Source organism: Mytilus trossulus, chromosome 2, assembly GCF_036588685.1.
Source record: "Mytilus trossulus isolate FHL-02 chromosome 2, PNRI_Mtr1.1.1.hap1, whole genome shotgun sequence".
Taxonomy (NCBI): domain Eukaryota; kingdom Metazoa; phylum Mollusca; class Bivalvia; order Mytilida; family Mytilidae; genus Mytilus; species Mytilus trossulus.
This window is the reverse complement of record NC_086374.1, coordinates 93,086,421-93,158,509: the sequence shown is the minus strand read 5'-3', so window position 1 is coordinate 93,158,509 and position 72,089 is coordinate 93,086,421. Positions and strand designations below refer to the sequence as shown.

Below are 72,089 nucleotides of genomic sequence, written 5' to 3'. Positions count from 1 at the left end.
CATATTTGCTGTGTCCGTGTGACTTTACATCCTGTAAATGATATTTCTAAAGAACTAAAGACTATAATATTTTCATACTTTGAACGACACAATTATTTCATGTCTCTACCTGTGTGACGTGTACATTCTGACGTCAAACCCAAGATTCTATGTTAGAGTCAAATTTGGTCTAGCAATTTGGTCCCAATTTGGTCCCAGTACTTAAAGACTTTCAGTCGTTTATTATGTGGATTTACCATACATAGATAAAACTCAAAATAAGAAAGCGATAGGCGAGGTTGTTACTTCATTCAAGCGAGAGGTTTGACTAGCTATAAAACCAGGTTCATTCCACCATTTTCTACACAAGAAAATGCCTGTACCAAGTCAGAAATATAACAGTTGTTATTCACTCGTTTGGTGTGTTTGAGCTATTGATTGTGCCATTTGATTTGGGACTTTCCGTTATTCATGTTCATTGTAGTTCAGTATTTTGGTGATTTTATCTATATATAGCTTGTGCATAAATCACTGTATATGCATAACATGATATGTGATATATACTTTGGTTAAAAATGACCAAAAAGCATTTACCAATATTTAAAAAAAGTAGAGCTCAAGACTGTGCTAAATTGTGTATGACCTAAGACTGACTAGATTTATGAATTTTGAAATAAGACTGCATATTGTAGATTCATATAGAGATGAACCACAAAAAGTTATGACGTATCAAATTAATTATCACCACGAGTTTGTTCTTTCACAAATACCTAATGATTCCTAGGTGTTATTGATTTCAGACCCAACTCTGTAGCCAAAAATCCTGATTTTCCCCCATCGTTTTAACCGTTTGACTTTAACTGTTACATTTTGCAAACTATTATCATAATAGCTATGCTGTCTTGGTGGATATTTTACAAACAACAACTGAAACATTCACCCTTATTATATATTTACTTTTTTTTTTTTATAAGTTTTCTTTTATTAGAACAAACTTCATTTTTATTGGTATAACTATTGATTTTGTCATCAGTAAATTAAAAGCTAACTAAATATTATAAGTATGTAATATACATATATACATATACATATTCATTGATCTACAATCTGTCGATACCTGTAATTCGGCATTCCACAAGGTCATATTTTTCTCTGGCTGTTTATGACGTCTTTACACTAAATACATTGCATGTTGGATCTGTACGGATTGATAGTTTAGTCTTAGATGCATGAATTTTTTATTAGTTGTTAGTGCATGGCTTTGAACTAGATGTCAGATGACTGTGAGTATTTTCAGATCTGTTCATTGTGTCTTTTTGTGTCGGGATGCTCATTGTTGAAGGCCGTACGGTGTATTATTTTGGTCCTTTGTGGATAGTTGTCTCGTTGGCAATCATACCACATCTTCTTTTTTATATTCATCCTTTAAAAAAGATAAAAGGTTGATGACAATTACCTTCCGTTCAAATTGCTCTAACAAGTTATGTTACCTAGAAATTTTCATGAAAAATTTATTGCAAATGTTCATTGATAGTTATAATCTGGAACTTCGATTCAATGGCTTATGTATACATGGCTACATTAATAAAATGTTGTAAGCAAACACAATTAGTTCCATTTTTCCCATTAGTTTTCAGAAGTTAATCAGATTGTGTAGGTCACATAGGAAATTTTATTGATATATTCCGTGTTCTAATTAATTTTATGTAAAGGTCAAAGATGAGGTATACTGGAATCAATATTTAAACATATTACCAACCTAGCAACTTTTTTTGTGCTGAAGTAATCACAACATTGCAATTATTAATGAAGAAAATTAAATTTCATGCACAGTATAAAATATCAAAACAACACATTAGATAATTATATCCGTCTAATGGATCTACCTTCATCAGGAAAGTTCAAAGACGAATATTTGAAAGCCAATTATGTATAAGAACCAAACAATTTGAAGAGCTATATGACGTAAAATACCGAAACTTCATCCAAGGCAATCTAAGGACAACTTTGCCTGATGGTTTTCTTTATACTTTCAAAATGTATAAACGGACAATTTTAGAAGCATTTGTTATAATTCATGTCAATACATTAGTACTGACTTGGAATTGATGATACCCTCGGGTAAATGGTATAGGGGCAATGAATAATAGATGCGCGGTTTTCATCAATGAGACAGGAACCACGTGACATACATAACCAAAAGACATCATGACGTCTATATACGATATTAAGCATCAGGGGTCTATGTAATATGCCAACTTTGATTGACCGAATTCTACGAATTAATGGAGAAAAAGGAGAGAAAGTCACAAAGGGGAAATAGATAAACTAGCAGTTAAAAACAACAAGAACAACGCCAATATCAACGGGAAATGTAATTAACGCGTTAGTCAAAACAACTTACAAATTACAAAGAATGGGTAAGATAAAACTCGCTTCAAACTTGAATGAACTCAGGTGCGTAAGCATAGTGCCATTTATTGATAAGAGTAGTTCATGACAAGCGTAATATGGCCATCTGTTGTCAATATCGAGGAATGTGAGCGAAGTTCTATGCATGACATGTGAAACGTGGTCCTGGCAACTGTAAAACATATTGCCATTTGAAATTTTGGATAAGTTTGTAAGTAGTTACCCTATATAAAGCAGATTGCAATAGGAATTTTAAGCTCTAGATTATATGCGATCATGCTGCAAAGTTTATTGGTTATGGGACGTTTACAATGATACAATTTAAATTACCTCTCCTGTCGAAAACCTGCTCGAATTAATATATTTCTAGATTTTAGCCTCTGATTCAAGTTCATTGTAATGGATTGTTTGTTTTAGTTGTTCACTTTGTGCAATTTACTGTTTTAAAACGTTGAATTCTTCGAATCATTAGAATGTTTCTGAGAAATAAATTGCATCAGTTTTATTTGTGTCAACTTTCGGTGTTTTGGATTTTAATGCTCTTTATCTTGATTCCGTCCTTTGACTGTATTAATTTAAGTTTCACTTATAAGTCTAATGAAGTCCAAACACTTGAATCAATACGAAAGAAAAATCAGTCCGGGTTCTTTACTTAGTGTTGAGGTCATATTAAATCTTTCTCTTCGCAGCACTTTACTGATTCCGTCAACAAATACGCCAATTCAAAAATGATATAAAAATGCTGGCCTTTGAATTATTTGGTTCTGATGTGTAACCAAATACACGACGAACATTCTCAACAACAACACGCTGTCAGATGTATTGATGATATTCCGTCTCTTAACAACCCTAATTTCAGTGAGTACTCATATATCTCATTTATCCCAATGAGCTCCAGATTGAGGATACTAAGTAAAAGATCTGCGTTATATATTGGTCTACAGTTAAAGATTGGCTTCAAAGATATTGTGATGATTCCTTCTACATTTAAAGATGGGCTTCAAAAATATTAAGATGATTCTTTCTACAGTTAAAGATGGGCTTCAAAAATATTGTGATGATTCCTTCTACAGTTAAAGATGGGCTTCAAAAATATTGAGATGATTCTTTCTACAGTTAAAGATGGGCTTCAAAAATATTGTGATAATTTTTTTTTACAGTTAAAAAGGGGCTTCAAAAATATTGTGACGATTCTTTCTACAGTTAAAGATGAGCTTAAAAAAAATTATGATGATTTTTTTCTACAGTTAAAGATTGGCTTAAAAAATATTGTGATGATTTTTTCTACAGTTAAAGATGGGCTTCAAAAATATTGTGACGATTTTTTCTACAGTTAAAGATGGGCTTCAAAAATATTGTGATGATTCTTTCCACAGTTTAAGATGGGCTTCAAAAATATTGTGTAGATTCTTTCTACAGTTAAGAACTTCAAAAATATTGTGATGATTCTTTCTACAGTTAAAGATGGGCTTCAAAAATATTGTGATACTTCTTTCAACAGTTACAGAAGGGCTTCAAAAATATTGTGATGAGAATTATTCTACCAGTGGTGTTAACCAGATGTTGATTCTCAAAAATTCGAAAGATTGACTGCTTAATCTTCGATCATAATCTTTGCAATTTTGCAACAACATAAAGACTTTTGATTTTTCTACGCTTTATACTACTATTCCCCATGCTCAGTTAAAAGATCGTCTTCACCGTCTCATTAAACAGAGCTTTCTCTATAAAAAGGAGAATCTTAGATACAAATGTCTTGTTTTGGGTTTCAATTATTCATATTTTGTGATGAATCACACTGAATCTAACAGAAAATATACTGAAGATGATATTATCAAGATACTGGACTTTTTGATCGACAATGTATTTATTGAGTTTGGAGGATTAATTTTTTTAACAGACAGTCGGTATTCAAACGGGTAGTAACTGTTCACCCCTACTGGCCGACTTGTTTTTGTACTCGTATAAAGCAGAATTTATTCAAAACCTTCTAAAAGACAAAAAGAAAAAGCACCTTGCGAAATTCTTTAATTTTACTTTCCGATATATTGATGATGTTCTATCATTGAATCATCCATATTTCAGCCAATACTTACATCTCATATATCCCAGTGAACTTGAAATTAAGGATACTAATGATACTAGAAGGACTGCTTCATACCTTGATCTTTTCTCAATATTGACGCATATGGACGACTTCACACGAAAATCTATGATAAACGGGACGATTTCAACTTCCAAATTATCAATTTCCCATTTCTCAGCAGTAACATACCCTCTGCCCCTTCGTATGGTGTTTACATATCTCAATTGACTTTACGGACACCATAACGAATTGGTTCATCCGTACGATGTATCTTACTAAAACTAACCAAACTAGCTAAGGACATTTTTACCAACTATCAGATTGTGGTTTGTCTTTACATCGCCTTATCTTTTAATTACCAACCGTGACTTGTTCCCGATTGTGACTGTTTTGCTGAGTGTGAATTCGCATTGCTATGAGACGTGTTACGGTACTTGTCTATCCCGAATTCATGTATTTAGTTTTGATGTTATATTTGTAATTCTCATCGGATTTTGTCAAATGTCTCGACGTCTTTCAGGTTATATTAATCTGTTATGTTAAAGAAAATTAATTACCGCCATCATTTATTAGATTTAATTTGGTTCAACATAATTTGTACGATGTATTACTGTTGCAGTTTGATTTTTATTAACCGGACATAGAATATAGATAATTGTCTAATTGCTACCTCAGTATTGCAATTTTCATTGTTAATAAATGTAATGTCAGTTTTTAGTACAAATATAATATGCTAATTCTATCCTATTTTTGGCAGATAGTTTTATTCATTCAAATGTGACGTCATTTTTCATTTTTTGTATGTTGTGTTACGAATTCTAATGTGACGTAATTTTTTTACCTTTTTTACAATTTCAAATGTGACGTCACTTTGCGTTGAGGCCTTGACTAATTCGGGTGTGTCTATTTTTTGGGTTGGATTGTGTTTGATTTTTTCGGGTTATGTTATGCATCAGGTTGTTTTCTGTAATTAGTTAATACTTCAGATTTATCTTTTATATCTTTTAAATAGTCATTTTATAAAATTAACTGTTTGCAAAAGTATAAATTATTCTAAATAATAGGTATGTTGTGGTACCTAACAGAAAACTCTTTTGAACTTTTGGTCCTCGATGCTGTTCAACTTGGTACTTGTTTTAGCTTTCAAACTTTTCTATCTAGGCGTCATTAGTAAATAGTTATCTAAGGTACCAGAATCATAATTTAGTACGTCAGACGCGCGTTTCGTCTACATAAGACTCACCAGTGACGCTCAAATCAAAATATTTATAAAGCCAAACAAGTACAAAGTTGGAAAGCATTGAGGATCCAAAATTCCGAAAAAGTTGTGTCAAAACGGCTAAGGTAATCTATACCTGGGATAAGAAAATCCTTAGTTTTCTAAAATTCAAAGTTTTGTAAACAGGAAATTTATAAATATGACCACATTATTGATATTCATGTCAACACAGGAGTGTTGACTACTGGACTGGTGATACCCTCGGGGACAAAACGTCCACCAGCAGTGGCATCGACCCAGTGGTGTAAATAGTTATCAAAGGTTCCAGGATTATGATTTAGTACGCCAGACGCGCGTTTCGTCTACATAAGACTCATCAGTGACGTTCAAATCAAAATATTTATAAAGCCAAACAAGTACAAAGTTGAAGAGCATTGAGGATCCAAAATACCAAAGAAGTTGTGCCAAATACGGCTAAGGTAATTTATACCTGGGATAAGAAAATCCTTAGTTTTTTCGAAAATTGAAAGTTTTGTAAACAGGAAATTTATGAAAATGACCACATTATTGATATTCATGTCAACACAGAAGTGTTGACTACTGGGCTGGTGAGTAAGTCTTGTGTGGACAAAACGCACTTCTGGTGTATTAAATTTTAAACCTGGTGCCTTTTGTTAGCTATTATTCGTGTGTTTCTTTGTCAATTGTGTTTTCCTATTTATTATTTATGTGTATTGTAGTCCTGTAATGTTGTGTTGTCATTTAAATGATACTTTAACATGGCCATAAAAGAGGGAGGTTTGACATGCCACAAAACCAGATTCAACCCACTATTTTTGTCTTAAAAAATATCCTGTACCAAGTCAGGAATATGGTCATTGTTATATTATAGCTCGTTTCTGTGTGTATTACATTTTAATGTTGTGTTTCTTTAATGTTGTTTGTTTCCTCTTATATTTGAGTGTGAATTCACATTGTTATAAGACGTGTCACGGTACTTTTCTATCCCAAATTCATGTATTTAGATTTGATGTTATATTTGTTATTCTCATCGGATTTTGTCTTATGCTTAGTTCGTTTCTGTGTGTGTTACATTTTAATGTTGTGTCGTCATTCTCTTATATTTAATGCGTTTCCCTCGGTTTTGGTTTGTGACCCGGATTTGTGTGTTGTTTTTTTTTTTTTTTTATCGATTTATGAGTTTTGAACATCGGTATACAACTGTTGCCTTTGTCTATATCTCGATATTGACACGGATGGATGACTTCATATATGAATACGTGATGATTTCAAATTTCCAATTGTTAACTTCTCATTTCTTAGCAATTGTATATATTCCTTTGTAGTGTGTTTACATATTATTTGATATATTATTCTCGTGCATTCAAAGGATTGCACGAAGAGATGTTTGCTCTAATACAAACACATCTCCAACAGAGTGAAAAGGAAAATCACTGAATTGATTTTTAGATACAACATTTTATGGCTGCTTCGTAAGTTACCTGGTTGAATCCTGATTCCGAAAGTGGCATTACGTGTAAACTCGCATTGCAAGTACGCTTATCATGTCGAAGCATCCGGTCTCGCACTCTTTAAAGTCCTCTCAATTGTCTTTGTTTTTGTTGCCTTGATTTGTCTCCTTTTAGTCTATTGCGAAGTTCGATTATCGATTAACTAATGTAGCCTTAATTTGTGTCTAATAAAGTATTTAAATTAAAGTGATCCAAATTCAATATTCTATAACTCTTCAACTAGCAGTTAATTCAAAATCAGTTTTTAAAGGCTAATAGGATTTCTAAAGATCATTTAATATAACTGTAAATGACAGTAAATAAGAAAACCTCAATTTTAAAAAACAAATACGCTTTCCAATTTTTTAGAACATTTTTACATCATCATAGTATCCTTTTTAATCTCAGATTTTACATATGTTACTCTGATTATTTATACACAGTTGCTTCTGTATTCTTACAGGTGTGTAACACCACTAAGTTGGGCCTAGCCAGAACGCATATATACCAGAAAGTAGTATATATTCAACACAAAATAGTTCCTACGCATGAGTGTAACTTTCAAAATATGTAGAATATTTAGGCATTTTTGGTATTAAATGAAAGCAGAATGACTGGTGATCTTTTTAAAAGACCTTTTGACTTATAATTTGAATTTTTCTTAAAATTGCATCAAATTTTAAAAAGAGGTTACATTTTGCCTGTTTGTCAGATCTGAAGTACCTGTTTTGATACATCCAAAATTCCGGGAACTAGTTCTTTCTTACATTGTATATGCTATTAAAGGTACGTTGGTCGTTCAGTACAAGACACCATTTAATGTTGCCTTGACATGACATGATTGTCACTTTTTAACATAGAAAGCAATGGGGTCATGCATTGGAGGTGAACTTCCTACTATCTTACAGGTTACTTTATATGTTCGTATGAAATTTTATTTAACTTTTCTTTTTAATGCATTATGTAACAGTCATTCATAATCAAGTTCAAAACCTCTTGTGACAACAAAATGAAAGACAAATATGCTGATGCCGTGCATAACAGAGAATAGCAAATATGCTGATGCCGTGCATAATAGAGAAAAAACATTTTGTAATGAAATAGAATTTACAAGTTAATTAATGAGTTCCTTTAATATTCTCCTTTGTATTTATGGGTGTGTTATAACAGTGGAAAGATTCATTATAAATAAGTTGATTAGTTGTCTCTAAATATATCTGGCATTTCTGACAAAAAATCTGCACGAAATACATTTAGTTCCTTACTGATGTTTCCTTATATCGATACATTTTCATTTAGAATCTGAAACTTTCAAAACATTTACATGCATGTACATATCATCTACCGCATCTTTAACGTTAACTTTTTGTATCTTAATTTTATTTTTTGCACTTTGAGTTTAACTTAAATTTATAATATGACCTATTAGAACTGACACATTTTGAAACATATAAAACGATTGATACAGTTTGCACATCTTTAAATATCGACAATGCAATATTCCTGAGGATCTCCTTTTAAAAACGTGCCAAAAAAGGTCAAAACATAGAGTTCTGTAGTTTTGTTGAACAAATCATAATATATTGTGTCATTTGTCTCAAATTGATCGAATGGTATGACAACTTATTTCTTAAACAGAATTGGGCCGGGTCATATGCATTACAAAAGCTGCAAAGCTAAAGACTGTGCGACATATATATGTACATGGAAGCAAAGAAAAACATTCACAGATAGCTAAAATTTGATCAACAAAAACCTCACAACAATAACCAGCGTGGACTACACTTGAGTTTTATAAAGATGTAATGGTGCATTACGCTAAATCGTAGAATATGTATAAATGGATTTTTTGTTTATATCCTTATACTAGGTCTTTATGGATGAATATGTGTCTGATTGGCAATGATACCACTCTAAATAAAAAAATGTCAAAATCAAAATATCTCGTTATTATAATAATTGGTATACGCTCTCACGCCTTAATACATTTACAAATAGTGTAAATTGTCGCAAAAAAATATATATTTTACCGATCTTATTTCGCATGAACAACAAATAAGATATATATTTTTCGACAAAATGACTACTTTTGCTTCATTGGGACTCCAATCATTTTAACATTTTATGAAAATACACAGAAAATGGCAGTTGTCGAGCATTGTATATCAGCTATCCATTATAAGGATGTCCACGAGAACAAACGTACACTAATAATGACACCAACTGCTTATGTAAAAACAAAAGATCTCCAAAGATACCAGGAAAATTACCTCAGTTAGCTGTTTTAGTTCTTATGATGAGACTCCTTATTTGCGTTTTGAATCTTCAAAACCGGAAGGCCTACTTTATAACGCATGTCAAGAGGTTTCAAAACGAAAATTTAAAAAATCTGTGATTTAATACAGTATGTGACTTGTGCCGGTGTTTAGAATATAGTATCAACCTGTAAACATGAAAATTACACCGTTTATATTAGGTTATATTTAAAAGGTTATTTGATTAAAAATATTGTGCTTTCTTCAAGCGTCATTTCGGCACTTTTGTAAACAAATATTTTCTGTCTTGTGTACATGTGATACCTATTTCCGTGTAAACACGTTTAACTTTTATTCGAAAATCAACCATAAGCTTTGCGCGTGACCAACGTTTTAACCTAAAGTGCATTTGTAGATCATGATTTGAAAAAGTGAAAAATGTGCATGTTTTATTTAGGAAGCTTATTTTTTAGTGGTTGATTGTTATCTGCAATATTTGCTTTACGTACATTAATTTTTAGTGCAAAACTAACGATAACATGATGTTTTTTACTCTTTTGAACTGTTTCAATTTTCTGCATGCCGGGGTCTTTTTATAGCATACTAAACACTTGCTCGTTGTTAAAGGCTGTATGACATATATGTCTTTTCATTTTTGTGTTGCGGTCTCTATGTTATAGAAACCATACCACATCTTCTTATTTTCATACTAGACAGAGATAGTAAAACCGTAAAATCTTATAATTGCCTGATGAAGTTTCAACTATAGGTAAAATACAATTACATTGTTTATGAAATTTAGAAAAAAAAAGTGTACCAATAATGGCATACTGATTTTCAATCATTACCTACTTAACGGATCGGATGAAAACATTAAGAAAGTTCCATGAGGCTGAAATCACAGTCGACTATCCTTGTTTTCTTGAGCTATACCACCAAAGGGACATGTATAAACCATTAAAATTATAAACGTCTTTGCTGTAAGCATGTCGTTATCTTGTAATTTTTCAAATTCGCTAATTAAGTTACTGAAGTTCCAATCTCATCTTACGAAAAAATATAAAAGTATGAAGAGAAAACGAAAATTCCTAATTCTGCGTTAATACCCTTAATTATATTACGTAATGCATCACAACAGCATATTCAAAACATATTTTTGAAATAATATACTTTTTGTAGAATATTCCCTCGTAGTTGTTTGGTTAATAAAACCCCAGTAAGTTTTCTTACTAACATTAAACATTCATGATTGTTTGTCATTATTCCGCTATAAAAGTGTCTTATGTGTGTTAGATGTCTTTTACAATAATCTATTGAATCCAGTGATTTTACTTATCAAACGCATTTTTTTCTGAAGCACACACTTAGGTTACACAAGCATCAAAGATGTACTTACCAGGTGAAATTGGAAAAAATAAATATTGATACTATTAGTCAGAAAGGCATTAATTTAAGAACAATATTAGCTAACACATATATGTTATGACGCTCCTTTTGGAGATATTTTTTTAAGATTTTGGGAAACGGCTGGTCAAATTGTACTTTTATGTTTACTATTTTACCTTATATATTATAAATAAAGGCAACAGTAGTATACCGCTGTTCAAAACTCGTAAATCTATTGATCAAAAACAAAACCGGGGTAACAAACTAAAACTGAGGGAAACACATTAAATATAAGTGGAGAACAACGACAGAACATTAAAATGTAACACACACAGAAACGGACTCAGCATTAGACAAAATCCGACGAGAATAACAAACATAACATCAAAACCAAATACATGAATTTGGGATAGAAAGTACCAACCATAGTATTATTTGTATACACCATATTAAAAAAGCTTGTTTTGTAATATTATCAAAAACTAGATAGAAAAAAGTTTGGAGGGGGATTTCTGTCTCAAAACTCATTTGTCTACCAAAATATGCATAATTATGAATAATTAGATATAGATATAACCTCACTACATATGTGTTTTTTTTAATATTTACATACTATCATATAGTAATTGATCTCTGGGTATACCATGGACATACCTACTGATTGCCACTCGTAAATTTCCTTTTTAAAGTGCAGTCTTCACAAATCATTAGAATGACAATGGTAAACCGATCTGTGTCATTGGTATATAATGTTGTGTACAAGTATTCATTTTGTACAAATTTTAATGTGTACAAAAAAAAATGTTATAAGTTGTATTTTGACTTTGTACAAATTGTAATTTGTATTTTGACTTTGTTCAAATTGTAATTTGTACAAAAAGTGCCTGTACACATTATTATTTGTACAAAATAAGGCTTAATTTCACTCATAACTTGTACAATATTACACATAGAATAAGTTTCAAATACAATGATTCAAAACAATTCTTATTATCAATATGAAACACTGATAACTCTATTTACAATAATATATTATTTGTTGGAGCAGGTGAGCGAACCATGACACCTCGAATTACACGATACATTCTGATTTCTGCATTTTTAATTCTTATTGTTATAACAACCTTTTCATTTGAAAGAGAGATAACCCTATCCTTTTTGAAAAAAAATTCACATGAAACTGCAATTCAGAAATTTGAAACTCTGGGTTTAATAGCTTCCATGTGAGCTGCATTCCTTTATCAAGAAAACCATGGTAGTAAATACAACTGGTGGAATATCATTTCAATTAGGAGATATATACACTGTATGCAGGCGCTGCTGGAATGGTACTACATAGAAATGTGAAGTTCACAATTGTGAAGCTGAAATCATCTCGTTTGTCGTTAAGTTTTGTTTTCAATCAACCCTCATTGTCAATTTATAGATGTAAGTCAAAATATGAGGTAGATTTAACTGTATCTGTTGTATCCTTTATCTCTAGTTTGATTGGGTTCAACATAGTTACCAAATTTAGAATTATTTAGTGAGATAACATCATCTATATAGGGGAAAGTAAAGTTAAAGGATATAACTAACGCCTTATTTTTCATCTTAAGAAATTCCTGTATGAAGTCAGCCTCAAAATAATTGAGAAACAAGTCGGCAAGAAGAGAGGCATACTTGGTTCCCATTGGAATGCTGACAGTTTGTTAAAATCACGTCCTCCAAACGTATCAAATATGTTGTCAATCAAGACATTGTAACCTTAAGGCACAACACATTTAACTAATTGAGCAGTCCAAACTACGTTCATGATCAGATCACTCATTTACATATTCTTATATACTTTCTAGTAGTTGTGTTGTAAATGTATGTTGGATAGGAACCAATCACTGATTACGAGAAATGCAAAAAAATACACAGTCAAAGTTTACTGTAGTTTTCAAAAGGATGAACGGATGATGAAGCTGACCAGAGGTAAATCAGAAGACAGGTAATTAATTATAATATAAATATAATATGATATGATTATTTTTAATCTTAACGTCGGATTAGGTAAAATAAGGTACTTACAATGGAATCATTGATTTATGGGTGAAAAATAGTGACTTGTGGTTGTTTTGATAAATGATGAACTTTGTTCTTGTAAAACCTGTATTTTAGCATCGTATGGTAATGAAATATTTAAAAGTCAATTCAGTCTATGATTGAAATTGGTCATCAACCTTTCTTTTTTTCGGTGACTGTTTTTTTTTCAATTGTTGTCACCCATGATGTCAATTGTGTTAAGAACCTATAATTAGTATAAAGAACTTTAAAAGCTTAAATGTTTATCAAATTAAAAATATATATATAAAAACTAACACGGAAGAAAAATAAATATCGTTCAGTCTACTTCTATTAAAATTTTCTAAATTTGTGTCACCCATGCCGACAGTAAATCGAGCAAAGTTCAAAGAAATATTATACGCAAAACACATTTTTAGTAATTATGCGTTTAAAATAGCATTATCCTGTTTAATCCATGTAAAGACACAGACAGAAGAAAACCGAATGGTTTTCAATCAAAGTATACTTTGTTTATTGAGTTATTTCGATCACCTGAGAGAATATTAGATTGATTATAGCTACTAATCTCCAGTTTATTATGTTATGTGGAGGTTAAGGTTTCTGAAGATTCTGATTGGCTAGAAACAAATATCATGCTGATATCTATAGAAGTATATACTATTTTAATTACCAATTGTCACATAGGGTTTTCCGAAACAACTGACAGTTGATCGTTACATTGTTATACACATAATAGCAAAGTTTCATATTGAACCGAGTTTTCTTGGACATCATCTTACAATGAGGGTAAGTCTTTATTTAGATCAATTAAAATATTAGTATATTTGAGATTTAACTATAAATTGCCTAGCACTGTAATTTTATCACATTATTTAGAATGTTTATATTAAACTATTTGCAATGCAATAAAAAGTAAATGCAATATATCGCAAAACAAGCTATCTCCTGTGACTAAGCGTGCATCTATAAATCCGGGTGAAATCGGACTTAGAAAAGAAACTTTTGCAGCTCATTTTACATGTTGAACATGCATGAGCCTTGGACAGAAGAATTCAAATTTTGGTTAAAGGTCAACATTACTTATAATATTGGTGGTTAAAGTTTGCAATGTCCATTGGCCAATATTACATGATAAAAAGGACGAAGCTGTGTCTAAATTATATATGCACATTGAAATATATGCAATTATCTATAGCCTAACATTTTTCCCATCCACAGAAGAACAGAATAAACTATCATTCAAAATAAACTAAATTGTCGTTACCATCAATGGTTTCACTACCATTTAGTAGATACACCCAAGCTAGTGGAAGTCCTTGAAATGTTTCACCAGCACATTAGCCAGTACTCAAAAGCTGGCATAAAACAATACGTAAATTGATTCATTGACATTTTTTGTTATACAATTTTGGATATCATGGTATATTCACGAATGCGTCTCCCGAAAGATAACTCTGATTATTTTCCCAAATTCTTATTTTTTAGTCCTTTGTGGTTTTATCAGCTTTTGAAAGTTTGCATTACATTTTGTATTTCAATATTCTGTCCTCAAGTATCACTAAAAGTACATAAATTATCAAAATGTGTAAATTATGCAGTAAAAGAGGGACGAAATATACCTGAGGGACAGCCAAACTCATAAATCGAAAATAAACTGACAACACCATGGATAAATATGAAAAAGACAAACAGACGAACAATAGTACACATGACACAACATAGAAAACTAAAGAATAAACAACACGAACCCCACCAAAAACTAGTGGTGATCTCAGGTGCTCCGGAAGGGTGAGCAGATCCTGCTCCACATGCGGCACCCGTCGTGTTGCTTATGTGATAACAGATCCGGAAAATAGTCTAACACGGTAGATAACATTCATGAAAGGGAAGGGGATTCTAGTTACGACGTAAGGAACATATCAAATATCATTTGTGGAACGGTTATTCCATAACGGTCAACCAACTCGTGATGGCGTCCGTAAAGTTTACGAAGTGATTATTTCAGCTTTACCATTTGGAACTCTTTGTTTAATAACTTCCTTGTGAGCAGCAGTGTATATTATGGAGTAACATTGGTAACAGTTTATATTGAGTACAGACGAATCTCGCATCTTCTAACTTTGAAGATTGATTTAGTGCCTTTTTATTGAATGTTTGCCGTCACATTATATGCATCATGCACTTATCATGTTATGCATATGATCCTACATTGATACATGTATGGGGTGTTTTGCAGCACTGTCTTACGTTTTGTCATTTTTGTTTATTATGGGAAAACATTTTATGCAATAATGGGTAGATACCAAACATAATAGGACAGACGCTGTTATTATTGTTTTTCAGCTTAAGTTTGTAGTTTATGTTAACACGTACCTACGGCGGAAAGGTTCAAGCGTTTAATATTATTTTATAACTTTTGTCAGATGTTTTTTTCCTTTCATTACGATGTGCAGTGTCCATTTAAAACAGGAAAACCAATGTTTCTAATCTTTATAAAAATGAGAATCTAGAAACACTTATTAACCAAATCAACAAACGACATATATGTGCTGTAACTGTATTCATATCCTTTGTTCCTGGATAAATGTTGTATCATAAACTAGAGTAAAAGTTTCCAGCAATGGTGAAATTGTGTTTTTGACAATAAAAATGCTCGCAAAACATTTTGTCTGATGATTAATAAATCATCTAAATTTAATAATCAAATTCTCACTACATTAGATTTTTTTCCAAAAAAAAAACACCAAAAGAAGATAACAAATGATTCAAGCTTTGAGAAAATTTGATTGTTTTTATTCTATGTGTTTAAGTCATTGAAAACTCATCTTTTAGTATAAAACAAACTGACAAAGCCTAGGCAAATAACCAAAGGCGACGAAAAAAAACAAGGTCAGCAAAACTTTCCATAAAAAAGTCTTCAAAATCAACAACTAAATAACTTTGTTTTTACATTTATGTCAAATTAACTATGCTATGTCGAAGCAATTTTCAATCTCATCTTTAAGGTGTTATAAGATATGATAATGTTTAAATAAATGTCTTATTTATTCATGAAAAAGGAAAGCCAAAGATACAAAATGACCATTCATACCCATTAGTAAAAACAATTGACAATGCAGTGACAAAAAATCTACCGTGCGAAAACCTTAAAAAAAACCTAGAAATAATGATATACAAAATATCAAATTGAAAACCAAAGACTTGCTTATCTTAAATATAATAATACTTTTTCTTCTTGGTGTTTTATCATTGTAATTTTATCATGACTGAATGTATTACCAATAAGAGCAATTCAAATGTATAACTAAAAGAGGCAGAATTTATAAGTATTTAATAAACAATCATAAGTAAATACAAACGATGATATCATTGCAAAAACACAATAGAAAAAAGGAAAAGACAAGCAAAAGTCAACAGGAACATCACCAAAAATCAGGAGTGATATTGGGTACTCTGAAAGATCCTTGTTTACATGTGGCACCAATCGTTTTACTCATTGCAAGTACACATTCAGGGAAAAGTCCAATTCAATGATGTAACGAATGTAAAAAAGACAACATATGAACGATTCGAGCATGTCCCAAAACGTTATGGACGCCATTTCGAGTTTGTTGACCATTTTGAAATGTCTGTGTCACAGATGACGAAGGATATATCACAATTGTTGTAACTGCATCCCGTCGTCTTTCCTTGAATGTGACTTATCACCAGGTGTGTATTTACATACGTCACATGACGGTTGTCACATGTGTAGCAGGATCTGCTTACCGGTCTGGAGCACATGAGGTCATCCTTTGCAGTTGTTCGTATTGCCTTGTCTAAATTTTCTATGTTGTGTTTTGAATACTTTTGTTTCAATGGTGTTGTCGTCAGTTTATTTTGGTAGTAAAAGTTTGAATATCCCTTTGGTATCGTTTGTCTATCTTTTTAATTTGATTGTTTGTATTATACGGAAAATAAATGTTTAGGTAAGGACAGTTTAACACACATATTGGAAAGATCAGATTTGATTTGTAGACTTAAACATCTTACGGAAGGCGATAAATAATTGTAGTCCAAAATAAGTTATTAATCAAATTAGCTGACTGCTTATACTACGGCTAATCCCATATATCTTAATTTGTAGGGTGTTTCACGGATGTTCGTTTCAAATGATCTTTTTTTCTAACGACATGGACAGAATATCTAGTCGCGGAATAGACTTGTAACATGTTTTATCTACCTTGGTAATTGATTATACGAGACATTTGTTCAATTTGCATAGTGTATTATTAGAGATTTAGTAAATTAGTTTGGTCAACAGGGTGAAAGAGCTCTGTAATGAGATTGAAATGGTATCGAGTTGAACATTTAATGTTTTAAAATTAGGACTATTTATTACATGCTATCAGTTTGATAAGAGCATGGATATAGTACCATTCAGAAGACATATGAGTATTGAAGGTCTTACAAAGCAGGTTATTTTCAAACTGTTGTGGTATTATATGCTTTTATGATGATTTAACATATAATTTTTATAAAATTTATATTAAATAAGCGATAATAAGTAAAATCCTATAATATAACAAAAAGAAAAAAAGATTTTAAAAACAATCAATCTATTAGATTAGAGCATGTTAATGGTAAAAACGACAGACAACAGAAGGCCACCAATATATCTTAAACACAGCGAAAATCCACCATCCAGAGTGCCAGAAGAGGGCATTAAAGAATGTATAATAGTCATTGAAACTAAACAATCATGTGACCATTTTTAAAAAAAATCCAAATACTATTGCTAATTTGAAGAGGCGCTGTAACGTGAGCAACTGTGTTTGCGCGATATTTAACGTTAACTTTGACAAGTAAAAAACTATATCAACAGACACTACAAAAACAGACCCGACATCACTACCAAATTCGTTAAACAATACTGACATAAAAGACTTAATATAATCTTATTTTGGTGATTGTACTTTATGAAGAGTTAAAAAAATCCGTTCAAACATGTATGCAAAGGTTATAAAGGTCATAGCTTGACTTTCATGAATGTGACCTACCGAATTAGACTATTTACCGGATATTTTATCACATAAGCAACACGACGGTGCCACATGTGGAGCAGGATCTGCTTACCCTCGGGAGCACATGAGAACACCCTTAGTTTTTGTTGGGGTTTGTGTTGTTTATTTTTAGTTTTATATGTTGTGTCATGTGTACTATTGTTTGTCTGTTTGTCTTTTTCATTTTTAGCCATGGCGTTGTCAGTTATATTTTCGATTTTTGAGTTTGACTGTCCCTCTGGTATCTTTCGTTCCTCTTTTAAAACTGTGTTGATTCCCTAACCACATCGACAATCCTTATCTCCTGATAAAGGTCAGATAAATTGTGATCTGTTAAGTATTTTATGTGCCAACTTTGAATGTGAACTCTTGTGTTAGTAGGTGATGTTTTTATTCTCAAAGTGTACTCCTGTGTTAGTAGGTGACATATATCATAAACACTCGACACTTAACCTTTAATATATAATTATTAAACACTAAAAGTCATAATCAAAGACTATTGGAAAAATATTACATCAAAAAGCTCATTAAATTTTACTAAAACTGTAAGATTCTAATTTTCTTTGAGATTTTGTGTTCTAAATGAATGAACACAACATCAAATTAGTTTTTAATCAGCTTGAATCAATCTCTAAAAAGGATAGTGTCCCAAAGGTTTTATACAAAAATATGTTCTCAATTGATTCTTCTATAGCGACGCTCTATAATCAAAATTAATTCTATGTTATGGAAATTTATGTTTACCTTGATTTATAATAAATCTTAAATAAAATCGATATGAAGACAGAGACGCCAAAAGATATTGGTCAATAGTCGACTTTAGAATGTATTGTCTTTCATTTTTGCTAATATGTTTGGTCTATATGGATTTGGTGCTTCTTTGCTACATATTTTTATGTTTATGTTAGTGATTAAGATTATAACACAATGTTGACTGCTATATTTTTGACATCGTTACCTAGTATGTTTTTTTGTTCACGCATCGTTGTCAAGATAATTGAATTAGAAGCGACTGCCATACAAGTGAGAAGTTTAGCTAACTATAAAATCTCGTTCAATCCACCTTTTCTACATTAGAAAATACCTGTACCAAGTCAGGAATATGGAAGTTGTTATCCATTCGTTTTATGTGTTTAAGCTTCTGATTTTACCATTTGATATTATATGTATCATCAAGCGGATACTATCGAAATCATAGATAACCTTAGGTGTATATGGAAAAACCTTTCAGAGTTTTGGATTATCAGTATTTATCAAGTTGGTACTTTAATTTGCTTTTTGATAGTTTAATTGGAGCGTTTTTCCGAGTCCTTTGAATCTGTCTTTTCGCGTATATTAACAGAATTAGGCATGGTACCTAATATGAGTTTTTAAAGATATAACAATATTTGCCAATACTTATGCAACAACGCTAAAGTGTGTTGGTGTATACTGTTCAGGATTTCAATGTATAACATATATAATGCATAGAAATATTTAACACGGAAAATAAAAGAAAGTTAAATAAATTACCAAGAAGAATATAGTGATAAAATTAGCTTAAAGTAAAGACGAAAGAAATTCAAATACTTCAATGACCTGTAATTGCTCTTATCTTTTTCATTTTTTTTTTATAGAACTTTTAAGTTTTCTAATTAACACTTATTTTATATCTTCTTATTTTCTTAGTATGACTTTTAAAAAAGTCTTGTCTATTCGTTTTTCTTTCCTTTCTTTATTTATCATTCATGTTTGGAGGGGTAACTTTGGTGCAATGATTTTTTTTGTATTTCTCTTTAAAAACTCGTATTTTAATCAAACTTTTAGATTGATAACATATGTCAAATTCTTATTAAACATGCATCGTTTATCATTTCATGCATGCATTTAAAATTTGTCAGTTATTACAATTACCGCTTAAGTCATTTTTAATTACCTTATAAATTCATAAATGGACGTTCAGAAATTAAGGCTGTCAAATAGCAAGGAAACCTTATATAAGGGACTGTCAAAAATAATTGACAACATTAAATAACAGAGATCAAATTGCCTAAAATAACCGAAAGCTTCTACGTTTCCGGAAAAAGAATAATCAGATTAAGTGGAAATGGTTCCGTGCAGCCATAATTGGTTCTAAGACAGCTCCCAGATCATGTGACTGTCTAATTTGTCTTATGTTGTGTTTGAAGACATTAATGTAATGTTCAGATTTGTTACTCAATCTTCGGTTTAATAATATTTCATATGTCTTCTCCATGTTCGCTCAAATTGACATAAAATCCATAGTGTTGAGTTATTTTCCGGATTAATGTAAGAATCTGTGGAAGAAGGTAAGTCCCTTGAGACTTGTTGGTAAAGTGTTTTTATTTAGTCTTGAAATTGTTTATCGACATTGTAACTAAAATTTACACATAGTTCAAATGTTTGATTGGTGTGTTTTGAGGAGAGATTTATATAAGACAAATCAACTTCCTAGTCAAACAATATTGATAACGTAAAGTTATGGCAGGCTTTGGGATTTCCTGGGGGAAATTTTAACAGTGGCGGATCCAGAAAAAAATTTGGGGGTGGTCCCAAATGAATATTGAATGGTATGAAAAAGGTTAAAAAATATCTTCGACGTTATGGAAGATCATGAATTTGGACAACACCATGCGATGCACATATTCCTAGGTAAAGGAATTCAAAGACATGTAAAACTGATTTTTATTTAAGACTCTATACAATATCTTGCAATCTAAAATTGCACAACATACAACTGTCATCTGAATAAGGCAAGCTGTAAGAAAGGTTTAGCTTAAATGTTCCGAATCGGTAAAAATAGTTTTACGTAAAATTGTTCAAATTTACTAATTTAACAAACTTAAGAGTCGTTTATCAGGTCATTCAACATCATGCTTCGCGGGGTTTCCTTGCAAAGTTATCTATAATTTGTTTTATGTTTAGTTCCAAACTGTAGTGCACATGCATCAACGCAAGTCCGTTTAAACGCGATTGTCCCATAGTTGTTCTCAGGTAGGGTTTTAGAAGTGATAACTCACTGTTGGATCACTCACATCATCTCGTCACCCGGGCCCATGGTAGCTATGATTTTTAAGATAACAGAAATAATTGGAAAGTCGGTTTTGCAATATTCTTTCAGAGCACCGGCTACAGTTTCTGGTTTTGAAAGCATTGGCTCGCAAGTCTTTTGCCACAAACGCAGTTCGGAAGGCATTGTAGATGGACTCGGCAAATCAGTATGGTAAAAGTCTACAAAATGTTTAATTTCATCAAATGTTGCGCTTTGTACAAATGCCGCTACCAACTTCAGTGCTTGAATTGCTGTTGATGTTGGGGGGAAAGGGGGGAGGGGCTCAAAGAGATAGATAAACAAATTTAAATTAATTCATTCATAATGATTGTTTTTTTTCAAAATGTACATAAATGAAATTTAAATCCGAGACTCCGTTAGTTGGAGAATCATGCAATTATATATGGAAAGTTCACTTAAAAATACAAAAATAATTTGTATATACCTTTCAAAATAAGAAGTCAACCTCTTCATATTGACGAGCTGTTTTGACAATTTAATTACATGTATACAGGTGAAACGCATTGATCCGTATTCTATCATTGTGACACCTCAAGGTATCCAGGTAATCCATAACCAATTAGTGCGATGAAAGGATTAATCTTAAGTGTTAATTTGTTAATTGGCTAGGTATTGAAAAAATAGACACTTAAAAAAAAATTGAGGTTCGTCATGGGGGTGGTCCGGTGCGCCGTGGGACCACCCCCTGGATCCGCCAGTGGAAAATAAAAATATCTACATTTGTATTGCTTACGTTTATTTACAAATTTCAAAAAACGGCGTCAGTAATCATGTATTATTTCTCCTTCAAGAACGAAAATTAATATTTTGCCTTTCCCATGGTGGAAGGAAGTTCGAGCCACTATCTATTTATGGCATTGGGCGATTAGAAAACAGAAAAATAAAGCTTTTCCCGTCAAAGGCAAAAATTCTTGCTTTAATAGGGAACAACCATTTGCCTGTGCGGGATTAATAAATACACAACCGCGTCACAAGAATTGAGTCGTGCAATCCGACACCAGAGGTTAACATGTGTGACCCTACCAATATTTTCTTGTTATGGCCCGCAACGAAGTTGTCGGTGCCATATAGTTTTACCCTTGTCCGAAATATCGAAATTCCGTAATTCCGCATCAAACCATTATACGGACTTTTTTTCTTAACACCTTCAGATATTGGGCAGATTTTTAATATGTGAGTTAACCATGATGAGTTACAGTTCAAGTTTAAGTTTCGTTCCGTTCCGCTAATTTTTGCTGAAACTACTGGCTTTGGACTTTGATAAATTGTTGAAAATCACAGTTATACGAACTTATTTCTAAATGCTTTCAGATATTGAGCTGATTTTTGGTATGTGAGTTAACCATGATGAATTACAGATCAAGTTTAAGTTTTGCTCCGCTTCGCTAATTTTTGCCGAAATTACGGGATTTGGATATTGATACATTGTTGAAAATCACAGTTATACGGACTTTTTTATGGCCCCGCAACAAAATTCTCGGTGCCATATAGTTTTACCCGTGTCCGTAATTCCGAAATTGCGTAATTCCTTCATTCCGTCATTCCGCAACAAACCATGATACGGAGTTTTTTCTAAACAACTAGAAACTACAGATATTGGGCTGATTTTAGGTATGTGAGTTAACCATGATGACACAGATCAAGTTTAAGTTTTGTTCCCACTTCGCTTATTATTGCCAAAATTAAAGGCATTGGACTTTGATACATTGTTGAAAATCACAGTTATACGCAGGTGTTTTCTAGACGACTACAGATATTGGGCTGATTTTTTTGTATGTGAGTTAACCATGATGAGTTACAGAGCAGGTGTTAGTTTCGTTCGGCCCCGTAAATTTTTGTCGAAATTACAGGCTTTGGACTTTGATTATTATTTTGTTGAAAATCACAGTTATACTGAGTTTTTTTTCTAAATGCCTTCAGATATTGGGCTGATTTTTGGTATGTGAGTAAACCATGATGAGTTACAGATCAAGTTATAAATTTGATCTGCTATGCTAACTTTTGAAAAAATACGGGCTTTGGACTTTGATAATTTATTGAAAATCACAGTTATACGTTCTTTTTACTATACGCCTCCAGATTTTCTCCTGATTTTTTTTGATATGTGAGACAACCATTATGTTTGTGTCCATATTTGTTATTGGAATTTCAGATTTTTCAACCTTTTCGGACGGGGCCATTCGTGTCGCTTTGACACATCTAGTTTTCTACAATGACAACCGAAATCCCCTCTTTTCATCCATGTCGACCCATATTGCAGTACTAACATAGTACTAACATAGTATACATACTAAATAGGTTATTGTAGAAAGGTGTCTCATTGGCATGGCAATCATATTAAATATAATGTAATAAAGTTGTAGAGCAATTTTTATCGTTAAGCGATTACCAAATATTTCCTAATGCTGTTTGTTTGTTTCACCTGGGGTTTCCGTCTTTTCCCGGGTTTTCCGACGGAAATCAGGTAATTGATTCGCGTTTGTACAAGTACGGCAGGTGAGTGGAGCTGTAATGTCCTTGACCAATATTTGATATTTTGTTATGCCCGTGTCACACTGTCCCGATTTTTATATACGATGGACACCCGAATGCGAAAATTGTAAGTTCGTACGAAGTTGGTCCCGATCTCGTTGAAATACCAAAAAGTGACCGAAGCAAGTACGATGAATAACGAAGTCTATACGATGGTGCCGAAATCATATACGACAGCAAAAGATGGACATACGAAGGTTAACCGAAGACGGTTATTTAAGCTTCATAACTCAACCGAAGCCTACACGATGGATCACGAAGGCTACACGATGGATTACGAAGGCTACACGTTTGATTACGATGATGGCGCGATGGCCATAAGATGTATAAAAGACGTCGTGTACAGCTTACGATAAGTATACAAAATATCTAAAACTGCGTTCTACCTGTTTTGAACTTTTTTATGATACGAACAGAATTTCGACAACATATCGTTTCTGTACAAGTCTGCCATGCATGGCGGGAAATCGATCTTTTTGTCTTATTCTTATAAAAGTTAGTTTAACATACCCTCGCCTACTACATGTAAGTTGCGTGTAGATAAAATTGTTATGGACACTCTAGAACCAAAATGTTTAAAACTTTGTATGGTATTTTTCGTTAAAGTTGAAAGGTCAAGGTCACAGTAGCAGTCGTTATACAAGGCAATACCACCCTTGTTGACACTCTCAAACCAATATGCTTCAAAAGATTTTAACCACATTTGGTATATAGTTCCTCCTTGTAATGATCTGACATTTTTTACGTTCAGGGTCAAAGGTCAAGGTCATGCAGATGGACTTGTTTTTTTCTCCTTAAAATAGCATAATACACAGGAAATTGGTTGCTCAATTTTTTACCTGCTTATTCTAAAGACAATATTAAAGGTATTTCCAGTTACTGAATCTTTTGTTTGATTTCTAAAAGAATAGTTTATGTATCAAAGATGCATATTAAATTTACCATTTTCTGCATGTGTCATATACAAATATAGTGTTCATATTTGTCCCCAATATGTTACATACGAGGGGATGACAACGCTCGGCATTGCCTTGTTTGAACTGTTAAATGAGTGCACTAGTCTGAATAATCACCCATAATTATGCCCATGTTTACTGATCTATCTTAAATGTAAGGTAATGGATTCGTTGATCCCTTTTATTTAAAAAGAGTTCTTTCCAGGAGAATATCATAACAATATATAAAAAAGGAAAGAAGTGGGGAAAGCAACAAATGCGGCAAAATATGACATATAGAAAACAAAATGGTTATGGAGTAAACGTTCGTGTGACAACAACTCAGACGATACATAAAAAATAAGAATAATGAAGAAAAAGTTAGTTTCCCTATATACGTGAATATGCAGTGTGAGTGTTTGAGGCGCGTTTATGATTTTCATTATGTTACTTGATATGAAAAATTGACAAAAAAGAATATTTTGATTGTAAAAGTAAATCCTGAGCCTGTAATAGCTGCTCTTGTTCTATTTGAATTATTAGAAACAACGCTGTCGCCTTTCTTGTTCCGATAGAATCATATGATATGAGCTCCATGTTTTGTGAACGTCTTTCTTAACTGTCGTATTAGACTGACCAGTGCATATCGCGACTGGCACTTTAAATTATTTTAGCGCGAAAATTAACTTACATTTAGCTGAATTTATTGCCGTCGTAGTTCCATCTTTTCGCCTTCGTACTTTAATTCGATGGCAACACGACGGGATTACGAGGTCTTCACGAAGTCGTGTTTCCATCGTAAGACCTTCTGGTAGCTCCGTGTTTCATTCGTGTAGACATCGTAATGTCAAAACTGCCCGATTGAAACGATGGAAACACGAATGCAATACGATGTGCAAAGATGCATTCCCGGTGACATTACGATGGTGAGGATGGTGATACGAACTCAATACGAACCCTCAACATCGGACGCACCTTCGATGATTTTTTAACATGTTAAAAAATTTAGAACCCTTCCCGAAGTTGTCCCCGAAGTCTAGAAACAGTGGCCGATTGTTCTACGATGGTTAAAGATTGCATTACGAATAGCCCGATCTGGATACGATCAGTCCCGATTTTGGAAATTTCCCTAATCGTGATGACATCGGCGTAAAAATCGGGACAGTGTGACGCGGGCATTAAGCTTGGGTCACACATTCACGATTTTTACTACCGTTCTTGACAGGATCATTCCCGATTAAAATTTATTAAAAGTCTGATCAAGATCCTGTTAATCGTGGATGGAAATCAAACTTAAATTAAAATTTGATCACGACAACAATCAGATAGTGTTCAGGAAGCACCGATATTCAACCGTTTCTAAGCGAATAAGTCCCGATAATCACGTTCTGAATCCGCTTCTAATCCGATTTGTATTTTTCGCCAGGTAAAATTCGACCAAGTCTGTCACGACTGCGTCCCGACTCTACCGAATGTAATCCGACTGAGATCAGACAGTGACCAGACAGTGAACCGACACTGACGGTAGTTATTTGTTCGAAAACTGTCGTCATATTCGGGATGATCAGGTACTGTCGGAACGTAATCCTATCACGATCCGCTCTATCGCATTGCAAACGGCTTTGTCTGGTCTCAGTCGTATTGTATTCTGTAGTTGTCGGGACTCTGACTTGGGTATCATTGACGAATTTCGTATTAATAACGGGACTGTTTCGGAACGATTTCGGCAAAAAACGGTTCGCAATCGACAAGATCTGGATGCAATCTGGACTCAATCGGCAGAAAAACAGCTATGAAAAATTACTCGGGATCATTCCCGTTCCACAGGACACCGTCCAGAATACGCAAGACATTGTTCGGAATTTGATCCGATACAGCAGAATCTGTCACGACATAGCCACGATTGTAATCCGATTAGACAAAATCGGCTGAGTTGCCCCGAATGTTACGGGACGCACCTAATTGTCGAAATGCTTTGCCGAACTATTTGGACCCTTCCCGATCCGTAGGAATCTGTTACGAACTAAAACGAATGCGTTCAGACAATGATAGGACATTCCAGATAATTGAGGATACCAATCCGACTTTTTCACTTTTCATATCGTATTGCTGTCTGATCTCAAACGGGAGTAATAATCGGCAATGTGTGAACCCCGTATTACTGGTGACAAAATGGAGTTCAAATTAAATTTTGACGATTTTTACTGTTGCCATCTAGGAGTCCGGTCATTTACGTTTAATTGTTTAAACAATCCTTTTTCAATATTTTGTTACTGATGACAAAATAGTCGACTTGTCAAATTAAATGTTTGCGATATTGACCCTTGGCTTTCCAGTTTTAAGGTCTTTGTTTGATAGAAAAAGATATAAAATGAAAAAAAGCATTTCGTTTTACATTTAAAGGAAATGCTTTTACTTATAATTTTTCTTATCTACGTTTTTTTGCCGTTGTAAATCGATTTTATCATGTATACTGTATATGGGTGTAATATCTTCACGTGAAGCTCCTCATCTATTGTTACATCTTAATGTTGTTGGTTTTTTTTGTGTTTTTGAAGAACAAATAATCTCTAATTTGTTACCTGTTAAATTTATTCACCTTCGCCCAATTGTCTTTACAATTCGTGACGATTTCGAGCATGACAAACGCTATATACATGGCATGGCTAACCTGTAGTATTCATTTGTTCACCTTTGACAAAAGATTAGAAAGTCTTTAATGCCAAAACTATGAAGACAAATCGCATTAGTTGCCATGTCAACGAAAACAACATTTAACTTTAAAGAAGGATTTATTTCTTTATGAATCATTTAAGAATTCCCGATTTAAAACGTTGTCATCATATATGCATTACATTTCCCAGAGGAGAAAGTTGAGAAAATTTGCTACATTCGTAAAAATGAAATTAAATCAAATCTTCATGATGTCAAATAAGTATGAATTTCTAGATCGATTATTCATTGAAATTATGTCTACCATCAATGTTGCCTTTGTTTATTCCATTATGTCATCTTATATTAAAGTTGCTAGTATGTAATGTGAAGATAAAATTAGTCAAATAAGTGACCAATAATTTTGTTACCTGTCTTATTTTTATATTCTGCCTCGGCTTTATCTTCTTAAATGTCGAAGGTCATTCTTTCCATCCCTGCCAAGGTCAAACATATTTTTGAACATATACTGCCTGTCTTACATCATATACAGTTTGGAGAAAGAACAAAAAATTCTTGTCTGTACGCAGTAAGAACAATAAATGTCCCAGCGGACTGAATCTTAACATAGTACGGTCAAAGACCGAATACACTTTTAATTTCGCATTTAATGTATGTTGCTGGACATTACGCAGGCATATTAACAAAGCATAAACAAACAAAGTAAGAAATCCACGAGAATGAATCGCCGCTTGACGTGTAAAATGTTCTATGAAAATAAATTGGTTTACATTTATTGTTTTTTAGTTTCTTTGTTTATATAAAAATAAGCAAATGTGGTATGACTGCATACAAGAAAACTATTCATTTAAGTTCAAATGACGAATATCAAGCAAATTTAGGTCACAGCGCAACCTTCAAGAACGGGAAAAACCATATCGTAAATGCTCCTATGAAAGGCCTTCCGTGCTTCGTGAATATATTATGCATTCAAACGAGAAATATAACGACTTGCATGATAAATAATTTATAACAATTATACATTTACGAAAAAAAACATGACAGATTAGAACAACGACAACAACTGAACTACAGACTCCATCGTTGTGACCGACACTGCTTGTGTCAAAAAGTCTAAGAAATACATAACAGTTTTAAAATTTCAACAGTTTAAAATAGTTAAGTTGATCCAACACTTTTTCGTTAAATAATATATGTTTTACGGCCTTTAAATTAATTATTTATTTGAAGTGTTGCCTGGAAATTATATTGTATTGTTTTCTATTTGTGAACTTTACAGGGTGTTTTTGACGAACCAAGACGACCATTGAATAGGCAATGTACACAGGACCTTGATCACCTAGTATGCCAGTTAACCACACCCACACTGAAACTAACCCGACAATCGGAATCTTTAGATATTCCACGTGATCCCCCAGAAAGAGATTTAACACCATCCCCAACTGCATTATCTATAGATATGAAAGACAAATGTTTAATTTCACCTGCGAAAGATAAAAAGGAGGCAAAAAAGAATTGGAAAAGAAGAATATTAGAACGGAACAAAAATCAGGGGAAAAATGGTTCAGTAAGATTTGAAGATTCAATTGACTTATCTTTCGACCAATTGCAAACACCGGAAATGACGGAATTTTCATTTGAAAGCACGTCATCAAGATCGCCATCAAGTTTAAGAAATTCTCAGGTATCATTTGTCTGCGAATCTTCTCTAGACGCTTCCGACATTGATTCATCGTCTGAAACTAGAATGTTCAGCGCACAAAAGATTGACGACGCTTCAGACCATGATGAACAGTCCGATGTATTCTTCTCAGCAAAGAAAGATAAAGAATCTAAAAGACAAAAGCTAAAACGAATAATCACCCGACCTTTACGGCGGAGTCAAAGTGCATGCTGTGAAAATGAAATCCCATCACATGCATTATTTTTAGATACCAAAAACGGCAAATCAAAAGACACGGTAGGTGTACTAATTCAAGTGGCAAAAGACTTGTTCTACTTCATTTTGAAATCTGTATTTTTTTCAAATTTACCGTACATGTTTTCTTCAAGTTTTGATAGTCTAAACTAATTTATATGATCAAATAATAAAATCAAAACAGTCGTAATTCGGTTAAATATTTTTTTTTATATCTATACTATAAAATGAGAAGACCTCATTTTGGGTGTAACTTCTCTTCTTTCCACGATAAATTAATCATCATGCCTCTGTGTCCTATGGTAATAGTGCATAATCGCATTTATCATCCATTCATATGATTAATCAGATTGAGTTATTTTGGGTGAAAAACGAGAAAAAAGACGTCCGGATATGTTTCCGTCATTGGGCGAAATTTTAAGTCAGATTATACTTCCGGTTTGCGTTTTTCTGTATACTTTGAACATACATTAATACTACGAATACAGTGTATTTTCTGTCTCATATCCGTCAATGGACCAAATTTAAGTCAGATTAAACATCCGGTTTGCGTTTTTCTTTTTACTTTGAAAAAAATACATACACTACGAATAAAGTGTATTTTCTGTCTGATATCATTTTCAAGTTTACTATCCACGGCAATCACAGGTTTTTTTTAATAGAGAGGGTCTGATTAATATATCAATTACCGCTGTGGCAATCACAGGGTTTATTTAATAGAGAGGGTCTGAATAATATATCAATGACCGCTGTGTATCAATTATTAAACTGAGAATTGACTGTAAAAAGAAAATACACTTTCGGGACGTCTGGAACGGGTATTTTTAAGATCGAAAAATTCAGGATTGACCATTTCGGGATCCGGGATTTCTTTTTTCGAATTTCGGGATGTCGAGATATTTAATTTGTATGATAAATTCAGAACCTCGGGATTTCTTTTTTTATGCCCGGGATATTGCAGTGGCGGATCCATAAATTATCATACGTAGGGGCCCGTTGACTGCCTAAGAGGTGTCCGCTCCGGTCATGCTTCTGTGATTCCCTATATAAGCAACCAATTATTTTCAAGAAAAGGGGGGCCCTAAATCCGCCTCTGCCCCGACCCCCCTTTAATTAATGAATGTTCATAATATACAGATGAGCGCTAAAACTATTCATGTGTCATTAAAATTAAAAGTGAACAAACAAAAAAAAAGATTTTTTTTGTGTGGAAAAAGGAGGAGCCGGGCTAGAAAAACAATTATCCTGTCCCAAATTACCTATGACTTTTGATACCTTTTCTGAAATCTCAAGTCACTAAATGTTTTACAAAAAAAAGAAGATGTGGTATGAATTCCAAAGAGAGAGCTCTCCACAAGAGACCAAAACGACACCGAAATTAATATTTAAAAGTCACCTTACGGCCTACTGCATCGTCTGATATTTATATATAAAAGGCCCCGAAATGACAATGTAAAACAATTGAAATGAGAAAACTAACAGCCTTATTTACGTACAAAAAAATGAACGAAAAACAAATATCACTGAACCACTGAATTACAGGCTCCTGATTGGAATGTGCATAATACATGTAAACTAAATGTATGTTTATAATGAGTAGAAAACAAAAAAGGGGAATTTTGGAAATAAAGGAGGAGGGTTAAAAAAACATTTTCCTGTCCCCAAGTACCTATGACTTTTGATACTTTTCCTTAAATTCTCTAGTCATTAAATCTTTTACAAAATTTACATCCTTTCAAATACGCTCTGAATGCCGCGATTTCGCGGGTGTGTTCTAGTTGTATTGATATCAGGATACACATTGTGACAATTAACCTCGGACAACTATAAAATATTAAACTTGATTTGTTTTTATTGAAGATGGAAAATCGTGCTTTGGACTTATTCCTATATCAGAAGCTTTTCGGTAGCCATGATGACGACGAAAAAGCAAGACGGTTTCACAAGACCTGTTCAGCCGAGTCAGCATTAGCAGAAAGCTATCAAGCAAAATCCAAATCTAGTAATTTGTAAGTATTCAAACGAGATCCATTTCTTTTGCGACAACACGGTACTATTAAAAATTTTGAATACATTGTACCTACAAGGTATACTCTGTAAAAAAGAAATACAATGTCCGTACACTGGTTTCGTTTAATGGCTTACTTTTCGAAAATATCTATTAACGGTTCTGATTGAAGCAGTTATTGCAACTATTACATGTAATGTTAAATTGTCATAGTCCTCATGTCGCACATACCTTATGAAATTGGGTCGATGGGTTGTACAAGATTCTCCGGTGCACAAAACATCCAATTTTTTTGAAAATGCCAGTTATGACTCAAGGAGTCAGTGGTGCATAACGATTTGCACATACATGTAATTTATATATAGCTACATATATCAAGGCAAGCATGTGTATGTTATATATTCTAATTTGATAATATGTAACATGTATTAATATTACAGGGCAAAGAATGTGAAGAAGAAATTTCAATTTCTGCGAAGACAAAACACTGATTCTGTTGTGGATCACGAGAGCTCCTTTCCCTTCTGTAACACAACGACTTATGACCAAGCATTGCAGTGGAGCAAATCGTTAGAAGATCTTCTACGGGACAAAAGTAAGAGGAATCTATTCCCTTACGACCTTCAGGTCTTAAATGATATTTACCTAATATATACCTCATGTTAAAACTATTCTAATTAGAAACTAAGTACAACCTTATACAGAAAATAGAAAAAAAAGGAGAGAAACGATACCAAAGGGATAATCAAACACTTAAGTAGAAAATGGACTGACAACGCAGTGACAAAAAACGAAAAACGACCCATTGATAAACAACATTATTCAAATCACAAAATAGAATACTTCAGACTGAGTAACACTAAAGCAACCAAAAACGTGGAATTACCACATTAATTAGGAGTAAAGTAAAAATAGATTATTGCACATCTGTTTGTGTCTATATTGATGTTTCATTTACGTTGTACTTATTCGAATTAATTTATTGACATTTCAGAGTATTTTTTGTGTCATATGTAAAACCACTTTTTTGCATTGTAAAATTTGAAAAGAATATTACACAGCTGTTTGTGTCTTAATGGTGTTTCATTAATTATGTTTTGCTAATTTTGTTCGATGTTTTCTATATTGTCATCTTTCTTTTTGTGTTTTCACATACGTTTGATCATCTCCAATATTTACTCCACTTCTTTTATATCGAACTAATATTTTTCATTCTGTTAATATTTGATCTTTCAACTTCTTTCAGATGGTGTTGAGTTGTTTCTATTGTTTCTTCGGTCCGAGTTTAGCGAGGAGAATTTAGAGTTTTGGATTTCCTGTGAAGAATTTCGAACATGTAACGAATCTAGTATGCCAGTAATGGCTCAAAAGATTTATCAGGAATTTGTTATCTCGAAGGCACCGAAAGAGGTAAATAAAAATAACACTTTTATTTTTTTGCTTCCGAATTGGGTTTCTGGATTATGTAGTTATCACCAAACGGGACAAAAAAAATAGCCAATTTCATCTAAAGTGAAAAAGATTAAATCTTTATTTTGTTGGGATTGATTTCCAACTGCCGCAAGGAATTGGAACATTAGTATTTTTCAATGATTTCTTAATTAACCAAATGGGAATGTTATAGATTTGTTTTCCCGAGGGTATCACAAGCCTAGTAGTCAGCACTTTTTGTGCCGACATGAATTATCATTAATATGGTTATATTTATAAATTAACTGTTTCGAAAATGTTTAATCTTTTGAAATACTAAGGTTATTTCTACGTCAGGCATAGATAATCTTAGCTGTATTTGGCAAAACCTTTAGGAATTTTGGTCCTCAATGCTCTTCAACTTCTTACTTTATTTGGCCTTTTTAACTTTTCTGCATTAGAGCGTCACTGGTGAGTCTTTTGTAGACGAAACGCACGTCTGGCGTATATACAAAGTTTAGTCCTGGTATCTATGATGAGTTTATTTGTTATTATAACTCTTAATCATGTCAGATTTCATGTCAGTGCCGACTGACTGACACATGAATTGATGATACCCTTTTGAAACTAAAAGACCATTTGTATCGGTATCAACCCAGTTGATTATGACATAAACATTGTATAATACAAATGTATTTGGTTCTGTGTCAGGAACGCACCAACATAAAACTTTGAAGAACCTTGAAATATAGGTATATGTTTGACCAAAAGGGAACACATATTAATTTCTTAATACATCTAAGGTCAACTTTACCTAAAGTAAAATAATACTTTGAAAATGTTATACGTCCAAAGCGCTTTTTTTGCATTTACCACTATCATACAAATAATTCTAATAATGTTATTGCACATGGTGGCAGTTAGAAAGATACACAAACTTTTAACTGAACGTTATCACAGATTTCAATTTTCAGATTCAGTACAAAAAGGGGGACGAAAGATACCAAAGGGACAATCAAACTCATAGTTCTAAAACAAACTGACAAAGCCATAGCTAAAAATGAAAAAGACAAACAAAAACAATAGTACACATGACACAATAAAGAAAACTAAAGAATAAACAACACGAACTCCATACAAATTAGTATGGAAAATACTAATTCTTTTTTCGGCACTGTGTGACATTTTGACAAGAGGCCGGGGATATCTATGTTATATGTATATCTTAGCAAAATAGAGTAAAGCGTCTTTATGTTTTATGTTCGAATGGTTTTTTTATTGACATATACCAATCACTATAACTTTGCTGTACATCGTTTCATTTTTCTCTCTGCTGTGACCAAAGTTTGACCATGTTTTATCTTGAATTGCTGCTATCGTGCAGACTTAAAGTGAAGGTTTTAATAATTCGTAAATTTGTTTGCTCAATTTATGATTTTATAGGTAAATTTAGACGCTGACACCAGGACAGAAACCATTGAAAATTTAGAAAAACTTTCCCGTGATACATTTGATGCTCCACAACATAAAATTCAAGCTCTGATGGCAAAAGATTCATATCCCCGATTTTTAGAGTCCGATCTTTACCAGTATCTGATGGAAAATGTTTCCAAAGCTTGATGTTCAGACAATAGGTAACAAAACCTCTTCCAGTGTTCCATTGAAGGAAATACATGTTGTGTTAGAACATCTAATTTTTCTCGTGTTCGTCAGTATTTCCCTTTTGAAAATAATGATTTTATGATAAATAATGGAAATAACATCTACACTATGTCTAAAGTAAGTAATATTATATGATTATTTAATTAGCTTAGTACTCTCATTAAATTTGAAAAGTTGACAATGTAATAATATATTGAAAGACTAATTATGAGTCAGCTATATTTTAAATATTTGATAATACCAATGACATATTCATACTTTGTCTATATTAAAAAGTCTTCATAAAAAAACCGATATATAGTTTACACGTAAATGAAATAAAAAAGACCGAAGCTATTAATTTACCTTCAACGGAAACTTTCGATCCTAAATATTTGAAAGTCAGGTTTGGGTAAAGGTAGGAGTTTATAAAAAGTTGTATCAGCAATTCAACATATGGACGCCACTGGCGCCACAACAAGTATGTCTTGGCTTTTTTCTTAGAGAACGCCATGATTGCCTTATGTTAACGATCAGCATTATATACAGTGCTCACAACATTGTATGTAGTGCTCACAACATTATATGCAGTGCTCACACCATTATATGCAGTGCTCACAACAGTATATGCAGTTCTCAAAACATTATACAGTGCTCACAACGTTATATGAAGTGTTCACAACATTATACGCAGTGGTCCAAACATCATATACAGTGGTCACAACATTACATAAAGTGGTCACAACATTATATGAAGTGGTCACAATAGTATATGAAGTGGTCACAACATTATACGTTTTTTGTTGGTAAAGGTGATGATCAATGATGGTGATGATGATTGATGTATGTGATGGTGGTGGTTCATTCGGTAAACTTCGGGATTTTTTTTGGAAATTACCGAATGCAGGCATAATTGATAGTGCCCCGCAAGCAAATTGAAACAGTTGTTGATGTCATGTTATCAAGGCAATTCGATTGAAAACTATATCAGAAAAAAAAAATAACGCCTGCTATTGTCTGCAATTGGACAGATATAATTTTATTAATTAATTGTAAGTTCATTCTGAGGAAAAGATGAAACTAAGAGTTGAATGAATGAACTAGTTCTGTTCGTCTTAAGAAATACCCATGGCATACTATAAGTTAAATAATGAAAATTTTAGTTAATGAAATATCGAGTTCATTTCCTACTGAAAAACTTTAAGAAGGTGCCACTTATAGTCAGTACTCAGTTTTAAAAAAAACTGAGTCATCATTGGCATCTTTTTTCAGAGTTTTGAATTTTTACATGAATAAGTGTCTAACAGATATGGAAAATGCAGTTTATATCATTTCATTGTAGGTGCACAACTTTTGGGAATTTTGGATCCTCAATGCTCTTCAACTTTGTACTTGTTTGGCTTTATAAATATTTTGATTTGAGCGTCACTGATGAGTCTTATGTAGACGAAACGCGCGTCTGGCGTACTAAATTATAATCCTGGTACCTTTGATAACTATTAAACATAACTTAACATCAATTATTCCAAATTTTTTACAAGCATTTTAGCTCGACAAGCAGTTTGTCTTCTAAATAGGACCAGCAGTCTTGTATAGAGATATAAACTTTCAAAAGAAAACATTACTCTTTCAAGACCCAGTTAAACATTTTCATTTTTAGTTATTATCTCTTGTGAAAACTGAGTTTGTGGGGATGAATAAAACGTGTACTACGTTTGTTCGTCAGTCTGCACGGTAAATATATAAAAAACGTGGTATGCTTGCCAATGAAACAATTTTCCACAAGATTTCAAATGACACAGAAATTAATAACTATAGACCACAGTACGGTCTTCCAGAATGAGAAAAGCTCATACCGAATAGTCAGCTATAGAGGGCCCCGAAATGATAAACGTAAAACATTCCAAACGAAAAAACTAACGGCCTAATTTATGTACAAACAAACGAACGAAAAACGAACATATTACATATTTACAAACGACAACCATTGAAATACAGGCTCCTCCTGACTTGGAACAGACACATATGTACAGAATGTGCCGGGTTTTAACATGTTAGCAGGATACCAACCCTACCTCTAACCTGGTACAATTGCAGTCCCTAGTCATCTCAAGATATTCATGTAGAGTTAAATGATCAGAAATGCACAATTATATATGTGTTTAAATCTATATGTTTTAATACGACTGCCATTTTTTTTTAAATGGTCGTATATTGCTATCACGTCGTTGTAAGCGTCGCCGTCGCCGAAAACAGATGGTTTCTGAATAATAACGATTGTATTAGTGAATAGAAATCAATTAAATTTCAACACAAGGTTTATAACCACTAAAGAAAGGTTGGCATTGATTTTGGGTGTTATAATCTCAACTGTTTAGGAATTAGGGGTAAAAAAAGGGGTCAAAATAAACCGTGGCAATTTTGTAGTTTCCAGTCTGAATCTCTCTGAAATTATACTACAAGTGTCCATACCATAAAGGGATGGTTATGATTTGTTTGGAGGGCAGGTTCGGGGAGGTGTTATGGCTCAAACTGTTATGGCAAATTAGAGGCAAAAAAGAGGAAAAATCAAGGTTTTCTTGGTTAATGGCCAATTAAGACAATTTGAAACCAGTATAATAAAGGTAATCTAAATATATTGATGTAATCCAAACATTGTGTATTGCACAAAATGAACAAATTTAAAAAAAAACAAATGGGAAAAAAGGGGGGGGGGGCAATTCGCAACAGCGTAGTGCAAAAGCAAAACATTACGTATAAATTCAAATTATATAACCGATTCTAAGTTCTTTGACTACAGTTATTCTGTTGCAGAAACCTATTATGTGTCAAATATTTAATTACATTCCAAATTCAGAGCTGTATCATGCGTGAATAGTGTGTCCATTTTTGTCCAAACGGTTCAGGTTTGGACCTATGCGGTCGTATCCAGCTGCGTTCGGCGAAGCAATTTATTTTACACCTAAAGTTAATACATACGTATTAAGTTGTGAATATGATGAAACTGATCATCAAAATAAGTTTAAAATTCCCTGGTGTGGAATAAATTTGTGGTAAATTGATCATACTTCTTAATTTCCTTATTTCAAACAGTTTTGAATACGTGTATTGTATACTGCCTCAATGATAACATGACTTTAATAACTGTTTACATTTGTTTGCTGGGCATTACCAATTAAGGATTCGATAATTTCCCCTAAAATAAACGAATTTTACCGAATCTGAACCACCATCATCTCATCTTACATCAATCTCATCATACATGAAATATCATCATCACCATCACCGATCATCATCTTCATTAACAAAAAAAACATATAATGTTGTGACAACTGCATATAATGTTGTGACCACTGCATACAATGTTTTGACCACTTCATATAATGTTATGACCATCATCAGCATCACCGATCATCAACTTCATTAACAAAAAACGTATAATGTTTGGACCACTGCGTATAATGTTGTGATCACTTCATATAATGTTGTGAGCACTGCATATAATGTTGTGAGCACTGCATATGATGTTGTCAGCACTGTTTATAATGGTGGGATCACTGCATATAATGGTGTAAGCAGTGCATAAAATTTTGTGAGCACTGCATATAATGTTGTGAGCACTGCATATAATCGTGGGATCACTGCATATAATGGTGTGAGCACTGCATAAAATGTTGTGAGCACTGCATCTGATGTTGTGAACACTGTTTATAATGGTGGGATCACTGCATATAATGGTGTGAGCACTGCATAAAATGTTGTGAGCACTGCATATAATGTTGTGAGCACTGCATATAATGTTGTGAGCACTGCATATGATGTTGTGAGCACTGTTTATAATGGTAGGATCACTGCATATAATGGTGTGATCACTGCATAAAATGTTGTGAGCACTGCATATAATGTTGTGAGCACTGCATATAATGTTGTGAGCACTGCATATTATGCTGATCATTAACATAAGGCAGTCATGGCGTTCCATATTTCCTAACGATTCATCTAACATTAAACCTATCAATAGTTATGCATTTTCGAATATATAAATCATGTACATCTGAAGTTAAACATTCAGCGCTTTTCAAATAACTTTTGGAAGTTAGAGTGGTTGAAATGCTAAATCACTAGTAATTGAATTATGCGAACACTTAGTACTTACGGCCTGACTGATTGCATTTTGTTTTATTAGAGTTGTCTTTCTTTTACCGGTAACAGTCGGAAAATTATCTGGTATTATTGGTACCGTTAATATAATGTTAATGTCATTCATGAAGGTTTTGTGTAAATAAAAGCGAGGATAGTTTACCAATCTTTAAATCGCAAAGAGAGACAAACACGGTAACACACAAGCACTAAGGGAGTCGCATGTTCTCTAAAAGGAACAAGACCGGGATATCAACCGTAATCCGTTTTTTTTTTATTAATTGAATATAGCTTGTCGCTTATTACAATAATACAAAATACAAAGTTAAATACATGTTTTTTTTTAAACGTTGGTATATTTGTCTTTGTAAAATTACGTAACATTATTTTCTTTTTTCAGGTTTTATTTTATTCATATCATCAGTACTAGGCTCTACATAATAACTAATGGATGGGTAAAGTTAAACTGGATGATTAAAGGAAATTGACCTTATTTGCCATCCTCGTGTTTCATACTTAATAGGGAACCTACCATTATTAAAATTCAAAGATTTTATTTTGGAAACCTACAGACACAATATAGTATATATTACCGGGCAAGAAACTAAATAGACGTCACCGCTATTTGAGAACCCACGACAATTGACCTCAAATTCTGCGACACGATGACTAATGACATTCCAAACCATCACTTTCCTTGGTGGCGTCAGAAACTTGATATTATCACGTCACAAGTGCACAGAAACCTTTGTGATGTTCAGTAACGGTAGAAATATAGCGATGAGATGTATCAAATTTTAAGGTTTTTCGTACCGTAAACGACACAAAAACCTCCTAAAATGTGCATCTTTTTATAACTTTTAGTCAATGTTTGACGCGATTTGCCGTTGGATTCATGGTATAGGATGTTTCATTGCTATAGAACGTTTTTTTCCACATCTCTATTGCCACAATGGTACGAACTTTAAATTGTGAACGAATAAGAATGTTCCAATATTTTATTCCTTTACTTCCTAAAAAACTGTATCGTTGATATGTATTTATTGAGTACCGCCGAATACATAGAGTTTACATATAATTACTCGGATTTCCTGGTAAGGTACCACTCGCAACCAAATAATTACCTGTTAATAATTGTGCTAATTACATATCGTGAAAACTTTAACAAATATATGAATATGAACTTATGGTGCTTAAAACTTAGTTCAGTGTATGAGGTTGACAGTTGTATTGATGTATTACTTTTTATATAAACCTTCCGATAACTGTTGTAAAAAATATATTTGACTCTTTTGCTGTGTTTTAATCGCTTTGATAAAATATGAGAAATTGTTATACAAAGTGCAACTGACAATCTCGACAGTGTTAAGTATACCAAAAATACCAACATTCAATGAAAATTCAAACGCAAAGTTCGTTATCGAAGGTCAAATCACATAAAACGAATGTAAAACATTTGAAATATACCTGACTTGATACAGGCATGTCCTTATGTATACATAAGGGCAACCGTAGCATACCGCTGTTTAAAACTCGTATAAAGACAGCCAAACAGTGAGTTTATATTTTTTTTAACCACTGGCTCGCTACCACTACCTCGTTTTTTGTTGTTGATGTTATTAATATACCAGTAGTCTACGCGTCTTAAATAACATTTTTTTCAAATTTATCATTTCTAAGAAAAAAGGTTGCTGGTATAGAAGTATCAATAAATATATCAAAATTAAAAATTGACCGATTTAAATTAATCCCCTTTCTATCTCTTTTTGTTTTGTTATTCGGAAACCATTTCACAAAGGAATAAAACGTGACGAAAAACAAATAATCAACAGTTTATTTTACATCAACACAAAACACTATGAAATTGGCAACACACACAACACCAAAAATATAGTTTATACGGGTAGTCTTTATGAAGACAAAAGTAGTACCTTCTCCGTTTTCAGCACCTACCATCGTGTTGTTCGTCACAAGTGACGGTGTTAAGCTGCATTTGGCGATATCACAATTGCAAAAACAATGACAGGATTTATATACATAAGTGTTACATATCAGTTGACAATTCATTATCGTCGTTAAATCATCATGACCTTCGTTAATCTTTCGAAAAAATATTTTACAGTTAAAGGCAGTGTGTTTATTCAAGATTTCCTTAATCTTGAAACTTCGGATTATCATATCAAGTTGGAGTTATTTAATGCACTCACAAGTGCAGTTAGGATGTTGCTAAATAGGAATGGAAAGTTCATAATGATACACACGAATCAATCTTCCGATCCTTAAATCATTTTTAATGTCTAGCTGCCAGTAAAGCTATGAAAAAGAGAAAATATATCGGCAATATGTTATCCTGGTATCTATGATGATTTTATATATATTTAAAATTATATTCATAAATTCGTTTTATTACTATGAACAGTACAGTGGTGCAGTTTATCTCTACACACATCTTTTGTCTTGATTTAAATGTATCATTAAATGTATAATTAGCCGTAGTCAGTCTTCACGATAAACTTGAAATTATTATAATGTTTATGTTGTGTGACTTTTTTAACATAATATATGATATTTTTATATTGTTTTTAGTATTTTACCCAATTATGCACATTCCATTATTACGTTGCAACCTTATTCAAACTCTATGTACAATAAAAGTAAATTAGTTTTTGTTGATTCTGTTGGCAAAACAAAATGATTACCTACATCTAAGGCCTTAAATAAAGGTGATTCCTTGGTTTTAAAAAAAAAAACCAATATCAATATTCGACAGAAATAGTATTGGGATAGAAGGTAACAGTACAGAACTGTAATTATAATATAAACATATGCGGTATGGGCTTTGCTCATTGTTGAAGGCCGTATGGTGACCTATAGTTGTTAATGTATGTATCATTTTGGTCTCTTGTGGACAGTTGTTTCATAGGCAATCATTCCACATCTTCTATTTTATAAAAGTATATCCATCGAATAAAAAACAGATACCTAAGTAACAGACATACTTTAGAAAATGTTTGCATTCAGAGAGAGAGAGAGAGAGAGAGAGAGAGAGATATTCGTAAAATTGATACAGTACTAGTCAAAATCAATCACTTCTTTCACGAATAGCGACACAGTTTCATCAAATTATGGAAAGAATTTTTATTTGTCTCTAACAAAATTATATGCTTAAACATTATTCTAAAAATTTAACCACAATGACATTTCAACACTCAGCTCCATTTCATCTACAGATATCATTTTCTTTATTCGAGTTTGGCCAAATATGTAATGCTGAATCAAAGATTTCCTTTTCAAAATGAGCAAATGAATAGAGTTCTATGGCGACCGAATAAACTATTAGTACTGAAATTTATTGTAACATAGAAAATATCGATATAGAAGAAGAAATAACCTAGAATAGTAAATAGATTGGCAAAATTAGCTTTTTTATTAGACCTGATTTGTTGTAAATCATGGCCATTATCATAGATTTTTGCGTTAGTACATGTAAACAAAACAATAAAACTCACGCATAATATCAATGATAAATTTTATTATCTATCAAGGGACACCTAAATTTATCAACTCGTTGTACTATACACGGAAAACGGAAGAAAAAAGTATTGAATCAGATCTGATTTCTGTAAATATCATTGCTGATAAATATTTGCTCTGAAGGGGAAAAAACAACATTTTTGAAGGGAAGGCCTATATGTTCATATCATATATTGTCGTACGTCCTATGAATTCGTACTATGCATATATTTTCGAAAATTGACAAGAACGTTTTTGTAATCTACATGCAAAAACGAGACAAGAAAAAGCATGAAGATATAGAAATACACGGAAACCCAAAGTAATAATAATCAAAAATATAAAAAAGCATAAAAAGTTCAAAGATACTGAACAAACGGAAAGTCCCTAATCAAATGGCAAAATTAGAAGCTCAAACACATCACCCGAATGGATAACAACTGTGACAGAAACGAGATAAACAGTATCAAAAGTCAGTAAATTGTGTTTGAAATTGACAAGAAAGTATTTGTGAGGAATTTGAATATAGATATTAAGTACCGTTCCTGTTAAAATTAGTGGACTGTTTGTTAGTCATTGAGGGTACTACTAGTCCAGGAGTCAATACCTTGGTACTTGTACGACAATACGGTTTATATGCTATTAAAATTTGCTTTACAGTTTTTGAAATTAACAGTCCAACTTTAGTTAGATATAGGAAGATGTGGTGTGAGTGCCAATGAGACAACTCTCCATCCAAATAACAATTTAAAAAGTAAACCATTATAGGTTAAAGAACGGTCCTCAACACGGAGCCTTGGCTAAAACCGAACAATAAGCTATAAAGGGCCACAAAATTACTAGTGTAAAACCATTCAAACGGGAAAACCAACGGTCTAATCTATATAAACAAAACGAGAAACGAGAAACACGTATATATTACATAAACAAACGACAACTACTGCACATCAGATTCCTGACTTAGGACAGGCGCAAACATTTGCAGCAGGATTAAACGTTTTAATGGACCCAAACCTTCTCCCTTTTTCTGAAACAATAGCATAACACCACAACATAGAAAAACATACGATAAAATATCAATTGACAGACTTAACTCAATCAAAAAACGTATGATAACACAATGAACGAATAAATTTGATTTACTTTTTTGGCTTTTAAAAAGATTTGGATTTTCACAAATAAAAAACTTGTAATCACTGAAAATTTATTTTTGAATTGCACTTCTAGTGCAGCAATATTGCTACTGTTTATATGTTTTAAAGAAATATATACATATTACAATCATATTAAATTAATATAAAATTATAAAGTGCATTATACGCACTTATGATTCAAAGTTTACTGAGCTATCAAATATTTAAAAAAAAAAACTTTTAAGAGAGTCGATAAATATTACAGTCTAGCTATTCAAAAAGAACACAAAAATTCTGAATAGGAGGATATTTAGACGAAACGCGCGTCTGGCGTACTAAATTATGATCCTAGTACCTTTGATAACTATTCACACAATACTCATTTCATAAATGTGTGGATATTGTCTAACTGTTCAGAACCATTTAAAGACATACATAATAAGCCAAAACCGCTAAATGACAAGTATGGAGTCAACAAATCTAAAGATAAATTTTGTCTCAGTTTGTTGTCAGATCATTTTGTATGTTTAAACCATAGGATTGAATAATTGTTTAACTTTAAAAGCAAATGTAGTTTTTTATTTGCGCATCTTCAAAATATGAATACGTTTTATGATTAACCTTTACAAATGTACTCCTCATTTTAGCTATATAAATGCCTCAACACTTTCTTATGATATCAAACTAAAAAGTCCAATCGGAGCATAACATGTGGGTGTCATTGGTGCAACATTTATCATCATTTTCCTGTATTTAATTAGTTATTACACGCTTTGATCATATTATCTAAAAGGTGAAATGTACATAATTCTAATTTAACGCACAGGGACATTTAATAAAACTAATTAGCACGTATAATTATCAATATACTGGTATCGCGTTTTTTCGTAATTATAAAAATAAATCACTTTGATTTGTATGATTTCCCACGAGTTTTTTTTTGTACCATACCTATATGATAATATACTAATATGAAACATTATTTTGTATTTCCCTTTTCTCAATTACATACATAGCTGTAACATATGAATACCTATTATTATTATACTTTGTTTTGTTGACATTTCCCTGAAATTAATTCCTTTGTATTACATGTAATAAATTTAAAGCAATTGTCATTTGATATAATGGCTATAGTATATTTTGTAATGAATGTTCATTTCAATATATATATTTACAAACGAGAGTACATTATAGATTTACAGCTACGAACTACGAGCCAATATAATACCATTATTGAATTGATATAATGAATCAATCTATTATGCCAAAAAATATTGTTGTGGTTATTACTTTTCTGGGAGCTTTTCTAATTATTTGAATGAAATAGATATTGACGAAAACAAAACTTTGTGTTGTACTTTCTCGTAATAATTGTATTAGCTTCTACGGCATAGACTACATTCACGTTAGAATTTTGAGAGAATTTATCATAACATTGAGGAATAGCTAATCCTTTAATGACATTTTATTTTTTTCCAAAACAGCAGCATTAATTCCCTTCATCAGTTGAATATCTGCATTGGAAATCTATAGTTTTAATATAGAATAACAAGCAACTGTTTGGCATGACATTTAAAAGCTACATTAAACAGTTGTTATGAACTAAGAAATTGCTCCCCTGTGAAACAGCTTTATGAAGAAAATGCCTTTTATAGTACAGGCTTAACCCACATTGTTCTTCTGTAGTATAAATATTTTGTGTAGGATCATCACATTTAAACAAAGATGGGTCATATATGCGCTTTAATACTTCGTACCTTATTTGGCCTTTTAAAGTTTGATTCGATCGTCACTAATCAATCCTTTGTAGACGAAACGCGCATCTATTGTACACAGAACTTCTGTGCTCCATAAATGACCAGGAAGTACTGCACTCAATGTGGATAACTCTTGTGTTAATGAAATCAAATTAAAGCTCTTCAGCATTAAAATCATCGGCTTTTTAGTCTAATGAAGTCATATCGAACACTGACTGCACTTAACCATCTGTCAAGATATAATTGGTGAAACTAGATATATACAGAGACATAAAAAGGACGAGTATTAAATTTAATTGTCATTTAGACAATTGCGCATGACAAGTGCCCCAATTTAAACGTGCTTGATTGGTTTTTGTATGTGTGTTGATTTTATTTGTTTTAAAATTGAAAAAAATGTGGTTATATGAACAAGTCTTTAATAATCTATATGCATTTTGATTTTTGTCGTGTTACTTGGTTGCTTTGTCTTCGACTTGTTCCTTACCTTTCCTTTTCACTTAGTTATGCTACATCACAGTTTAATGTCATTTTTTAGAATATTAAATTGAAATAACATAAGAAGATGTGATATAATTGCGAAGGAGATAACTTCCACAAGAAACCAGTCGACTTAAATATATGTCACTGAACGGCCTTCAACAATGGGCTCATCCTTTCCTCAAAGTCAGCTAGCATCAATTGATTTGACCGTTCCCTATGTTGTAATTGAGAGTTAGTTCGTTAATTCTTCATTTTTGTGTGCAAAACGGTTCTAACTAGCCAGACAGGATTTAGTGAAAATTTCACAAAACCTACTCACGTGAAGACATTTTTGTTTCATGTTTTACATTGTTACACATCTGGCGTACACAACTAATTCTGGGTATCTATAATTAGTTCATTTAATCTTCAGTGTCATATACTTTTTACGTAGATGTTTGGCATTTCCAACGTTTTTCTTTGTATATCTGACGTAATTGTCGTAACTGTCATTTGGATTTGTATGCAATTGCTTGTACTCCTTAGACTAAAACGAAACACATGAAAATACGACATATCCTAATAATTTCCAACGCTATATGACAAATTCATATTTGACTAAACCTTAAACGACTCTTAACATAAAGACTCAGTTTATTTCGGCTTCAATTTTCACGTTTTGGAAGCAAATGTTTTAAAAACAATTTGAAAAGATTGCTAATTATAACTTTTTCTTTCTTCCTATGTTTCTGTTTTGTTTGTATCGTTAATATTAGCGAAAAAATAGATTTTCGACAGAAATAGTGTAATGGCGGAATAACCTCATCAAACTAGAAGATAAGATCAGATACGAAAACTTTATTTTGATTCGGCACACGTACAAATATGTAATACAACCTCTAAGGACCTTTCGATCAAATATAAAAACATATAAAAACATAATAGTTATCAAAGGTACCAGTGTTATAATTCAATACGCCAGACGCGCGTTTCGTTTACACAAGAATCATAAGTGACGACGCTCATAATAAAAAAATATTTATACAGCCAGACAAACTTTATTATAAAACAGTCTAATTTGACATATAAAACATCATGTTATACAAAGTTGAAACTCACAAACTATATGAATCTAGGTGGTATAAAAGATTTAGTAAACGTGTACAGAAATTCTTATAGTTAACATATTTGTACTTATCGTACTTGCTTTCCATTTCTGCATTTTTAATACGTGTCTTGAGAGTATGAACTTCAGGTCTAAGGAAAAAATATTATTTTGACTTTGAAAAAATGGTAGTTTTCACTGAGTATCTAGTAATACATGTAATGAAACCCGGCTACACCCAACGACCAATCAGGATAAGTTATATTCTTATCCTGAATGCCATCTTCACGAAATGGCTGCTTCAACAATGGTTTATTGTACCTACACAAGATTGGGTCATACATATCCTACTCAAAATGAATTAGATAACTGGTTTATCAAAAATAAAATATCGGTAATTATCCCATTATCTAACTATTCTATGTGAAGAACATTAAATAAAACAGAGTTAAAGTATAAGACTTATGATGGGTTCTACTGGTTTACGAATGCTAGTTACGCTCTAACGGCGACGGGAATGTCAATTATATATATGCTGTAGCGCAGGTTTGTGATAGCTTAATGATGCTGTAAATCTTTTGTAAAAATGATTAAATTCAGCGAGTCTATACATCTAGGACAAAAAATCATTTGCAATGGAAAAGGTCATACCGACAGCTGAGCAATTTTTATGCGATATTTTGGGCATTCACTGGTCTTTATTATAGAATAACCCATTGATTTAAGCCTTAAAGGAATACGGTTGGAGGTCTTTAACAATAGTTTGATTTTTTTTCTCAGCATTGAAGATGTTCTTTTATTGATAAGTAATCTACTTCAAGGCAACCGTCCCATTATCACGTTTCTATGAACCCTATGCTTAAAAACACTGAAATATTAAAACCAACTGAAATTTTACTGTTTCCGTTTTACAGAAGCTTTGAAAATATATATTCCCCTTGAAACCCGAACTCTTCAGAATTATCTTCTAAATCGATTCGAAGGACAAACTGTTTGTTTTTCCTGAAATCAGGTATTAATTATACAAATACCAGTTACAAGGAAAAACATGTTTGCTTTAGCTGTACAATATTCAATTGCTGAATACCCCTTACAAATAACCTTTTCATCACAAATATAAATAAATAAAAACAATAAGAGAGAACATGTGGTTTTATATCTTAATAAAGGTTGAAGACGAGTAGTTTACACAGTTTTATAATTCTAACGATTGAGATAGAAACTTGATTTCAATGATAGTAAAAACTAATTGTTAATCTGATACATGCTATTGAATTACACAAATCAAAGTGGTTGTTAACACTAAATTGTAACCTTTATCATTCAGGTAATATCGTGAAGAAGTTAAGTCAAACGTGCAGAATAAACACATTTCACTACTTTATGCCGTTTCACGGAATCTTATTTAGGTGAATAACACAATGAAGGACAGCGAAACACATTTGATGCCACAAAACCAGTTGATGTATTTTCCCTGAGAGTAGCACTTAAACTGATACTTATTTATTAGTTACATGTGCTACATTACAATGATAACATTTCGAATTGTATGAATCGTCCTAGGTATTCCCTGTGTGCATTTCTGGCTAATTCGAATCTCTTTATACAATGTTTTTTTACAATGATAAAATGATATTATGACCGTAAACCTTCTCAAAAACTTCTCTTCAATATGTGCCACACATGTACTATAAATATAGAATAATTACCAATAAGAAGTGATAAATTATGAGATTTCAGAAATGATCGATGAAATGTATTGATAAAGTTTATTGTGTCCATCATCTGAACAATACTATCTTTTGTAAACTGTGAACAAACTTATTTTCGTGAGCGATTTTTTTTCGCGACTTTCGTGAGTAGAAAAATAACGCGAATATAAATAGTCGCGAATATGTCAATCTTTGATCTTTCCCTAATAAACCTCATCAAGTAAATCAGATAATCGCGAAATTAAATAGCCGTGAAAATGTCAAGAAAGGGTAAAACGCGAAATAAAGTATCCGCGAAAATAAGTTGGTTTACAGTTTTCTAATATCAACGATTGATAACTTTGATTATCAGACGTTTCGTATAATGCCATTTTCAATTTGATTATTCTTGCTTGCGAATTTTCTAGTTATTGGTACTTCGTTTGAAATTAAGAATGTCTACAAACAATTTATGAACACCAAACATTATGCGAAAGGTTTAAGAAGACAAAACATGTATTATATGACTACAAATAAAAATATTTTCTATTTGGCTTTAAACATAATGAAATTTTCTTTGTTAGTCTGGAACAACTAATGTGTACCTTCTCAAAGGTCAATAATTATATAATAATTATATATAACAAAAGTAACAAAATTAAAGTAGAAGCGAGAAAGCAAAGGATAGGTGAAGAATTGACATGAATTATCAAGTAGTTACTGGCTAAAATTTTGTTACACTGGACACTTTTCAGTAGTAAAAAGTACTCACTTGAATTGAATGGTACGAAATTCAATAACTTACATAGCACTCGTTGAAAACCGAGCGGTGACAAAATGTCTCCTTATGAGAGGTAGGTGGACGGTTTTAGTCATTTACATTTTTTGTTTTGCCAGATATGCTGTTCCTATGCTTTCACCGTATATTCGATAGTTACTTACAGAATTCAGATATAAGAGCGGGTCTCTTTATAATACACGCAAACCTGATATATTATTTAAAAAGAGTTGGAAAAGTCATGTAATTTTAATTATAAATAAAGGTAAAGTGTATGATAGTGTAGTGTGTCGTTTGATGTGCAGACACATATCAGTGTGGATAGTTATTATTGTATGATTTGAGTTAATATGTTTGGCAGTGTTTTATTTTAGAATTTATAATAGTAGTACCTTACCAGATGTTTTCTGTGCATCTTTGGTGTGTTTTTTTGCAAGGATAGTATGCCAAGCTGTGTTCCATGGTGACAGCCATCTTGGTTTAACATGTTAAAGATAAGTATCAACTTGGACAGCAAATTAATTTTGCTATATATTTTGACACTCTTTATTTCAAGTACAAACATATCTCTCATTGTCGTATCGACAAAACTTGGTTTGTACATGCACAAAAACAAAATGGAATAATTTGTAAACTTTTCTTTTGAAATATGTCAACGGAAGATGTTTTCAGATCACTTGACCCAATGACCTACATCACCTTCAAAAACAGCCAGGAAATTAAAAAAAAAAAACCTTTGTGATGCCAATAAACATTTCACTACTCTGAATGTGCAAAATATTATATGTTCGAACATCAACAATGGCATATTGTCCGTCCTATCAGAGAACAGATCGTCGAAATCGAAAAAAATATACAATATCTTAGTAGACATTTGCGAAAACTCGCATACACCTACGATTAGGATTACGATTACACTTACAGGTAACATTTAAACTTTGGTCGTCTCTAAGTGTAAATACAAGCTGTCGTTCAAAACAAATGCTACATGTATCTCTTTTATGATGAATTTAAAAGTTGAACAATTGAGTTTTCAAGCAAAAACATGTAACCATAATTAACATATTAAATACAGGCGCGGACCCAGTAGGGGGAGGGGGGTCCGGTGGTTGGAACACCCCCTTTTTTTTAAACTTTTTTACGATCAATGTCTTTGAATGGGGACATGTAGTTGGACTAGCCCCCCCTTTTTTTGTCCTGGGTTAGAAACCCCCCTTTTTTAAAATGGCTTGATCCGCCCCTGTAATATTGGTCGTTGTGTTAAACTGTAGTTAAAGTATGCCAATCTAAAGGCATGCATATGTTGAAGGCCGAACATTGACCTATAATAGTTTACTTTTATAAATTGTAATTTGGATAGGGAGTTGTCTCATTGGCGCTGATACTACATCTTCATATGAAAACAGAATACTTCTTTTTATGCTCTGGTTATGATCGTATCCGTCATATCACATGCTTTCTGTAATATTTGACGTTAGTGTTTCGATTATTAAAGATGAAATTCACGCATGTATACCTACTTTTGAAGAAACATATAGTCGTCTCATTTATTGGCCTTCTTTGGATGAATGGCAGGACTTATAAGGTTGGTGGGGAAAACTTCCGTTTGCAGTAGTGGCTATTGACGGAACTTCAACTGAAATTTATAGGCCGATAACAGAACCACAGGAACAATATTATTCGGGATACAGACAATATCACTGCATTCATACTCAAATTGTTATATCGAAGGAAGGCAGGATATGTTATGTCGAATGTGGATTTTATGTACATCAAAACGATGCTCAGCAATATATGTTGATGCGAAATATTGGACAACAACTACCTTTTTCCGGATGAGCTATTTCTGCTGAGCGACAAAAAGTATCCTAACAGACATCTAGTACTGACAGCTTATACTAGACAACAAATTGTTAGAAAACCCCGGAATATGCATGGAAAATGTAGAAAGTTAAATAGACTGATAACCCACTATAGAGTTAAGGTTGAACACGCAATCGAAGAATTAAAAAAATACGAAGTTATGGGGACTTCGTGGAGACATCCAAGACAGCAATTAACATCTGTTTTGACCAAATGCGCTGTTTTCGTTTGCCGCCGTAAAGACTTATTTACATTATAAAAAAAATCATTTAACTATGTATCTTAATTTTTTTTATTTTTTTTTTTCATTTTGAGATGACCCTTTGTTTTTTTTAACTGTAATCTTAAGTCTAAGGTGTAATCCTAGGTGTAGACCTAGTTTCCGCAAATGTCTAGTAGTCATAGTTTGTAATTTCGTCGTCATTTTGTTTCTTGTGAAGAGTTGTCTCATGGGCTATTATACCACATATTCTCTATATATTTACCGTGGAAAAATAATGAAATGTAGTTAAAGAAGATATTGATTTTTTTTGCATAGAAAGCATGACGAAAAATATTCTCCAAATGACCCGATGTCAACCTTTTTGCGGACTTTTTTTCTTCTTATCTTTTAGTAGTCTCGTTTTATTATAATCGATACACATGATACATACGTGTTTTGTATAAAAAAATTTAGTGTGTTCTTTCAACAGAAAAGCTCGAATAATAGGTAAGTCGTTCAGATGGATTGCTTATTGTTTGTTTTACGTCAAGTGGAAAATATTTCATGCATATTCAGAACGATAATACCTCAATTTGAAATTAACACACTATAAGAAAACAAATTTCGACAGTATCTGTTTCTATTTGTTCTTGTTTATACAAACAAGTATTGACTACATAAGTAGGTTTTCTGATTTAGATTTTATTGCAAGTTTTACGGTAACCTGCATTTAAGTCATATCGACTTTGATCGATACGATGGTGAAATTTTATTAGTACATGCAGATAAAAATGTTGACATTTCTAAACTTATCAAATTGATTGATTATCTTATCAATGATACAAAATTGATAAGTAGACTTATTTTAGATTCATTGTAAGTCGGTCAGTTCAAACTTTTAACGTTTTATCTGTGCCTTATGGATTATTGCACTTGAACAATGCAAATACCAGATTCGTAACTACCAAATACATAAATCGATGCGGTATATGGTCTGACAAATATCGTGTCACCAGTTTTTAATTTTTCAATATATATTACAGTTCCTGTTTCATAGTTGCTAGCAAACGAATTGTACGCCTGGGCAATTATATCTCCATTTTTATAAACTCTGAATAAAGAATGTTTTGTTTCTGTCGTAATAAAGACAGAAATCTGGTAAATACCACTTCTTTGACATGTGAAAGTTCCAGAATTCTTGAAGGTGTCTGTATTTTGTACTCCAATTGCAATCTCTACCGCATTAATCTTGATAGTCTGGGATGTTGAATAAGTACCACTTGCAAATCGTGCTGTCAAAACCACTGCAAAAAAGTGTAAACTATACTTTAATATATATTGATAATTTCAGTTTTGGTAGTAGACATTGAACAAAATATAGGCAATTTTAAAATCTCCAAATTCGTTCACGGTCTGAGTCTGCGGTTATATCTGTGATTGTCCCTCAGTTTTTCATAGGATAGAAAAATAAATGTTTTGAGCTTTCTTCTCTTTTTTTTTTATTCTTTTCTATTTCTTTCTTCTCAATTCCCACAAAGTTAAACGGAGGATCACTCTGAATATGTTTTGTTGCCAGTCGAAAGTGGACCAAGGGATGACCTTATTTATAACCCCAGTCAATTGTTTGGGAGCCAAGTTAGTCGTTCAGCCTGATATATATCTATATAAGAAAATACGTATAAAAGAGGCAATGGAACATAAAGTGTTCTATTATTTATATCCGTTCAAAATAGCAGAATAGAGTAGTAACTATATTTATATTATGCAAATGTTCCTGTATACAACTCCAATATCTGATTCTAGTTTAAATACGAGTATTTGAAGCATGTCATGAGTATGCAAAAAAGTAGTTATTGTTGGTTGATGTTTATCGTATTTGTGTGTAAATTTCTAGTTCAGACTTTTGGTTTTTTTAATTTGAATGTTTTACATTTTTGCATTACGGGGTGTATTTTCATTATTTTTGGTATTTTCTTCATTTGTTTAAACAAATTACCCAACCTTACTAGCATCGAAGTTTTTTCAACTTTCCTGAACTGACCTTGACATTGTTGAATGAAATTAACGACGAATTATTGCCACGATAAAAAAAAAAAGCGAAGAAGTGTTTGGTTGCTAAAAAAGCTGCTCGGATTATTCGTTTTTCATTTCGGAAATTATTAAATAAATCTTTGATATGTAACTTTAAGCTTAAATGTATTTGGTTTTGTTTTAAATTTTAAGCGGTATAATATCATAATAAGTAATTATCTGAACGGATTTTTATTGCACGAATTTACGTGTAGCTATGTTCGTGGAATAAAATCGTTTACCAACAGCAGTTTGAGTCCGTAAATACGCGCAAATAAAAATATGGTACTCACATGATAGGTAGGATTTTAGTTTCCTTGTAAATCGGTTAGTTAAAAGTTTTCAACCTTCAGAACTAGTGTTATGAGTATTTATCTATTTTCATGAGAAATTGTTGTTGAGGATTGCATAAATCTCGTTTTTTTGTCGATATTTGATATAAATTTGCCTGCGTAAAAGCCAATGGTTATTCGTTTCTCAAATTAACTCGTGGTTTATCTGTTCCAACGAAATCCATGAAAATTTGTACCTAAGAAATAGTAGTGAATCCTGAGTATTTAATCGTTCAATTAAATATATTACCTCTTTCAGATATCGAGTCCACTTTGTTTGAGAGGACAACAAACTTATGATTTGATCCATTTTCGACGGCTGTAATCTCATTTTGCAAGGTGGCAGAAAGGTTGTCCAGTTTCGTATCTGTCAATTGATGCCTATCATAAAGAGCCACGAAATCCTGTTTCCTAGCGTAAGCATCATTATCTATAGATGATAGCTTATAATTTGTTTTGTGAAGTTCATCCTCTAAATGTTTAGTTTCGTTCCACACATGATAGACGAATTGTAAATCAGAAACTGTCTTCAGCTGTGTAAGTAGTTTGATCTCATTTTCGAGCTTGTGTGTTTTATCCTCTAGTAGAATATTTTTTTATTCAACTTCCGTAACAAGTATTTCAAAAACAGTATAGTTATTTTGAAGTTTAGTGTTTTCCTCTTTAAGAGCATTAAAACTGACCCTCAAAGAATTATAATGTTTTTCAAGAATTTTAGTTTCATTTTTTAGTTCCAAATATTGTTTTTCTAAAGTTCCATTGTTTTTGTTCCAGACTATATATTTTTGTGTAACCTCTTGTTTTGTTGCTACTAGATCTTGTTGTAGATAAGCTATTATTTGGTCTTGTTTTTGACGAGCACGTCTTTCGTCCATTAAGAGGTCTAAAATCCTATTATAATGTCTATCAAACATTGGAGCACTGATTGTTGTGACAACATTTGTTTTCCCTTCCAATAAAAATCCATTTGAGGAAATGATGCACAATAGTAAAAATAAAAATTCCATTTTGTAATGACTTAACATCAAGACAATATCAGTTCATTTACGCACTCCTGAAAATCGGACATTTGCCGATCACAGCTGATAACAACAAAATTATTTACCATATATCTAATCAACAATAACATTTTATCAAATATAATGTTTTATTAAATTCGTATATGTAAACAGTATGATGTAAAAATAGTTTATCTATTTCAAAAGTGCATACTCGATGTTGACAAACGTTTTCACTGATTTAACATATTATTTGAATTTAACTTATCTCTCGCTTAATCGCATTGTATGTGCTCGTGGTATATTCCTATATTATTATTTTGTATCATCAATTCAAAATGGATGCTTTTCAAACGTATCTGATATTTCTGAACCCGCTTTGACAAAAAATAGGGACAATGTTAGAATCGAAGTATTGCATTCTTGTATTGTAATATGCTTATGTTACGTCAATGAACATTATATTTGTCAATTTTTTAAACCTTGACAATGATCGCTATTACAACATTGACAAATGTTATGCCTTTTCATAATAAAATGAGTTTCTTACTTTTATCATCTATAAAATTTCAAAAAAAAATCAAACTATATGAACCTAGGTGGTATAAAAGATTTTGTAAAAGTGCACGGATGTTCTTATACATGTAGTTTACAGATTTGCCTTCCATTTCTGCATTTTGAATGAGAGTAGGAACTTCAGGTCTACGGAAATTATATTATTTTGTCGTTGATAAAATGGCAGTATTCACTGAGTATCTAGTAATACATGTAATGAAAATCTGCACAGCACAACGACCAATCAGGATTAGTTATATATTCTTATCCTGAATGCCATCCTCACGAAATGGCTGTATCAACAATGGTTTATTTTAACCTACATAGCATGCTAGGGTCATACATATCAAGCTCTAAATGAATTAGATAACACAGTTATCAAAGATAAAATGACGGTAATTATCCAATTATCTAACTATGCTATGTGAAGAACATTGAATAAAACAGAGTATCTATTTTAAGACTTATGATGGGTTCTACTGATTTATGAATGCTAGTTACCCGCTAATGGCGACCAGACTGTCAAGTATATATGTCTGTAGCGCAGGTTTGTAATGGCTTAATGATGCTGTAAATCTCTTGTAAAAACGATTAAATTCAGCGAGTCTATACATCTAGGACAAATAGTCATTTCGAAAGGAAAAGGTCACACTGACAGCTGAGCAATTTTGACGCAATATATGGGGCATTCACATGGTCTTTATTAAAGAATTACCCATTGAATTAAGCCTAAAGGTATACGACTGTGACGTCAATAACAATAGTAATAATTGATGCTTGTTTTACAGAATCGAGGATGTTCTTTTATTGATAAGCAATCTATTTCATGGGCAACTTTCCCATCATCACGTTTTCGTTAACCTTATGCTTCAAAACATTGAAGTCATAAACCCAACTTAAACTTTACAGTTTCTGTTTAACAAAGGCTTTGAAAATAGATATTCTCCTTATGAAACCTGAACTATTCGGAATTATCTCCTATATCAATTCGAAGGACATACTGTTTGTTTTTACTGAAACCAGGTAATAATTATACGCATACCAGTTACAGGAATAAACATATTTGCTTTAGTTGTACAATCTTCAATTGCTGAACATCCCTTTCAAATAACCTTTTCTTCACTTATATATATATATATAAATAGTAATAAGGGAGCACATATGGTCTTATATCTTAATAAAGGAGTAGTTCTGTCAGTCTTATAATTCTAACGATCGAGATAGAAAACTTAAGTTTAATAATTATAACAATTAGTTGTTAATCTGATACAAGCTATTGAAATACTAGTACATACATCTAAATTATTGTTGACACTACATTGTTACCTCCAACATTCATTTGATATCATGAAGCAGTCAAACGTGCATAATAAACACATTTTACTACATAATGCCGTTGTACGGACTCTTATTTAAGGTGAATAATACAATGAAGGCCAAACAGAACATATTTGACACCACAAAACCACTGTGAAGAAAGTAGCGCTTCAATTGCTACTCGTTTATTAGTTACATGTGTTATGATACAAAAGCGTTGTAGGTTGAAATTCCTGGATTTTATTAACCCTTTTCACTATTGCATGAAAGATCACGAAAACATTGAAATTGCTTAAATCGTCATGGGTATTCCCAGTGTACATTTCTAACCAATTCGAACTTGTTTATACAATGTTTTTATTTAGTTTTTTTACAATGATAAAATGATATTATGACCGAAAACCTTTTAACCAACTTCTCTTCAAAATGTGCCACATAGGTACTATAAATATCGAATAATTACCAATTAGTAGTGAAATATTGCAGAGATTTCAGCAATGGTCGATGAAATGTATTGATAAAGTATAATGTATTCATTAATGGAACAATGATATTTTTTTCGTATGCTTAAATTTGTTTTACTCCTTTTGTCAACTTTTGCGAATTTTTTATTATCAGACGTTTGTTTATATGCCATTTCAATTTAATTATACTTGCCTTGTGAATATTTCTCTAGTTAAACATGTAAGACATTTGCAATAAATAATATCTACAAGTTATGATACCAACAAGATGCCAAAAATATACATAGCAAATATAAGAGAGAGGCGAATGATACAAAAGGGTTATTCAAAGTAATTCAAGGTCGAAAATAAACTGACAACGACATGCCTAAAAAAAGAAAAATACAAAAAGAGAAGCAAAAACTAACAAAACACAATATATGAAACTAAAGACTTAACAACACGAACCCCGTCAAAAATGGAGGAGATTTCAGGTGTTCCGGAAGGATGAATAGATCCGGTTTAATATGTGGCACATGTCGTCTTGTTCATGTCAGTACAAATTCGGTTATTAGTCTAATTCGGTAGGTCACATTGAAGGAAAGGGGACAGGTTTGTAGTTTAAAACATGTCAGCTATCATCTGTGAAATGAATATTCTATAATGGTCAACAACTCGTGATGGCGTACATATACAAAGTACGAATAGATAACTTCAACGTAACCAATTGAAACTCTTATTTTGTAAAGCTTCCTTTTGAGCAGCAGTCCTCTTTCAAGGATATCATGATAGGATTCAAGACCAGCAACATCATATCTACTAGGAGATATATAATCCGTATGCAGGCGCTGCTGGTTGTTGCAACATAGAAATGAATAGTTCACAATTGCGAAGCTAAACTCATCTCTCTTGTCGTTAAGTAGTTTTCTCAACCAACCCTCATTTTCAATTTCTAGATGTTAGTCAAGAAATTACACAGACATAACTTGATCTGTTGTATCCTTTATCTTAAGTTCTATATCCACAAGCACATATCATTTACTTTCGTCCTACTATCACGCAGTAGAATTACAATTACAATAACAAGTCACAATAACGCTCACAAGACATAATATCTGAAAAGTAAGTAGCATTGTGAACGTCAGATCATATACAGTTGTCGTTTTAAATCAATCGTCTGGGTTTTTCTATATTTTCAAATTCCTGAAGTATCATTCTGTATTTCATCAAGTTTTTTTATTGTTAAGTTATAAACTTGATGTTCTGTGCATACCAATGACCTATTTTTATGTTTAAAAGCATTTTAGTATGCCCTTTGATAAAAAAAAAAAAATCCAGTCTTTACAATACCAAAAGCAATAAACACTTTCAGTTGGAGATAAGCATATACAGATGATAATGAGGTTGGAAATAAGGTCACTCATTTTCATTTGTCTATTTTTTAAGTCCTTGCATATTATCTCTATTCTTTCTTTGGTTTTGTCAGTTATTCTATATCCATTTTAGTTCAGCACCCTATTATTCTATATCTATAGCCTTTACCTAAATTTCACCATATTTGAACTACTTTAATAACATTCTGAACTTTTTGCACTTTATTCTTTATAATGTACAGCCAAACTAGATCTTCGATAATAGTTATATATCAAACAAAGATTCATCGATAAATGAATTAACCAATTATATATCAAACAATTCATATTTTGTTAAATGCAATAAAACCAGTCCACGTTTTGTAATTTACAAACAAATATTGGCTTTGAATTGAATTAAGGTAATTCCATTTCCCTCAAGCAAAACTGACCTCTGATGGATTTATTGATTCTTGCTAAATCTCTTATGGTCATATAGGTTAATATATTATTTATACATTTTTAGCTCTCATTTTTTTTAATGCGTTGTTTACGGATTCACTAGGAAGGATGATCTTTTAAAGCGCTCCCAACTTACGAAATGTATCAAAAGTTATTTTAACTAATGCTTATCAGAAAGGTTTCTCAAGTTGTTATTATGTAACGAAAAGGATTACGCAGCTTGTTGGAAAGGTCAGACTATATCTAATGATTGTCCGAGTGATTTTATGGAACACAATGAGTTCAGTGTCCTGGTCGACAATTTTGACCAAATGAAAGTTACCACATGTATCCTCCTTGTAATTGTAATTCAAACATATATTCGCTTGCAAATCTTTAAAACATTCTGACACAAAATGGAAACCCATTTTTTTTTTATAATCCATTATGAAATCCAAAGTCAAGATATGTGTATATGGACCGACTTAGAAATGTATACATTGAGTTCTGGAAAGCACACCTATCTATATCATCTGATATCGTATCACCGTGTCTTTTTTAGTTAGAACTAATATTAACATTTCTGTTGAACGAAAGTTGATAAGGAAGGACGGGCAGTCAAATAAGAACAAAAGTAGGCCAAGAAAACATGACCAGATTTTGTTATGACGAACCAAACACACAGGTTATTTCATGGTTCTTACTGGCGCAATTCAAAGGATACATATAAATCGATTTTTTGTTCTTATTGTATTAATAATAATACGAATGCTCTTTTAGTGATATGTACGGTAGAATAAGACTACATCGACTGACGAACAGGCTCCTGTATTTGCCTTTTGACATGTTCATGCAACCGTTGCGGGATCAAACTATGTTTCATGAGCGCTCACATATCTTGTTCGTGTTGTTTATTCTTTGGTTTTCTATGTTGTTTCATGTGTACTATTGTTTGTCTGTTTGTCTATTCATATTTAGCCATGGCGTTGTCAGTTTGTTTTAGATTTGTGAGTTTGACTTTGGTATCTTTCGTCCCCCTTTTATTGATCTGGAACAGCGGAGTTGTTGTAGCACAAGATAGCATACGCTAAACAAATAGTAGGACTCATCAAGTCGCGTTTGATCGATAACTTCTCTTTTAAAAACAAAAATGTAAAAACTGTCTGAAACAAGTAATTATTGTCTATATATAATGAAATAACAACGAAATATTCCATTGGTCTGTCTATCGAATATGTCATTATTTGACGTTACGTTTCCTGGAATATAACACGTCTTGCACTATTGTACACCCTTCATTTATAATTAGATGTCTACGAACCAAATTAGACCATTTAATTATTTTGAACGATAATTCGATCTGTATTTTCCTATGCCTTTTCTTCATGACGCAGCTGTTGATATTTAAGATTTATCTTAAAGCGTCAGAAAATGAGAGTGCGCTTAGGTTAGAAAAATATATACTTTAAAAATATATCTTGTGACAGTTAATTAATGTGAAATTATATGAATTATTACAGAAGTTAAAAATTGTATGGTTTAATCTCACATAAGAAATATCTTTATATTTAAAATGGTAATATTTGAAATTCAAATAATTGATTTGCCTAGTATGAAGTTTCACAGTACATGTATTGTATTTTAGATTTATTAATAAAAAATATCAAAGTAGAGCATTTCTAAATCTTGTATTTGATGAAATCAACAGATTTTGTGTTCATGAGGAATGTTCGTACCCAAACACACGGAAAAACAGATTTTTAATACATAAGGATCTATGATGGTATTAAACATATTTTTTCCTATCATTTTTTTTTTCAAAGCGAAATAAAGTTAATTTGTGAAACGTCGCTGTTGATAATTATTTGATGACGTCAGGACACAGTGTAAATTATAGTATTTATTACGGAATAATGATCCAGTAGTTAATAATCCTTGATTTACTATTTTCATACCAGAAAGCGTAGTGATGAAGTTAAATGAGCGTAGTGATATTAAATACATGGTCACGTGAACCGCAAATTAAAACATACAATTTAGTCACGTGAAATAATGTTGTCGCAGTTTTTGTAGCTGTGATCAGCATGTGATATTTCAATTTAGAATTAGCTTTCAATAACTTAGTTGTCTCGTGTGCAAACTTCCCTGTAATATTGAATTGATTGGCAGTTTTCAGAATGATTTACGGTTGTAATCAATGTTAAAATGCAAAGTTTCGACCCTAATATATCAAAACAAGTTAGTAATCTCTAACAGAGTCACGTATATGACGTATACGTGCAACCCTTAATGATACATGGATCAACTTTTGTAGACAAATAGTTGCAATCAAGTCCGTAGTTTACGGTTATCATAAAAAAAATTCTAGAATGCACGATATTAAAGACTTTCGTGAAAACCCAGCTTTAATCTACTACTAAAAAAACACCATGAACAAAAAAATTGATGTGTCTCTACCCTAAATTTCATGTGAATATACTAATTTAAAACAAATTATGTGAGTTAAATCCTTTGTTTATTGAAATCAATATGTGTAAGCCTTTCTTTTGTAGGCTACAAGATAAATATTCGATTAAAACCCCGTTTTTTTTCTCTAAAACTAAACAAAAAGACAACTTGACACATAAATCTTAAATGACATGATTTATCAAACTTCAATAAACTTGTCCGTTTTATAAATTTTGAATTATTTTGAAACTAAGGTTTTAACTCCCTCAGGCAAAGTTGACTTTGAATGGATTTGGTTATTTATTTAAGGTATTTTTGACACATAGCTCTTTATCTATTTTTGGTTCTTATCTATCTTCGGATTTCAAATGTTTGGCTTTGAGCGTTCCTGGTGAAGGTAAATCCAGAAAAGCGCTTCGGACGCAATACATTATTTAGCGTGTTGCTTTCCATTTTTTTAATTGATCAACACGAAACCCATAGAAATAGGCAAACTTATGTACATAAGTAGAGTATTTTGCTTCGTCATTACAATGTCTTATATTAGTAATGGCGTTTTCCCCCTCAGATCTTAATATTATTAAGACTTATCGACACTTTTGATATTGATTCTGTTTAATATGTTAACGTTCTTAAACCTTTTTGTATTTTAATAACAAAAATGTATAACATATTAACTATCATAATGTCAATTTAAAGAGAAAGTTGCATGCTGCCATATCATATGTTTAAACTTAGATTGGTTATTAGGATACAACCGACAATGAAACAAGCATTTACACCTAATGGTATTAGTCATATGTCAATGATGATACAACATAATCAATAAAGAATAACTATGACATATTATTTCCATTCGAAGACATGTTACCTATATCAAATGAAACATGCTAGATTTTTGTAAGTAGAAAGAACTTAATAAAATTTAAAAAAGAAATTTGATAAAAAAAAACAATGTGTTCGATTGTCTGTCCCAGACCGTTACCATCTAAAGTTAGGATTTTTTAAGATGAGCATCGGGTAGGCAGGACCATTTGAAGTGACATTTGTCCATTGTTGACCATTATTATGTTGACGTGTTGGTGTTTCTAATGTCCTCATGTTAATATATTACTGACCTAAATGCAGTAAATCATTAAAAAAGGTATAATTTCAAAGCTAATCACATGAACACGAACTGACAATGTCATGGCAAAAAACAAAATGAACGAAAAACTACCAAAAATAAAATGTAAACGAAAGTACACAAAAACTAAAGACTGCGCTACAAGAACTTCACAAAAAAGCTAGGTGTGATCTCATGTGCTCTGAAAGTAAAATATATTGCTTTGTCATAATATATCAAAAGCTACTTTTAGTTAGACTTTGAACTTCTTCTGCTTTGTAATTCAAACGACGTACGATTTTTCTTTTATATAAGTATCATGTTGATTTAGCTTTGTTGAACGAGCAATCTAATGTGAGTTTTTTTTTCTTTGATCGAAATGTTCGCCATTGCATGAGCGTGATAACGTCTACAACTATGAGATAAACCCAAATGATAAGAAAAGATTGCGTTTTCTTTCAGATTTAAGCAGATTGTTTTTACTTCGATTGCCTTACTTGGTTTTTTTATGCGCTATTTTATTTCCATTTCACCTGTAGTTTTAATCGATGTTTGAATTAAAAGATGGAAATTCTTCTTTACCAATAGATACAACCGAATCTATTCGTTTAAACTAGGATTCTAAGTGTGATGTATTTGAAAGACAAACTAGATTATTGATCAGAGTAGCATTTGTACCCCTGTCTATCACAAAAATTAAATATACAAGAACATTTTTTTGTACGCAAATCTGCAAAAGGAACAGATTTTGTGTGAAAACGTTCTTTGTTGGTATTCATCACATTCATCCATCAAAAACACATAAAAGTATTACCGAAGTCCTCTCAGAACAAATTTATTAAAATGACATATATAGTGCGTATTTTTAAGAAGTATATACTGGAACTAGTTGTCTTTCTTTCTTGAGTATGTATAGTAACACAGCTATATGTTTTGAAAGTAAAATCTATTTCTTTTTAATGATATATCAAAAAGCTACTTTTAGTTAGACTTTAAACTTTTTCTGCTTTGTAATTTAAACGACGTATGATTTTTCTTTTATATAAGTATCATGTTGATGTTACATATTTGTTTTTCGTTCATTTTTAGCTCACCTGGCCTAAAAGGCCAAGTGAGCTTTTCCCATCACTTTGCGTCCGGCGTCCGGCGTCCGTCGTCGTCCGTCGTCCGGCGTTAACTTTTACAAAAATCTTCTCCTCTGAAACTACTGGGCCAAATTAATCCAAACTTGACCACAATCATCATTGGGGTATCTAGTTTAGAAATGTGTCTGGTGACCCGGTCAACCAATCAAGATGGCCGCCATGGCTAAAAATAGAACATAGGGGCAAAATGCAGTTTTTGGGTTATAACTCAAAAACCAAAGCATTTAGAGCAAATCTGACGTGGGGTTAAATTGTTCATCAAGTCAACATCTATCTGCTCTGAAATTTTCAGATGAATGAAACAATCTGTTGTTGGGTTGCTGCCCCTTAAGTGGTAATTTTATTGAAATTTTACTGTTTTGGTTTATTATCTTGAATATTATTATAGATAGAGATAAACTGTAAACAGCAATATTGTTCAGCAAAATAAGATTTACAAATAAGTCAAATGACCGAAATGGTCAGTTGACCCCTTTAGGAGTTATTGCCCTTAATAGTCAATTTTTAACCATTTTTCGTAAATCTTAGTTATCTTTTACAAAAATCTTCATCTCTAAAATTACTGGGCCAAATTAATCCAAACTTAGCAACAATCATCATTGGGGTATCTAGTTTAAAAATTGTGTCGGGTGACCTGGTCAACCAACCAAGATGGCCGCCATGGCTATAAATAGAACATAGGGGTAAAATGCAGTTTTTGGCCAATAACTCAAAAACCAAAGCATTTAGAGCAAATCTGACTAGGGTATATTGTTTATTAGGTCAAAATCTATCTGCCCTGAAATTTTCAAATGAATGGAACAACCTGTTGTTGGGTTGCTGCCCCTAAATTGGTAATTTTAAGGAAATATTGCTTTTTTTGGTTATTATCTTGAATATTATTATAGATAGAGACAACCTGTAAAGGGCAATAATGTTCAGACGAGTAATATTTACAAATAGGTCAACATGACTGAAATGGTCAATTGATCCCCTAAGGAGTAATTGTCCTTTATAAACAATTTTTAACAATTTTCATAAAATTTGTAAATTTTTACTAACATTTTCCACTGAAGCTACTGGGCCAAGTTCATTATAGATATATATAATTGTAAGCAGCAAGAATGTTCAGTAAAGTAAGATGTACAAACACATCACCATCACCAAAACACAATCTTGTCATGAATCCATCTGCTTACTTTGTTTAATATTCACATAAACCAAGGTGAGCGACACAGGCTCTTTAGAGCATCTAGTTTTACATAAATAAGGCCGTTAGTTTTCTCGTTTGAATTGTTTTACATTGTCTTATCGGGGCCTTTAATAGCTGACTATGCGATATGGGCTTTGCTCATTATTGAAAGCCGTACGGTGACCTATAGTTGTTAATATCTGTCCTTTTGGTCTTTTGTAGATAGTTGTATCATTGGCAATCATACATATCTTCTTTTTTATATTTACACATCACGTTAATGCCCACGTTGGCATGAAAATACGGATTTTTGTGTTATTGAAGTTTGCTGTTACAAAATTTTAGAAATTATTATAAATTAAGGAATGTATCTCCCTCATGCCAAAACATAATTGACAATATTACTCTGATTACAGGGCAGTATATGTATCCATCAACGCTATCACATTTTGTGTCTAGAAAAATATTTTATTTTTTTCTTTGTTTCAGTAGAAACTCAAAGGTAACCATTGATGGAAGACATGCTGTTAACCTAAGGATGTACCCATGCAACACGATCCTTTTTCAACTAAAGTAATCTTAAGTGTGTCGACATAAGCAATATCAGTATACGGTATACTTTATAGGAAGAACTAGAAATTAAAATAACAAATTGTCAAGGCATGATATGCAATAAGTTTTTCGTAACTCGAAGATTAAGATTACAAAAACACGTAAAACAAAGTCGGCAAAGATCAAATTTGTCTTATGAATGTATGTAGTACGCAGTTTTTGCATAAGATTAGTAATCCTGAGTACATCCATGATCTTTTTTGATGTTTTTCTTGTTAATATTTTAGTTGTGTATGTTGTGTTTTGTAGACAGTTGTTATCCTTGAGTTGTCTGTTGTTTTTATTCATGAAGTTGCCACTTTGTTTTTAACTTATGAGCTTGAGTATCTCTTTTGATATCTTACGTCATTTCTAATACACATTTACCAATTCATAGTTATTCAATTCCTAAAGCATGTCACAAATCGGTCATGACAGTATGGAAAAATTACGTCAGACGCACATTATGTCTATTTAAGACTCATCCCTTAACTAAATCAAAACAGTTGGAATGCAATGTCAACTATAAATTTGAAGATCATTTAAGAACATCCGAAAGAGTGTGCCAAATATTTTTCTCTCTGAGATAGACAAACCTTTCTGTATTGAGTATCTTAATATTTTAGCAAACAGTGAATGAACAGGAAAAAAATATATCAATGTTAAATTTCTGTCAACATAAAGTGCAGACTACTGTGTTGGCGATACCCTTCGGAACATTATGTCCATCAGCAAAGGCATTGATCCATTGATAGTAACAGTTCATTCACTAAAACCAGTAAATAATGCTAAAATAGCAGAAAACTATGGCACTTGCTCAACCTGATCGTAAAACACTTTAGGGAAAATTGAACTTAGATGTAATTTTATGTTAAGGCACCTTGACTAGTAGACTTCTAATTGGGCATAGTGTACCTGTATGTGTTTTTTTTTATAGAGATTAACCTATACACTTTGCCTATTTTACTCCATACAACTTTTGTGCTTTCTTAAATGTTTGACCCTAATTTAATTCTGCTGGTAGAGAAAATTGACATTTCTTGTAAATAATTGAAATGTTGGTCACTGCCAAAGCGTGAGAAATGTCAGAATTATTATTGACAAGATGGAATAGATCACAAAACTACTTATTTCTCTCGGCGCTATACCGTTATCTAAACTAATTGACGAAGATCTTCATTAAGATATATAGTTCTCTAAACATTTTTTTTTTCATTAAGACATCTTTTCTTTCTGGTTTTCAAATTACTTCTCATATTGTTTTTATCGTGCTTTTAGAGAGAAAGAACCGGTGGTCAAATGCTCTGTTAACCCTTAAAACCATTATGCTAAGAATGATTGACAGCCCTTGGAATACTTAAAATTCTTATATAATATATATAAAGACATTATAAACACGACCTTATAAATTTTCTGAAAATTTTTCAGTAGAAACTCTTTGCATAAACTTGCATAAAGATAACATGATCAGTTTTTAACCGATGAAATTTATGTGTGGTCCTATGAGCAAAATAAGCAGTATGTAAGATATAACTACTAGAAAATGAATATCTAATTTTTGAAGCATAAGAAAAGAGAACCCTAGAAGATCTACAATGAAGAAAACAGATAAGATCATAACCAATTACGGCTCAGTCAAATTTTTAGTTTTTGTTAAAGTTACACATTTATCAATTCATATTTTTAAAAATCCATCACTAAATCATAAACGCATTAAAACACTTCTTACTGAGTGTAATGTCCTTTTAAAAAGCGAGAGCCATGGTGTAGTGGTTAGAGCACCGGACTACTAACACAAATGTTCCTGGTTTCGATTTCCGTTCCGGGATGAAAATTCCAGGAACTGAATTTTCGGCTCTCCCTTGACACAATTTGTGAGTATGGTCTTGAGGAAACGATGACAATTGGTCGTAATTCGGACGATAAATAGCTGACCCGTGTAAAGAGAGAGCCATATTTCTTGCACGTTAAAGTTACCCTTGTTGATTTGGAAAAAAAGCAGGCAAAATGGAAAGGGATTTATATAAGTTGCAAAACTTGTTTCCTAATCCACTGTCAATAGATATGTTTAAACTTAAAGTGATGGTAAAAATAGAAATTGGTTATAATGTAAACAAGGCTGGAGGATTGACAATAGTTTTATGCATAAGCTTTTAGTTTTACACACTAATGTTCAACTTAAGGTGGTATGGGTGTCTTCCGCCATCTTGAATTGTAAAAAACAGAGAATCTATGGTCCAGATTTTCTATTAAGTTAGCAAAATTAAATCCAGGAATGTAAATATTTAATGTGAATTATCATTTAAAAGAACTCATTTATAAGAATATAACTTATAAATATTAATGTTTTTACAAGTGTTGATAATTTTTGGTTGTTTTTAAATGTTTTCAAATTGGCATTTCAAGGGGAGGTAACTCTAAAATAGTGCATTTTCTGAAGGATTGGACATGGAATTTTTCTATTTTGTATTTTAGCCGGAAAAAACTCACGGTGACCCTATCTTTTCCTTTGATATTTTCAAAGCATTGTATGAAAGCTATCTTTTCCTCATTTATTTAACAATTCTATCATTTTGTTAAGTTTCTAATTACAAAATGGTGTTTTTTCCTGTATAATCCATACAAAATGTGTCATTTTGTCACCACCTGTAGCTTGAGAAAATGCGCAGTGACCTATCATTCTTATTATATTTTTGAACATATATCAATAGATACTAAGTTTTGGCAAAGTATGAACAAATTCTATCATTTTTATTTTAGACTCCCATACCACCTTAAATATACATTGTACTTGTATATTCATTACATCAAGATGTCTATACTGCTAGACTTCCGATCGGTCACGATGTATTTGGCTGTATTAATACAGTTGTACATTGTCATTTTTTGTTACTCCCGTATCAACTTGTGTGTTTTCGTCTTTGTTTGACATTTAATGTTATTGTGCTGACAGATCAGACGAACCTTTTCTGTTAATAATTGATATGTTGGACATAGCCTTAGCGTGAGAAACGTCTACATTGATAAATGAGATAAAGTCAGATGGCAAGTACACTTGTTTTTCTCAGTGTTGTAACCTTATCTTACTTTCTTAATTAAGAAATAATTACAATTGTTTTTCTTTTTACCTTGGCATTTCTATCAACTTCCTTCTTCCTTGAAAAGTTTTATCGACATTTTAGTTCCTAAAAAAATCGCTTTACTTCTTTTTCACATAAAGATTTTTATTTTATTTTACGGATTGATATATTGATGTTTAACGTTCAGTGACAATACTAGCTTGCATATAAAAGTTGCTAATATTTAAAAATGATGTTAATGTAAGCCCTGTTATAAACTAGACTGACAAGCCGAATCTGATACTAAAATTGCTAGGTCACAAGATTACTGTCCATTGGAAGACATGTCATCATACCCGGACATATTTTACTCAGAATAGAAATCCAATATTGAAAAAAAACCATTATGGTAAGGGGCACTCGCTGTCAAATTCATATTCTCCGATTTTACTCAAATTCTCATATAGGATTAATAACAATGTAAAACATTATAAAAAGGTATAAAAGAAACAATTGTCAAGGCATGGGCTCGAAAAATATGCAGCTTCGTTCCATGGGTATTATAGTCTATACGCCATCTAAATAACTATCGCGTTGAACTCCGAAGACTTCCGATGGTCATATAAGTGATATCAACATAAATAAAGATATAAATAAATAAAGGGAACTCGCGCAAGTGGATTTTTCTAAGTCTATTTAATTTCACATTATAGATTAAAACATATATTAATCATTGTTTTTACCTTTATAAGAATGATTTTATTAAGATAAAATCATCTACTTTTGTTTCATTTTCAATGTTGAAATTCCTTTCCTTAAACTAAATTCACACACACAATTGATGTGTTATCTAACTCTAGATTAGGGATTGAATTAAAGTTCACATGAGTACGCATGCAAAGAAATAATTCATCATCATTTTTTTCCCTCTTATTTGACAAAATTGTGTATGATATCAATTTAACGCAATAGAAATACCTTATATAAAAATGACTTCAGTGTGGCCGTTATCATTTAAAATGTGTCTAATATCGAATAAAACTGTCCTCTTTTGCTCTTTTACAGAAAGTTATATGGTCAACATCGTGCGTTGGTTGATCAATATTCACTCTTTACATCAGACATAATTTTACAAAAAAACAATAAAATTGTGGGACAATAGGAGGGGTTCCATCTGCGGAAAAAACGTGTTCAATTCTTTATAGCATCTGAAATAGCACACATAAATCATTACTCAAATGTCATAAATTCTGTCTCATTTCATTGAAATAGATATTTTCAATTCTATAGAAAATTGATCGCATTTAAAGTTTCATTAGTAGCAACTTCCTTATGTGTAAAAACCTACTCCCTTTTAATACATTCGTTTTAAAATGGTTGTCTGACTTTTTACAGACGTGAATTTGAAAAATTTACTCCTAAAAGCACGACAATTCTTATGTGTTTTAACTAGAAGAACTTTTCCATTTTATTAAGACTTTAAACCTTAAAAATGTTAACAAGAGAGTTTAATGGTTACTTTGCAATTTTTTGTTGTGTAGGTGTGGATAACTGACATTTCCTGCTTGCAGATATCAAGAAATTCTGTCCTATATCTTACTTGATGAACAGTAAAACAAAAGAAGCCACGGTATTTGATGAATGGAATTCAATAATACACCCACGTCATTTAAGTTGATACACTTTTATATATAGTAGTTCATCAAATAAATCGACAATGGAAGGCCATATGAATCCTTAGAAGGTAACTCTTACTATCGAAACTTTTAAAGGTTATCAAGAGGAATCAATTCGACATTACATATCCTTCTGTGGCAAAAACTAATTTGTTGATATTGGCATGAATATGTGAAATAGTTTTCAAAGGTAACTTGAAAAACGTGATATTGGTATATTTCTCCATTGAAACACCTATCCACTATAGAACAAAGAATTAGAATACCAGAGATAGTCGCACTGTGTCTGAAAATGATTTCAGACCTATTATGAAAATATATTCAAACGTAAAGAGGTCACTTAAGTTAACCTCAACACACTTAAAATGTAAAGTTAGATTTTTTCAGACAAGTAGATCATTACTGTTTCAAACATAGTCTCTACCGAACTTACATATCCTTCTTTGGCAACAACTAATTTGTTGATAATGGCATGACTATGTGAAAAATGTGATATTTGTATATGTCTTCATTGAAACACCTATCCACTATAGAAAAAAGAACTAGGATACCAGAGATAATCGCACTGTATCTGATAATGATTTCGGGCTTATTATAAAAAAAATATATTCAAATGTAAAGATGTCACTTAAGTTAACCTCAAGTTCTCAACACGCTTAAAATGTAAAGTAAGATTTTTCCAGACAAGTAGATCATTACTGTCTCAAACGTTGTCTCTACCGAACTTACATATCCTTCTTTGGCAACAACTAATTTGTTGATAATGGCATGACTATGTGAAAAATGTGATATTTGTATATGTCTCCATTGAAACACCTATCCACTATAGAAAAAAGAACTAGGATACCAGAGATAATCGCACTGTATCTGATAATGATTTCGGGCTTATTATAAAAAAAATATATTCAAATGTAAAGATGTCACTTAAGTTAACCTCAATTTCTCAACACGCTTAAAATGTAAAGTAAGATTTTTCCAGACAAGTAGATCATTACTGTTTCAAACATAGTCTCTACTGAACTTACATATCCTTCTTTGGCAACAACTAATTTGTTGATAATGGCATGACTATGACATTGAAACACCTATCCACTATAGAAAAAAGAACTAGGATACCAGAGATAATCGCACTGTCTCTGATAATGATTTCGGGCTTATTATAAAAAATATATTCAAATGTAAAGATGTCACTTAAGTTAACCTCAAGTTCTCAACACGCTTAAATTGTAAAGTAAGATTTTTCCAGACAAGTAGATCATTACTGTTTCAAACATAGTCTCTACCGATGATCTCCAGCTCGTATTGCATGTTATACAAAGGGCAAATGAGTATGTCACATGGTACCATAAACATGAAGTCATTTGGCCAATTTAACGTCTTTAGAATTCAAGCGTTAATGTTGAGTCTTTGGTAGACAAAACGCGCGTTTGGCACAAATACCAAATTTCATTTCTGGTATCTATGATGAAATCATTTCCTGAAGATTAATGAGACACATAAACAACACTCTTAGTATTATTGAAGATTTTTCGTGACGATTGAATCTGTCATTACCTTGTCTTCGATACGATATTTTAGATGAACAATTTTGAACATGCACCCAACATTTTAATTCGAGAAATGTTATTTTATCGAATATGCGCTGTTTTATGACCGAAGTTTTAGCGAGAGGTTTCGTAGTTTAGGTCGCTTAAAACAATATCGTCGACAAACATACAGGAAAAGACCGATTTAATCGGTACACAATAACGAACATTATGGTAATATGAAGGGTTTTTATTAAAAGAAACTTTTGTTTTAATTTGAAGTTTCCTGTGACTTTTATTCCTTTTGTTTCTCTAGTTGCTTGGTGCTTAAGGTTTATAATTGATTAAATTGTTGCTTAAGAGTTAATATGTCCTTTTGTTTTTAGATTTTTTCTAAAGAGTTGCCTCGGTTGTTCTCTACATTCAAATTTACAATTGACGTTTTGGCTATTTATATATTCATTATATACTGCTGTAACAGGAAACTCCTCCTACAATTAAAATTTCGAATATCATAAAATGCACAATATGCTATATGAACAAGATAAAATCACAAAATTACTGAATTTTGAGAAAAAATATAAAACGGAAAGTCCCTTATCAAATGGCAAAATTTAAAAAACCCGACTTTGATAGAAAAAAATACATAAATGCATTGTCTACATTATTTCCTGTATTTATAATATTAGATAAACTCTTTTACAAGTTTTACATTTCCTTGTGTGTTTGTTAATATAAAATTACTTGAGTAGTGAAGCTCGATAGATTAACCATAGATCGATAAATAAAGTGCCCTAGCTATTTTTAGCAATTTGTCGTATATTTTGACGACCAAACCTCTTTTCGTGGTTGCATTTAACACAAAAAGAAAATATGTGTTCAGACCTCCCTTTACATTAAATGTTCCTTTTGAGGGAAAAAACGAACATGTATTTAAAAAATAACAAAAAGCCGACCCCAATAAGAATTGTAAAAATTTCCTTAGTAAATAGCAACTACAAAAGCCCAAACCAATCAAACGAATGGATAACAACTGTTATAGTTTTGACTTGGTACAGACATTTTGTTTTATGTTAAAAGA

General features: G+C 32.1%; 1 protein-coding gene across 1 annotated transcript; it reads left to right on the top strand.

Annotated features, from left to right (window-relative positions):
• The first annotated feature begins 13,596 nt into the window (after positions 1 to 13,596).
• LOC134706099 (uncharacterized) lies at positions 13,597 to 34,111 on the top strand. The gene is made up of 6 exons (XM_063564808.1): positions 13,597 to 13,686; positions 28,435 to 29,115; positions 30,934 to 31,082; positions 31,522 to 31,676; positions 32,328 to 32,491; positions 33,935 to 34,111. Exons 1-6 carry the CDS (start codon positions 13,681 to 13,683, stop codon positions 34,109 to 34,111), a joined length of 1,332 nt encoding a protein of 443 aa, XP_063420878.1. The 5' UTR covers positions 13,597 to 13,680.
• Positions 34,112 to 72,089: the final 37,978 nt, after the last annotated feature.

What these genes read in the sequence shown, in the direction of transcription:
- LOC134706099 (XM_063564808.1), top strand. An exon ending in AGATCTTCTACGGGACAAAA is followed by an intron (nt 31,677 to 32,327) that starts GTAAGAGGAATC and finishes AACTTCTTTCAG; the next exon opens with ATGGTGTTGAGTTGTTTCTA. An exon ending in TCTCGAAGGCACCGAAAGAG is followed by an intron (nt 32,492 to 33,934) that starts GTAAATAAAAAT and finishes ATGATTTTATAG; the next exon opens with GTAAATTTAGACGCTGACAC.